Here is a 70,665-nt window from a genome sequence, read left to right on the forward strand (position 1 = left end):
AAAATACCGAAAAAAGAAAACAAAATTTTGCCATCTAGTGATAACCAACCAGCTTGATGTGTGTCTTTCTGAATATTTTTCTGTATTTACATGTGTGTAGATCTATTCTTTCCTCATATTCAAACCAAAATGGGCTCATACCACACACTGCTCTTTTCCTTATTTGCACACCTCCCTCTACATAGACTGGTTTCTTCCCAGTGACCTCACGGTGCTCCCCTATCCTCCATCCCTTCACCTGGCAGCTCTCTACAGTGCCTCTTGGTCAGGTCCCTGAGGCCTGATCAGGGCGCCCAGCCTCTACCAGGGTGCAGTGCTTTTGGCCTGATGGGTTCCTATGGACACTTGTCCCCCCTTCCTTGGGACAGAGCTGTGACTGGATCGTAATTGCTCTCAGGGCCTCCTCAAAGCAAAGCCGTTCCCCAGCACAGAAATACTCTTGAACCCTTAAATCAAGGGGTGTGAGGTGAATGGAGGCTGTCTGTCTCTGCTGGATTTGACTGTAGATCTTTCAAAACAGGCCGGATGTTCTCCTGGACCCAGATGCTGCCCTGGTGTTTCCCTAACCCCTGGGGACTCCAGATATCACAGTAAACAACAATGGACAGGTGCCTGGCATTTTATAGTTCATAAAGTGCTTCCATGCTTTCTATCCAATTTTAAGACTCACAACCGCTGCAAACATTAGGCAAAGCACGTATTTATTATCTCAATTTTATACGACTGAGGCTCAGAGAAGTGGGGCAATTTACCCAATGGCCTTTCTTGCTTTCTTCCCCTTCAGAGTCTGGCCAACTCCAAATCCCACTAACAACCTGGCCCAGCCATCATCTCCTCCAGGGAGCCTCCTTAACTCCCACCCCACGCCAGGCTGCATTAGGTGCCCCTCCTTGAGAGCCCACAGCTCCACGGCTTCCCTATCAGAACTGAGCCCCCGACCAGGCTGTGCGCCCTTGAAGGCAGCGATGAGTCTGGCTTATCTCCATCCTTACTCCCCAGGCATAGTAAAACCTCAATAGATGGCTGCTGAGTTGAAGATGGTTACGATTATTAAGGCAGGAAATGCTCTGCCCACTTTATGGAAGAGGACAGGGGGCATAAAGAAGGGACAGGACTTGCCTACAGAGCATGTCAATGGCCAGGTCAGGTCTCCCTCCTCAGAGGTGTGGGCTCTTTTGTTCCACTGTGTCCCTTGTTTGTAATCTTGGACTCCAAGCCACTGCCTGAGGATCATTTCCATCTCCTCTTGCACTGGCTGGGCCTCCCTGGTCGAGCCAGGTTATGAAGGGGAGCGTCGTGGAGAGGGCTCTGGCTGGGAAGGCTCAATCCCCCAGCCTGGGCCAACACCCTGGGGTGGCCCCAGGAGCAGCAACAGTAGTTGGCTCTCCACTACTGTGCCACGCCCTGTGCCAGAACTTTCCATCTACATCTCCCCTTCATCCTGAAGCTGGCACCATTATGATGCCACTTTGCAGGTGGGGAGGGAAAGACCCCGGCTGAGGCTCACCCAGTGGCTGTGCTGGGATCCAAAGCCAGGGCTGCATCCCTGGCAGCAGGCGGCCCCAGGGCTTTGCTGGCACCGGAGCCAGAAATAGTCAGAGTACAAGAGACAAGTCCCAGGGGGCCTGCAGGCTTGGCAAGGTCCCGAACTCTCCCTCCCCACCCCTGGCTGCCTCCCACCCAGGGCCTGCTGGAGGGCTGAGACTCTTGGACCCAGAGAACACAGGCCTGCCCTGGAAGTGCCCAGCACTCTGTATGGGCAGGGTCATGGCACTTGCCAGCCCCCTGCTAGCTCTGGGCTCAAGGCCAGGCTGGAAGCAGCTGTCACATCAACCCTACAAATTCTCAGCTCCCTGTTTCTTCTTAGAATAAGACCTCACATATCTGCTCCCAACTGGTTGAGAGATGCTGAGCAAGGTGCCACCTTTCACTGGGCCTTACTTTCCGTATCTGTGAAAGGATGCTGGGGGTGGGGTGAGTGCGGGGTGGGGGGGTGTCTCAATGGAACCCACCAACTGACATTCCAGGTTTGCCTACAGGCAACACAGCACGGTGATTAAGACCCTGAACACTGGAGCCAGATGACATGGGTCCAAATATATGACCCTGGGCGAGCTGCCCAACTTCTCTGGGCCACAGTGTCCTCATCTGAAAAATGGGGATAATAGTAGAAAAAGAAACCCAAGTAAATATAGTAAAATATTTATATTGATTATCTAAGATAAAAAGAGATGTGATTTATTTTCTGTTTTCCTCTCTTTTTTCTACATTCTCTATTATCATCAAGTACTTAGAAAAAAACAAATATACTTTCTTTGTAAATTAACTTCATTGAGATATAATTTACATACAATACACCCATTAAAAATAGTAAGTAATAGTATCTATTCTATAGATTCCTTTGAGGATTCGATGGGCCAGTGTATGTAAAATCTTAGATGGCGCCTGGAGCATAAGAAGTGCTATTAAGTATTTGTTAAATAAATAAGCCCAAGACCAGCCTGGCTTCCTCCTCTTCCTACTCACCTGGCCTGGACCCCTACCTCACCCCCAGCACCAAGCTTGACAGATCCTCTGCCCCCTCGTTCAATGGTTTACGTTGCCTGGGTCCAGCCTTATCATCCCAGGCCTGGACTATTTCCACAGCCCTCTCTCTGTACCCCAGAGGAATCGCACAAACACTCAAATGTGGGGACTTCCCTGGTGACACAGTGGTTAAGAATCCGCCTGCCAATGCAGGGGACACGGGTTCGAGTTCTGGTCCGGGAGGATCCCACATGCCGCAGAGCAACTAAGCCCGTGCGCCACAACTACCGAGCCTGCGCTCTAGAGTCCGCAAGCCACAACTACGAAGCCCGAGTGCCACAAGTACTGAAGTCCACGCGCCTAGAGCCCGTGCTCCGCAACAAAGAGAAGCCATCATAATGAGAAGCCCGCGCACCGCAACTAAGAGCAGCCCCCACTCACCACAACTAGAGAAAGCCCGCGTGCAGCAACAAAGACCAAATGCAGCCAAAAATAAAAATAAATTAAAAAAAAACAAAAAACACTCAAATGTGGCCATGCCCATAACTTGTTCAAAAGCCTTCCATGGCTCCCACTGCCCTTGACTAAAAGCCCTAGCTCCTCTATGAGACCCTGTTTCAGCAAGTTACTTAAACTCTCTGTACCTTTGTCACTTAAACTCTCTGTACCTTTGTCCCTTTAACTGAAGAAGAGATATACAAGTAGTACCTCCCTCAAACTTACAGGAGTCCATCATGTTGTATGAGACAGGGTACACAATCGGACCGGCGGCCTCTCTCACCTGTCTCCTCTTCCCTCGTGGCACTCTTCTCATCTGCTCTTCCTTCAACGTGTCAGGTATGGTCCTACCTCAGGGCTTTTTTCTTGGCACTGGCTGTTCCCTCTTCCTGGACGGCTCTTCCCCAGGAATCAGCCAGCTCACTCCCTCACCTCCTTCAAGCCTTTGCCCAGAAGTGATTCTCAGTGATTCCCCTCACATACACCCTGCTTGAAACCACAACCCCTCCTTCCATTCCCCCTCACACACTCAAAATATCCTCCTATGTTTTATTCGCTCCATCTCATTTATCACCACCTATTGTACTTAGTGTTTATTGTCTGTCTTTTTTTCTATTAGATTGTAAGCTCTTTTAAGACAGATTTTTTTTCTTTTTGGTCTATTTTGTTTACTGTCAAGAACCCCCTTCCCCCCAATACCTAGAAGATACCTAGCGCAATGCAGGTGTTTAATAAATGAAAGGCTGAATGATTACATGAATGGCTGTGAAGCACTTAGGACAATCAGGCAGGTGGTAAGTACTCAATAAATGTTAGCTCATTATTATCGTTGTTGTTGTTGTTATTGATTCTTCGAGGTGAGGCTCCCATGTCCTTCTTACTTGACTTCTCCAAGCTTATACAGTAATCACACTGCACTAGTCCCCACCGCACCCTGCCAATCTCTCAATTATGGTAAGGAGCACAGTGCTTTTTAATTATATCTTTTTCCATTTAGGCTGAACCAAATGGCCATTTCTTGTAAGTCAAAAACAGCCAGATATTGGCCATTTCACATATGACCTAATACGTTTCACATGGCAGCCTGCAGGCCCTTGGGAGGTACCTCAAGGCCTAATACACAGTCAGTACTCAGTAAATGTTTGTTCACCAACTCCTGGCCCTTCATAATAGGTGTGATTGCTAAACACCTCCAATCTGTTCTGAAGAAGGCAAGGCACACCCTATAGACGTAACATAATAAATGGAGGATCTTGCTGAATTATTTTCCAATCCTTCTGAAAAATCTCTGTCCCCTGATATTTGGTAAAGAGGATAAAAACAAAAATACAGTAGGATCTAAAATAATCCAGGTTCTGGAACTTCCCTGGCAGTCCAGTGGTTGAGACTCCATGCTTCCAGTACAGGGGACATGGGTTCGATCCTTGGTCCAGGAACTAAGATCCTCCATGCCAAGGGGCACGGCAAAAAAAAAAAAAAAAAAAAAAAACTCCAGGTTCTGGCCATTTGGAGATAACAAAGGTCTAAGGCTGAGGGAAGCCCCTTCCCCTAGCTAGCTGCTTGCCTCTAAGGGGATTCATTTAATGATGGGGGAGGGAGACTGCAACAATCTTTGGTTATCCCTGTGTTCACTGCTCCTTCTAATAAAGGCTTCCTCTACAGAGGTTTGCTAAGTCTAGAATGTGGGTTGTCAGAGTTCAAAGAAATTCAGCAATCACTGAATCTACCCCATTTCACATATAGGGTAAGTGAGGTACAGAAAGGGGCAGGGATTGACCTAAGATCACACGGTGGGGTAGAGGAAGAGCTCATCCTGGAATCTAGGCTGACAGGAGTCTCATGGCTTTTCCTCTGGACCACACTGCTCCTGCGCTGGCCAGACTCTGGACATGGAAGCTTTAGTATCACTATTATTAAAGGTGTACTTTTTAAATGAAATGTTTATTAAGCCTCAGATAAAACACCAAGAGCTTCTTCACCATAAGATAACTTCTTGTAAATAACAGCACTACACTCGTCTCTCTCTAAAATTACTTCCTTAGGGTAAAGTCCTCAAATTAGAATTCTAGGGTCAAAGGGAAGTTAGGATCATTTTCATGGACTTTTGTAACAAACTGCCAGGTTGCTCTGCAAAATTAAATGCTACCGGAGAATCCCTATAGCTTTGCCAGCATAGATGTTTATCCTTTTATATTTATTTCTGCTAATTTTATAGGAATAAATACAGATTGCTTTCATTTACTATGCGGTATGTGTTTCCAAACACACACACACACACACACACACACTTTGGTTCTGGAATCAAGATCGCTGGGCTTGGTTGGTCATCTGCTGTGTGACCTTTCACAAGTCACATCCCCTCCAGGGATAGGGGATACCTATCTGTCAAATGAGGGGGTTGAATGAGATGATTTCTTAAGATCCCTTGCAGTTTAGATATTCCATAATTCCATGGTGCATTTTAAAATTATTGGCATAGGATGACTTTTTAATAACCAGGGTTTGCTATACCTCTAAATCAAGGCCTAAATAGCTTGGACTAGTAGAGCAGGAAAACAGAGCCCAGATTATACGCAGGTAGAGATGACAGGAGACATAGGTAGCACTTAAGCCTGTGGGTCGGAGCTATGCTCAAGTGACAGCACATATACTTAGTCTGCTTTTACGACGGGATAATAACACTCGTTTGTGGTCTAGCTTCAAGTTCTGTGCAGCTCCACCATGGCCAGAAGGTAAGGTCATGCTCACTCTACTTCGGCCCTAGAGTCCCAGACTTGCAGTCAAAGGCAGCTCACCCTCAGCAAGTGCTCATCCAGCCTCTGCTCACAACCTCGGAGGACACAGTGCTCACTACCTGCCCTGGCAGTGCCTCCCTTCTTTTGGGTGTAAGAAAGCTCCCGGGTGAGGGGCAGGTCACGAGGGGGGACTAGAGAGACCAGAAGGCCCAGTCCTGATTCTCAGAAACTACTCCCTCAATCAGGGCAGGCAACAGAAGACAGGGAAGAACACACATGGGCTGGAAGGCCTGGAGAGGGGCTCCTCTGGCTCCTTCTCTCACTCCAGACCTCTAAGGTAGCTGCTAACCCAAGGGTACAGGGGACACATTCCAGTCCTGATGACAGTGGGTTCTGAATAATCCCCAGGCTGACTACTGCCTGCTCTGGGGCAGACACCTCAGCTCCCTCATCTTGCCTTTGCTCCCTAAGGCTCTGACAGGAGAAACAATGCTGGATCTGGGGCTGTTTAGCCCTGAGGTAAACTGATTTAAGGGACCAGATGATTGCCTCGGGGTGGGGGATGGAGGGGTCAGATGTTGTCTGTGTGCTCAGAGCAGGACTAGTAGATTCTAGCTCTGTTTACAGCTAGTAAGATTCCCATAACAAGGGGTGTGCAATGGGACAGCAGGACCTTCCAAAGGAGATCTGACCAAGGGGCTGGGCCAGATGCCAGAGGTCTTCTTCACCCAGAGAGCCTGGAGCCACAGTCCCTCAGATCCCTCAGACATCTGCTCTGTCCCAGACCGAACCCCACTCAGACATGGCTCTCTTGGCACTGTAGCTCCTCTGGGGTCCATGTGTGGACAAGCCATCCCTATCACACCAGGCTGGGACGTAGAGCTGGGCGTCAGCACTGGTGGGGAAGGGATGGGGAAGGGCATGTTCCACACCATTCCCTAAATACAGGCGCCTGCATGGGTCTGGTCTAGGCAAGTCTGTGGCCGAGGGCCCCACCACCTCCAACCCAGGGCTCCCCCAGCCCCAGACCGGGAGGCAGACTTGGCAGGCAGACTCTGACCGCCCCACCCTGCATGCCCAGACTGGCTCGATAGGGACTTGGGGGTGTTCCCCCCCTTCCTGTTTCCTGTACAGGGAAGCTGAGGCCCAGCAGGTTGCTCAACCAGGAGAGGGAAGAGGTCCAGACACAGGTCCCGCGAGGCACCCAGGCCACTAATGGGGGGACTGTCGGGACCGACTCGCCACAGCCAGCATAAGAGACCCTCACTGCGGGTGGGCTGTGCAGACAGTACCCATCCAGGCCCCTCGCCGTCGGGAGGCTGGAGCTTGAGGCGGCCCCTCCCAAGAGCCCAGCGAGGAAGGGGTCACCACTGGGCCCGCTGTCCCGAAGGGGAAACTGAGGCCTGGATAGGAGCAGTGCTTTGTGAAAGGTCACGCAGAGGGGCTGGAAGCCAGGTCCCCCGAGCCCCGCCGGGTCCCCTGCGGTGCGCCGAGCCCCAGCATCCCTCCCCGGGCGCTGCAGCCCGGAGGCGCAGCGCGCACACATCGCACAGACAGGGAAGGTATGGCCGGTGGCTCGGGGCCGCCCTACCTTGATGACTGCCGCGCAGGTGGCTGCGGCGGCGGCGTCCGGCTCCGGCTCCGCGTTCCTCGCCGCCCGCCGAGTCCCGGCTCCCAGCGCCGCCTCCTCCCTCCCTAAGCACGGCAGGCGGGGCCGGTGGGCGGGGCAATGGCCCGGCACAAGCCCCGCCCTCGCGCTCCGCGAGCCCGCGGGGCAACCACTGCTTCCTCACGCTCCTCGCCGCGCTCCGGGCCCCCCGGGGCTGGTCTCGGGGCGCGCACACGCGCACAGAACGGGCGCGCACACCGGCGCGCACTCGCCGCAGTGACTGGGGCGGGCTGACCCGCGCGACCAAACAGAAGCTGGGGGCAGTCACACTCTCCTGCCTTCACGTCCCGCCGCTCCCTCGCTGAGTGGCTTGGAACAAGGGACTCGACCTCCCGGAGCCTCAAGTTTCTCCCTTGGTGAAATGGAAACAGTAACCGTGTCTGCCTCAGAGAGCTGTTTGAAAGTTAGATGAGACGATCTAATTTACCCCGCACGGCAAAGTGCGCGCGCAGAGCCCGCCACGGGAGTAGCGCTCGGTGAACCTGGGCTGGTAGAGTAATTCCTGAGGCTTCCCAATCCGCCGGGAGGAAGAGGGCAAGGAGGGCCGCTGAGTATCGGGAGGAGGCCCTTCTTTCTCTCAGTAGCCAGGAGGGGGCGCTGCTGCCCAGTCTCGCCGGCTTTGGGGTCCAGTATGCTAGGCAATGGGGCGGAGATGGGGAGGTCCAGCCGTTCAGTAATACCACCACCTAACACTTAATGAACCCGGCAGAGTTCTAGGCACCTTAATTGAATCAGCGTACTTTACCGTCACACAAGCCTATGAGGTTATCTATTACCTATCTTACACATAAGGAAGCTGAGGCGCAGAGGGGTTATCTCACTTAAGATCACACAGGTAGTAATTCACCCCTAGGCAGCGTGGCTCCCAAACCCAAGCTTATAAACACTCTACCACACCACCTCTCTTGTGAAGAGCTCTTTGTTCAGTGGTGTATCTCTAGGGCCTAGAACAGTGCGTGGCTCAGTGTTAGTTCACCTGAATGTCTTAATTCACCTAGTGCTTGGACAAGTAACTGGTGCAGTCCCTACGCCCTTCCACTCTCACACATCTATGCCTTTGTTCACACCGTCCTTTCGGCCAGGAATTCTTTTACCTCCTCATTTCCTTTTTTTTTTTTTTTGATTTATTTATTATTTTTTTTTGGCTGCATCGGATATTAGTTGCGGTATGTGGGATCTTCGTTGAGGCATGATGGACTCTCATTGCGGGTGGGCTCTTCGTTGTGGTGCGCAGTCTCCAGGGCGCATGCGCTCTGGGGCTTTGTCGTTGTGGCGTGCGGGTTCCAGAGCACGTGGGCTCTGTAGTTTGCAGCACGAGGGCTCAAGTTAAGGCACGCGAGCTCAGTAGTTGTAGTGCGCGTGCTTAGTTGCCCCATGGCATGTGGGATCTTAGATCCCTGAGCAGGGATCGAACCCGCATCCCCTGCATTGTAAGGCAGGTCCTTTACCACTGGACCACCAGGGAAGTCCCTCCTACTCTCTTTTAAACAGACTCATCCTTCTTTCCAGGGTTGGTACCAATGTACCTCCCCAGCACGTCGTCCTAGATCCCTGTGGATGTGCCCTCCCAGGGTTGTATCTGCATCTTACCACTCTGTGCCATGACGGTAGGTGGCTGGGGCTGTGTTTGGGGAAAGGCTGGTTTGACAGGGACCTTTCTGGGGGCCATGGACATATGGACTAGTGGGCTACAGGGGAGGCCATTAGAGGCCTCTGCAATAGACACAACCTGGGACTCTTCCTAGAGATGCTGTGTGTATATGTGTGTTTATTCTCCTGTTCCTCCCATCCCCCTAACCCTGGTCCATTTGATGAAGGCTACCCACTGACCATCTGAATTGCACACATGGGGAAACTGAGGCCAGAGCGGGGATGACCTATCCAGGGGTCCCTAGCTAGGAAACACACATAGGTCTGGTTCCAAAGTTGGGCCCATCTGCTAGCACCATCTATTGGGCCTTATTGCTGATTGAGATGGGCCAGAAAACCAACACCTTCCTGTGTCAGCATGGCCTTTGTTTAATCTGCCGTGTGTGGGTAAATTTCTTGTGGGTGACCAGAACATGTGTGTGTGTCTGTGTGTGCGTGAGAGACAGGGTGGCAAGTTCTCATCTACCTGCCCAACGTGGAGCTTTCTGTACAATATGGTCCTGTGCCCATGGCAGATTGAGCTGAGAAATGAGGGGACAGCAGCACCTGGGAGGTGAGGTTCTGAACATGGGGGAGAGGACCCTGAACACAGGTATTCTGTAAAAGTGAATGTGCATCTCCCACTTTAGGGTGGGGGTCTTCCATAGTGCCCTCCCTCCTGTTTTGAGGAGCCCCTTTATTCTTGGGGATATTGCCCCAGGAAGTTTCCCTGGGAAATTCCTTTCCCCTAGAGAATGGAGCATGGGCCTGAGCTCGCTGGGGGCCTAGTTGGGAGAGGGATGCTTTGAGCTAGAGGGCCCACCACCTGGGGTAGGGAGGTGGAGCTGGGAGGGATCAGATCCTCCAGCCTGGGAAAGCAGCAGCCCCTGGGGATGGGGGCAACAGCTGTGGTGCAGGGCCAGGAACCTGACACCAGGGGTGGGCCCCAAACGCCTTTCAGGAAGAGCTGAGGGAGGGTGGGCAGGCTCCCTGGGAGCAGCTGCACCCCAGACATTCTTGGGGTTCGGCCACCCCCACCAGTTCCTGCTACAGCCTCCCTGTCAGGTAGATGTTTCTTCCTTTCATTTTCCTTTGCCTGGAGCTATCCCCATAGGACCTACACCACTCAGGAGGCCATAGGCTAGACTTGTCCTTTCCCCTGGGGGAGGTGTTCTAGGATCCAGAGAAGGCGCCATGAGCTTGGAGGGAGCCCTCCCTGGTTTTGCAGTTAGCAGCCTCTAAGGCTTGAACATGGCTTATCCACTCAGTGGCTGTGTGACTCTAGGCAAGTTAGTTAACCTCTCTGAGCCTTGTCTCCTCATCTGTAAACTGAGCTTGGCCTGGAGTGAGCAGGTGTTGTAAGACAGGCAGTTCACATTCTTGCTCTGGCTCCAGCTCCCGGCTACAGGGCTGGAGGCCCCCTAGTCAGTCCTGATTGCCTGTGGTCCCCAACCCTGTTGGTGTAGCACAGTACCCACGCCCTACAACAGGCTGAGTGTGGGACCCAGCGCTCAGGTGATTCTGTGGTGCAGCCAAGTAGGAACCAGAGGTGACCCAGTGCTGGTCAGCTGCAGAGTACCACCCCCTCAGTGAGGGAGGAGGAGGGGGGTAGATACCCAGCTTTGGGCAGAGCTTCTCCTCTGCCTGGGTGTGTGAGTGGGAAAGATGGAGGAGGGGGAAGACAAGTGGAGGAGGGGAGAGATGAGAGAAGGTGGAGAGGGGAGAGGTTGGGGGTGGGCAGAGGAAGGGGAGAGAAGGGGGGTGGCAGGCGGGAGGGGAGAGGAGGGTGCCCTCTATCCAGCAGCCCCGGTCTGAGCTGGGATTGCTTGCTGTATTTTTGCTGAGGAAGGAATTTGATTTTTAAGGCTAGAGTCAGAGGGACCAGCTGGACCTAGTCTCTCCTGGAGCCTTGGGCCTTTTCTAGACCTCAAGGCCCTCGTGGTGACATTTTCTTCATGGAAAGGGTACTCACTGCCCAAGGCTGTATTGACTCTGTGCCAGGCACCAGGCTCAGCACCAGCGTCATCTCCTTTCATCCTCCTGGAGCTCCAGGCCAGACCCCTTGTCTCTTTGGTGATGGCCCTGAGGGTTACAGCCTGTTGGGGTGTAGCCAGGACGCTCCCCAGGCTGCCCTCAGACCACCATCATGCTTCACAGTTACTGTTTGGTGGTGAAAGGACCTCAGCAGATGAAAAAAGTTTAGCAAAAATGAGAAAGGCCATCAAACCCTGGTGTAGGGTGTTCACAGGAAACTAGGCTGCCCAGCAGCCCTCGTAAATGTGGGAGGAAAGGAACCCTGAGGGTCCCCACCCCAGGGCTGGGGGGGAGTGGTGGGAGGAAACCAGGTGTCTGGTGTGCCAACCCCTCCCTCAAGTTCACACCAGTGGGCGACAGAAGGGCCTGTCACTGGTCCCCAGCAATGGGTGTGGCCGCCCAAGGCCTGACAAGAGCCTCAGATCAGAGCAGGAGGTCTCCCTGTGAGAATCCCCACCCCAGCCCTTCATATCACAGATTGCTGAGCTCAAGGCTATCCCGGCACAGGCACAGGCTTTGCTGAGAAATGAGCTGCCGAAGTCACTTGTGCAGCCTCAACCCCCTGCCTTGAGGGGAATGGGGGAAGCCTGTCTGCTGAGGAAGGGCCTGGAAGAGCCCAGAAGAACTGGAGCTGAGTTCTGCACAAGCCAGCCCTGACTTGGCAACGGGCTGCAGGCTCTGTCCGTCTCACCGCCTGTTCCTCTCCCTCCCAACCGCCCAGTTTTCAAAGAGGTGAGTTTTCTTGCCCCAGACTCTGAATTTGGTGGTGAGAGATCAGAAGTTGGGCACCTAACCCCGGGCTTCCAGCCCCTACACCAAGTTCCTCTTGGTAGTGGACAGGGGTTTCCCTGGGAACACCCTCCCCACCCGCTGTCCCCCTGATGGGCTGTGAGGAGAAAGGCGAGGGCAAGTGCAAGGCTCAGGATACAGGCCTTGGAAGGTGGGAGTTCAGAACTGGAACAAAGGCCCAACCAGGACTGGAGAGGCGCTGTTGCCCGGAAAGACGGAAGCCCTAACTGCACAGCTTCTCCAGGAACCAGGACCGGCCCTGCAGAGATGCCAAGAGAAACAGCAGCCAGGGACGTCCCGGGCTGGGAAGGCCCTAGTGGGACACTCTGGAGCCCTGGGCCCGCCCAGGAACGACTGGTTACTGAGAATCGTTTAGGTTCCAAAGCTTGTGAACTATTTCCAATATTTACACTGTCATACACAGATAAAACTTAGAGAATGTTCAAGGTTACCCTATAAAGACAGCACTCTTGCTTGTCTGGGTGCTAAAATGCTCTGCAGAGGAAGTGAGGAGGGGTGTATCCTGGGTGTGTGCTCATGAGGAGATAACCCAACCAATGGTTTCAGGAGCCAATGTTCCAATGGGGAGACTGAGTCCCAGAGAGGGGAAGGGACTCGCCCAGGGTCACATGGTGATGGGGCTCAGCGGGGCCTAGACCACTGTTCCATGGCTGTCCCCCTGTGGGTCTGCCAGCCAAGGGCGAGAAAGGGCTTTGGGGAGGGCAGGTAGCTAAGTCAGGGCTCTGCCTCTCCCTCATCCTCGCTGGTGCAACCCTCGGGCACTGCAGGGCCCTGGGCTGCCCGGGTCTCCAAGTACTCGGCCTTGAGCTGCTCCAGCTCGTGCAGCTCAGCCTCCAGCCGCTCCCGGTGGGCCATCCGCAGCTGGCGTAGCTGCTTCATAGGAAAGGGGTTCATGTCGTTGAAGGCGATGTTCATCAGCTTCCTGGGGGGAGAGCACAGTCACAGTCACCGGGGGTCCCAGGCACCCCTGCATTCATTCTGCTCATGCAGCTGAGGCCCCTGCCAGGGAGGAAACAGTAAATAGGAAGACAATTTCCACCCAAAGTGACAGGTACTGAGGCAAGAGGAAGCTTAGCACTGTGGGAGCTCTAACCCAGAAAGGAAAAGTTGGTCAGGGAAGGCTTCGTGGAGGAGGGGACAGTGAGCTGAGTTTTGAAGAATGAGTAGAGGTAGGCCAGGCAAAGATGGTGGTGGTGGAAGTGGCAAGGAGGCATTCTAAGTAGAAGAACCTGCAAGGCCAGAAGCCCAGAGATGGAGGTTGTCCTAGGAACTCAAATAACTCTGTTTGGCAGGATCATAGGGCATGGGTGTTGGGGGCAGGAGAAGGTGGGCAAGAAATGAAATAGCACGGAGGCCCTGCGTGCTGTGTTAAGGGGGCAGACAGACGCCAAGGCAGTGGAACGTCCCTGAAGATTTCTAAGCTGCAACAGAGGATCAGAATCGCTAATGAACCTACCTTTGGAAACACCAGCCCCCTCTCTGCTCTGTGTCCCGGAGGGATGCATGCGGGGTGGGTACGGTGGAGGGGCAGGGTGGCCCAGGAGTGTGTTCTCACCGACTGTTGCAAATGGTCTTGGTGAAGAAGCGCAGGTACTGGTAGATCTCCAGGCCATCCTGCAGCCTCAGGATCTCCTCCTCGTTGTACTTGAAGATGGCCAAGGCATAGCGGAACACCACCTGGGGGGTAAAGTGGGGGCTCGGTGGGGGCACAGGGAGCCAGGGTAGGGAGTCCCCAGCAGGAGCAGAACCCACACCCCCAGGCGCTGTGGAAGGCCCTGGACAGGCTGCAGAGGTTGAAGGCCTGGAGGAAACATGCGGGGCAACACCAAGCGGGGGGGTGGACTGGAAATCCCACAGGGGAGCACAGCTTGGAATCTGGGGATGGGGACTGTCCTGGGACCCTGGGCCAGGCATTGTCCCTGTTGGACCCAATGGCGGGTAACACTGTCTTTACATTGGGCTCCAGCAGGAATCAAATGGAGACACAGATCCGAGGGCACTTGGTGAACTGTGAGGTCAGCCACCATGGGGAAACTGGGGGGAGGTCAGGGGAGGGCCTGCCCAGGGTCTCCTTGCGAAGTAAGGGGCAGAGCTGGGACCAGATCCAAGTGCCAGCCTCCCAATCTGGGGCTCAGTCCAAACAGGAGGAAGAGACGGCAGGTGATTGAGGGGCAATGGACAGAATAGCGATGCGCCTCCTGGTCATGCTTGTGCCTCCTCTCCAGGGAAAGGGAATCCCCCCAACTTTGGGACGCATCTTCAGAGGCAGAAGCACCACTTCCCCTCAGGGGTGCAAAGTACTTGAGTTTACAAAGCCACGCTCCCAGGAGAGGTCCTCCTTGGCCCTGACAGGTGGGCTCTGTCCTCCCACTGTCCAGGGGCAGAATCGAGACCCAGAGGATGCAGGGACTTGCCCAGGACACTCCTGCTCACCCCCGCCCCCCCCGCAGTGCCCTACCTTGGTGCCCTCGTAGAGGAAGGCGTCCCAGACCTGGAGGAGGATGTTGCTGATGAGACTGTCTGCGAAGACTACGAGGAGCCAGTTGAAGGTGACGAAGGACAGGTCCACACGGTGCTGCCCCAGGTGGGCCATCAGTTTGGGCAGCTTCTCCGAGAGGAGGTCCTGCAGCACTCGCTGGTCCACCTGCAAGCGGAGAGAGGGCCTGTCAGCTGCTGCCCTGCGGAGGGGGCTGCCTCCACCCGGTCCACCCCTGCACACCCGGCTGGTCCACACACGGCCCCGGGCTGCTCCCAGTGGGTCCTGCCCCACCTGGGGGCACAGAGCGCCCGGAGGAGCTAGAGCCCAGCCTGGCCGGGAGACAGGTCGCTCCACTGGCGAGCAGCCTTCCAGGTTGGAGCTTTGATGCAGAGGTCTCTATGGACTGTAAGTTCTTGACCAGTGGAGTTTTGGCTCCTTTGTCCCCCAGGCTTGTATAGGCTGACACCATGGCCGCTTCCCTACACCTGTTTTGGGACTGACGCACAAGATGCTCAGGGCAAGGTCCTGGGGGCCGGTGTTGGGGGAGCCACACCTGACATCAGGGGGCGATGCTGCTGGGTGATAGCTGCTTATGACCTCTTAGTGTGGTCCCATCATACCTCTGTCCTTGTTTCACTGGACCCGGTTGATCACTGCCCGCACTGGCTCCTTCCCTGCCCCAGGACACGGTTGTTCTGTGGCTGCCCCCACTTCTGTGACAAGCCCGTTTTAGGCTCCTCTTGCTCTCTTTCTTGGAACTGTGGGTTTCTCAGCCCTCTCCCTCCATTTAAGTTTTTTTCCAGACTTAGCTCTTGCTGTGGCAAACACCCTCTCCCTTCCTTCCCTGCCCTGAACTCCAGGTCTGCTGTGCAGGCCAAGAGTCCAGCTCAAAACCTAGGGTAACTCACCGAATCTAAGATGCCACTGAACCTACTGAAGGATGTACAGATGAACTGATATGATGTCTGAGATTTACTTCAAGGTCATCAGAGTAGGAGGAGTGGGTGTGAGTATAGGTGAAAACAGTACTGGCCACCCTGTGTTGATAATTATTGAAACTAGGTAATGGATGCATGGAGGTTCATTACACTTTCTCTGTTTTTTTGTACATTTGAAATTTTCTGTACTCAAAACAAAAACACCATAGTATATTGGTTATACAACACACCTCAATTCCAGAGATGTTAAAAAGTGAAAATAAAATATTTGTAAAGTGAAATATTTGTGTGTTTCCCAGCCTGCCTTGCAACTAGAGGTGCCATGTGCCACAATTCTGGCCAGTAAGATGTAAGCAGAAGTTGCTGGGTCGGGAAAGCTGTCTGAAAGGGAGCCGGTGTCTGTCTTTCACCCTCTGCTTCTAGCCTAGACCATGGCCACAGTGCCAGAGAGGGTGCAGCCATCTCACGACCATGAGGTGACCAGCAGGAGGGTGAAAGTCACATGGCAGAGCACTTAGCTGGAAGGAGCCTTCAGCTTTCTCATTATCTGAGAAAAATAACCCCCCATTTAAGCCACTATTAGGTTGGGCCTCCCTGCCACACAGCAAAACACAATCCTTACCTGATTCACCACCTATTTCCTGATGACTCCTAAGTCTTGATCTTCATCTCTGATCTCTCTCCTTACCCCTCCACCCAGGTGGGCATCCCAGAAGGAGGAAACAGTGTTGGGTGTTCACAGTAGGAAAGGAGGACAGGATGGGTGGGCAGGTAATGGCTTGGTAGGTTTTGGGGGGGAGTGAGACAGTTCTCCCTGGGTAGCATCTCTCCATAAAGCAGACGCACTGATACAGCAAGAATGGGACAAGGGGTGAGGAGGGAGAGGCTGGAGGGTGGAGGTGGGAGGTCTGAAATGGTTTCGCATTTACACCTCTCAACAAGCCCAGGAAGTAGTGTTACTTCCATTCAAAAGCAGGCAAGCCTGAGGTTCAGAGAAGTGCTGCCACTTGCCAAGGCCAGACAGCTGGTTTCTGAAGGGCTGGCTCTGAACCCAGCTCCACCTGACTCCAGGGCTGGTCTGTGCTCAGAGGGCAGTGGAGGGGGTCATGAGATGATGGAGGTAGCTGTATTTCTCAGTAGGTGATGATGCGTGTGTGTGAAGCGTCACTGTCACCTCCCATCCTCCCAGTCCCAACTTCCACCCTACCTGACCTCTGTTTTGAAATTCTTGACTGGTAAACACCAGTCAAAATCTAGTGACACTAGATTTTCTCCTCCTCCCCTCCATAGGATATCCACTGTTTCTAGTGATGTAATGTCCCCACTGGAATAACAACAGTCTATCGTGTGGGCAGGGCCCCAGCAATTCTCAAGGCCCTCAGCTGACTGGAACATCGCAGCAGTCCCAGAGAAGGGCTATTGGCCCACTGTACAGAGGGAGAAATGGAGGCCTGAGAGATTCCTGACCTTTCCAAGATTCACTGACTTGTAGGAACAATTCAGGGGCAGCAACCTGCATGGCCCCCAAGTCCCCTCCCTGCCCTGCTCACCTGGGATGCCAAGAGCGTCTTGCTGTAGTAATCAGCTGGCATGATGGTCTCCACAATGGCCACCAGACACCAGAAGGCACTCTCCTCCTCATCCAGGACCAGCAGAGCGATGGCCGCCAGTCTGGAGTGGGAGGGAAGGAGGCCTGGAGTGACCCACAGAAGTCACAACCAGGCAGCCCACGGCAGGGGTGACTCCCTGGGGGATGTCCTGCCCAACCCCACTCTCTAACCAGGCTGGTGTTCCTGGAAACTGGGGCGAGATGAACATACTTTTGAAGAGGACTACCTAGGGGATTTCCAGAGCAACTGGGATCATCTTAGAGCAGGGCCTCTGGAGTCTTGTTGCTTCCTTGCTGGGTGACCGTGGGCAAGTTACTTAACTTCTCTGAGCTTCAGCCTCATAATAATCAAAGGACTGTTGTAAGGATGAGCAGAGTAAATACATGTTAACTGCCCAGCACAGTGCCTAACACGTAGCGAGAGTGCTTTATAAAGGTTAGGTATCCTCATCTTAATATTCATGGGCTTTGAGACCTTGGCAAATGTGCTAACCTCTCTGCGCCTCACTTTTATTACCTGTCAAGTGGGGTTAACAGTATCCACCTCCCAGGACTGTGAGGCATTGAGAAGACAGACATACAGCATCTTGCTCACTGTCTGGCATGTACCAGGTGCTCAATACTCGGAATTCTTTTTCTCCTTTGCTTCCCCTCTCCCCTAGAGTTATCATGAGGCTCTAATGAGATCATGGATAAGAAAGAAGACAACCCACAGTGCTGAGCAGGGATGTCTACCTGGAAGAAGCACTGTTTTCTCTCCTTCCCCCACCTTCCCTGGCAGGTGTCCAGGGTGAATCCAAGAATACATTTCCCAAAATGTACTGGTCTCTCAAGATGCTAGGTGAGCACATGGTCCCATATTCAAAGACGTTGGGGAACACTGCATACTCTAGCCCCCTTTTAGAGGCTTATGATATACATACCTTAACAAAGCCTCTTAGAAATCTCACGTTAACAAAGCCCCACATGACTAATACAGGGCTGCCTAGTGGGGCTGCGCACAGTGCACCCGCTGAACACCCTTAGGGAGCTGCCGCTTGCAGCACGGGGCAGCCTCACACTCTCAATGGACTTAAAGAGCACATTTCATTGTCAGATATTCATCCTTCTCTGGGCTCTTACTCGGCTGGATTCGTGACCTCCGACATCTTCTGAGGTTTACACTTTTTTTTAATAAACAGGGTTTCTGAAAAGAAAAAAAGAAATCCTTTTTCTCTCCCTAGTGGATTGGGAAGGTATTTCTCTCCACTCTGGCTAAAGTATTGTTACAGACCGTCCTGAGTTTAGCTGAGTGGATGGAGAGAACAGTTACGGGTCTCCTGGAAACAGTAGGCTTTGGCCTCTCAGAGATGGGAAAGTGGGAAGGCCTACAGAGATTATTTAGCTCAGAGAGAGCAAATGGGATACACCAGCCACCACTCTCTTTGTCTATGCCCAGGGCAGACATAACTAATTGATCATGGTACTCTTTCCCACTGAGTCTGGAGGCTGCCTCAGAAACTCACAAGATAAGGCTCCAGGCAGCTACTTTCTGCTGGTCATCCCTGGCCATTGCAGAGACAGGAAAATCGAGGCCCACAGAGCAACAGTGACTTGTTCAAGGTCACACAATCAGTTGGCGGCAGAGGACTGCCAAAGTCCAGCCTGTTCTCTCTATTTTACCTCATTCCACTGTTCTCAGTCCAGGAGTGGGTGTCAGAATTAGCTTCGATTTCTGCTCACATTAAAAGGTCAGTGATTTGATGTGTGAGCCCGTTGATAACGTTCAGTGATTTATACTAGTTTTAATTTTTGCACACAATCCTGAACCAGTAGGATAAAGTTTTTGCGTCAGAAAAGGAGGTTTAATCCTGCTAAGATTCCACCCATGGAAGGCCCTAAGCAAGGCCCAGGGCCTTTGGGAATGGATACCACTGTTTCTGAGAGTCCCAATAATGCCACTGGGGGCAAGGGTATGACACGAGCTCTGAATCCAGGAATGCTCTCAATATGCTTGGTGGGATACTCAGGACCCCTCTGGTGGAGGAGGCCAAAGGACCTTGTTTTTACTTCCATGAGCCTTGTTTCCAAATCATATTGCCCTTAACCTCTCAAAGACTGGTCTCCCTGAGGATGCCCAGGCCATAGGTTCTCATTTACAGTCACAAGGAGGTTCCTTGGCCTGTGCCTCAGTCTTTGGGCTTAACTCCTGAAGGACAGATCTGGGAAGCTGCCTCACCCTCAGCCAGCCTCTGCTTTCCGCCCTTGACATGTACCGGCCACCCCTTTCCTGACTCCTTCGCCTCTTAGAAACCCCTTCCTCTCTATGGGCCTTACCTGTTGGTGTTTGGAAATTTGTTAGGGCTACTGAAAATTTTAGATGTGTATTCCTCATGACTTTTTGGGTGTGTTTTAATGCTACAGAAATAATAGCACAAACACAAGAATATCTGTGGCAGCATTCTTATAACCAAAAAAAAAAAAAAAAAAAAAAACAGAAGAAGAAGATTTACATACTTTATGGTGCATATGGTGCATTTAGACAGTGGAAATTGAATCTCTGTTAAAAAGGATGCACCCGGGCTTCCCTGGTGGCGCAGTGATTGAGAGTCCGCCTGCCGATGCAGGGGACACGGGTTCGTGCCCTGGTCCGGGAAGATCTCACATGCCACGGAGTGGCTGGGCCCGTGAGCCATGGCCGCTGAGCCTGCACGTCCGGAGCCTGTGCTCAGCAACGGAAGAGGCCACAACAGTGAGAGGCCCGCGTACCACAAAAAAAAAAAAAAAAAAAAGGATGCACCCAAGAGAAAGGAAAATATACATCCACACAAAGACTTGCCCAGGAATGTTCATGGCATTATTCATAATAGCCAAAAGGTAGAAACAATCCAAATGTCCATCAACTGGTTAGTGGATAATCCAAGTATGGCACATCCATGCAATGGAATGCTGCTTGGTAAAAAAAGAACAAAACACATGCTACAACCTGTATGAACCTCAAGAACATGCTAAGTGAAAGAAACTTGATGCAAATGACCACATATTTTATGATTGGTATATGAAATGTCCACAACAAGCATGCTCATAGAGACAGAAAGCAGATATGTGGTTGTTCAGGGCTGGGGGTGGGAATTGAGAGTGACTGCAAATTGGCACAAAGTGTCTTTTAGGGGTGATGGAAATGTTCTAAAATTGGATTGTGGTGATGGCTGTGCAGCTCTGTGAATTTACTCCAGATCATTGAGTTGTACACTTAAAACCCGTGGGAAAAAAAAAGGTCAGTGATGAGAGGCTGCTGGCACTCACTAGGGTCCTAGCAACTGCTCAGGGCTACAGCCAGACTCCAGCTGAAGACATTCAGGCCCAAGTAGGTCTGCAAAGGAGGGTGATGTAGGAAAGGAAAAACTACTTTAAATCCACTTATATTTTAGAGAGAAATGGATTTTAAAATTTTGCTCTGAATTAGCATTAAATCATTATTATGATATCTGTCTCCCTCTAAACAGGCTGGGTTTTTTGCATAAAAGCAGGTTCTGTCCTCGAGAAACCACACATGCAGTTCTAATAGCCGCCACTAGATGGCAGCACCCAGACAGGTGAAAGGGGCTGCACAAGGGCCTTTGAAAGAATACAATGCACTCTCCACATTTAAACAGGCTCTATTACAAATAATCTTCTATTTAAAGCAATAGTATGAATACCTGCCTAAATGCCAATAACTATAGCATTCAAAGAAAGAAGTAAAGAAATACCTCTGGTTTTGGTCTCAGCTGTTCCTGTATACCCCTCAGCAACTTTTGGTGCTGCCTCTTTCCACATAGGGAGAGGCTTCTTTCCTTTCTACATGGCTTACCTTAAGATCCCCTCCTGCTTTGGGATCTTCCCCCTGCTCCTTCAGTATAGATTAGACTCCAAAGCCCATATGTGGCTAACTCCACTCCTGCTCTCAAAAAAGGTTATATTTGATCAGGAAAAAAGGTTTCTGAGTGCCCTCAGCACACTCTCTGCTACAGCTCCCATTCTGAGTGAGCGCAGGTTGTAGGAAGAACCAGGTCTGGGGTCCGGAGACCAGGGTTAGCAGCCCATGCATGGTGAGGCCCAGGCAGGTTCCTTAGCTTCTCAGACCCTCTCTTATCTCACCTGGCAATGGTGGGCACGAATGCTCACCTCGCAGGGTTTTCCTGAGGATTAGATGACATCAGGTATGTAAGTACCTGGCATGCAGGAGGCCCTCATTACGTCTTAGCTCCTACCTGACCTTTGCACAAAATGTACAAATTATTCATACAGTCTCAGAGCTTCTAGCTCCCTTCAAATCTAATCTTAAAAAGAGGATTCAAAAGTTTTGTGCCTTCTGGATTTTAACATGTTCAAACAGATGAGAAGCATGCAGGCTTCTGCTCAGCTGTTAAATGAATGAATTTCTATGGACATCTCCTGTAGCGGACGTTTAGAGCAGCATGAAATCTGAACATGTTTTCCAAGGAGGCTTAGACTTAGAGGCATTACTGTTCGGGCTTAACTCTGAATTCCCAGTAATGGTACATGTATATGCTCAATTTCACCCAACTTAAGCTGGAAAAAAAGTATCAAAAATATCTATCCTTGGGAACCATTCAAATTTGAGTAGGGACACTGAATATTTATTCTGTGTTAAGTAAATGTCACACACTGCCTGAAAAAAAGAGCAGAATGACTTATGTAAAATTTGCTTGAGTATATATGTGTTTAAATTAAGCTGAGGCGTGGGATAGGGAGCATGGGAGGGAGATGCAAGAGGGAGGGGATATGGGGATCTATGTATACGTATAGCTGATTCACTTTGTTGTACAGCAGAAACTAACACACCATTGTAAAGCAATTATACTCCAATAAAGATGTTAAAAAAATAAATAAAATAAAGTATTAAAAAATAAATAAAATAAAGTTGAACCGAAACTTGCTTTGGGAAATATTTGAGATTATGCCACCTCTATCGAGATAACTGGGGGCAGCCACGAGAGTTCTCCAAAGTACTGGCGGGGGCAGCCCTACCAAGTCACCCCACCCCACCCCCAGCTCCCATCCCTTGTCTCCTGCTGTTGAACCAGAAGTAGAAATTAATCCAGGCTGGGCCAGATTCCTTCCTTTGGGAATTTAGGCCTGAGACATGAGGGTATCAACAAGTGGATTGCTGAAAGGCTTGACTTAGGGGCTGAGGACGCTGTTCTGACAGCCCTGATGGGCCCTAAATGTCCAAGGAATGACAAACAGTGAGGCTGGTCTGCTGAGAGAGAAGGAAGCAGCCACGTATTATGAGAGAGGCCAGAGACCACGCAGCCCACAGAGGGCTGCACAATCTCAGGGGACAGAGTCCCCCTGGAATATGGCATGAATGGTGTCCCCTGGCGTTGTGCTGTGCTATGGCCCTGCTAGACAGAGCGGTTGCCTCGGCTTCTGAAGACCATCTATCTGGTCCCTAGCTCTATTTCCTTTTTCTGGCTTTTGGGAGCTTCCTCTGTAACATTTACAAATTCTCTTTTCCTTGGGCTCCTCTGAGTGGATTTTGTTTAAAGCAATGATCCCTGACCCAGGCAGTCATGCAGTACGTGAGCTGGCTGTGGGCTATACAACCCCAGCGGGCCTGCTCACGTGCTCTCTATGGAAGTGGCACCACCCTGAGGACAAATCACAGGAGAGGGCACGGGACGAGGAGCCTGGGGCTCTGGCCCAAATCTGTCTTGAACATGTCCTTTCACCTGCTTGTCCTCATCCATATGGTGCAGACCAAGCCCCCTGGGTTGACCTCTCTGGCTTCTTGGGAGGCTCCAGAGAGACAGAGAGGTGCCCTGGAAGGCAGAGGCTGTGCCCTCACGGGGGCTGTGTGGCTTACCTGTTTAGGCCCTGGCAGTAGCCGATGGCGGGGTTCTGCCAGGAGAAAGCCAACAGTACCCGGCGGAGCCTGTCAGGGAAGCTGGAGGCGGGACAGGTGAAATGCTTGTTGCTGGGGAAGGTCCGGTTCAGGTCCAGCTCGATCTGGCGTGCGGCGGGGTGCTTGCAGGCCTGGCTCCGGCTCAGTAGCTCCTGGTAGCGGCCGGGGCCCTGCAGGTGCTGGACACGGAGGCGGACCAGCCATTTCCAGACGCGCGGGCGGTGCTCGCGGGGCACGCCCGCCCGCAGCAGCTGCTTGATCTCCGCCGAGGGGGCCAGCTCACCCAGGGCAGCCCAGCGCTCCCGCAGTGGCTGCTCCACGGCCTCGTGGGCCAGCAGGTGGTGGGAGTGCACTTCCAGCACCTGGATCTTGGCCAGCAGCCTCAGATCTTCCACCTCATAGTTGGGTACTGTCAGGAAGCCGTACTCGTCATACTCGCTGCCAGCAAAAGCCTGTGTCAGCGACATCTTGCAAGGCCCTTCCCCAGATAAGGGGCAGCGGGGAGAGGGTGGACCCTGGGCAGGAAGCCTGCCTGCGCTTCACTGCAGGTTGGCCATGTAACTCTGGGCAGGTCACTTCAGTGCTCTGAACCTCAGTCTGCTCTGTACAATGGGTATAGGAACTCCTTGCTCTGCCTCATGAAGACCCAATGAGATCCTCTGATGTAAATTGCTAGGGGGCTGGACAGTGCCTGGTACACGGCAAGTGCTGAAAAGATATTTGCTCATTCATTCTGTGTAAATATAAAGGACCCTCTTATTACTCCATGAAGCCTTAGGCCCAAGAAGTCCTCTACTGCCATTACAGAACCCCACTTCCATAGCCAGTAAGCCCAAGGGCAGATGGGGAACAGGAAGCACCACCAACAAGCAGAAACAGGAGAGCTGGGGACCCATTCAGATGGCCTTTCATAGAGTCAGCATTTATTGGCCCCTATTATGTGCTCTGCCTGTGCTACCTCATTTAATCCTCATGATCCTGCAAAGCAGGGATCTTAGCCCGCATCTTATGGAGGCTGAATATGAGGCTCAGAAAGGTAAAGTGACTTGTCCAAGGTTACACAGTGAGAAAGCCAAGTCTGGCTCCAAAGCCTGGGCTCTGGCCACTAGACCGACCATCCAGCCTCTAGGGACCTTTGACCCCAGCCACAGCCCCTTCTGTATATTTATCTGCCCAGGTCCACTGTGCTCAGCAAAGGCTTGGCTCAAAGGAGGCAGCTGGCTTGTCTCCCCTCCTCCCATCTCTGACAAACACCCCTGGGAGGCAGCCTGGGGAAGTGGAAGAAACAGAACTCTGGAGGCAGGCCCACGTCAGATGCACTAATATGTTGTGTGGCCTTGGGCAAGGGGCCGCCTCCTCTGAGCATGCGGTGCGTCTCAGCTGTAAAATGGGGCTCATTTCAACCACATGATCACTAATCTGGAGGTACAAGGAGGTAAGCATGTGCAGGGCTCACACACGGTCAGCAGCAACTGGTAGCAGGGTGGCTGGCGGCCCCCAGGTCATGAAGACCCAGCCCTGCTCTGGGCTCACCTGATGGGGCTCAGCACAACGCTGTCAGCTGAGGCCTCGCTGGCTTCCCACTGCAGCGCCTCCTGGATGAGCTGCCTCAGTAGCTCCGAGCACTCGCCTGCCTTGACCCCCACGGCCTCCTGCAGCCTCCGCAGCCCCGCCAGGTACTTGCTTTCCACCTGGCAGTTCTTGGCTTGGAGGTAGGCACACTGTGGGAGGGAGGGGTGGGGCTGGTCAGGCCACCTGGTTGGGCCTGGGCCAGAGGCCTGAGGCCTGAACAGCTTTAGGCAGTCCAGCCCTTCTTCCAGTGCTCATCTCCCATCCCCCCACCCCAGCCATTCATAGAAAGGAAAGGAGAGGAGTCCTGAATCCAAGAGTTTACAGCAAGGCAGATAGGGCTCCAGGCAAGAGAACCAGGCCCAGGGCTGGGGCTGGACTCAGAAAAATGAGGGGAGAGGTGGGCATTGACTGCAGTCCTATCCTAGATCAGTTAATGCAGGCTGGGTGCTCTATGGCAAGTTACTTAACCCCTCTGTGCTTTAACTTCTTCATCCGAACAACGGGGATAATACAGAGTCTGCCTCAGAATTCTTATATGTGACTCTAGATGAGCCAATGTATACAAAGCCCTTCCAGGGCACTTGGCGCAGAGCAAGCTCTCTGTACGGGGTATACCTGAGCAGTGCCCAGGGGATGGATGGACATGGAACTCTGGACACTGCCCTTGTACCTTCTGCCACCACGTGGGCTTTTTCCATTTCTCCAACACACCACCTCTCTCCCACCTCGTGGAATACACACTGCACATTCCCTGCCTGCCTACCCCCGTATCTTCCTGTTTCTTTGTATGCTTTGTGATATTTTGTTGAAAACTGGACATCTGAACCTAATAAGGTGGGGTGGAATTAATTAAAGAAAGCTCAGCTAAAAAAGTCCGGCCAGGCCTGTATGGGGACCTCTCAGGCCCTGCCACAGGTACCATTAATTTCTCCAAACAGGAAGAGATGTTCACCTACATCTCTGACAAGAAGCTGCCTCTACTATCCAGCAGGAACAGGAAAACTTCTTTCCACGCCAAGACAGCTCAGCCAGTCAGGGACTGTAGCAATCCAGCCAATGAGAAGCCTCCAAACTTGGGACTCCTAGTTTCCTCCAATGGATTTTTTGGTTATCACAGCCCCTCCCAACCCCTTCCTTTTCCCTATAATAAGCAAGTTCCCCTTTCTTGTTCCCTGAATCTGCCTGTGGTTCACCATAGTTCAAGTATCCCAAATTGTAATTCCTCTGGTTAGTCCCGAATAAACCTGCTTTTGCTGGTAAAATAACTAGCTATTATACTATTAAAAATGCCAATGTTAACTCTGGAAATCAGATCCTCCTTCTTACCTAGGGTTTGCTGTTTTGGTTTTTGGTTTTGACTGTTGTAGGCTGTCTCTGTGCCCAGGATCAGCCTGAGGTATAAACTTAAGCTCCTCTTAGGTCTTTTCTGAGGCTTTCCTTGGGCATGCGTGGTCACTTTCTAATTTCCCCCATATTTGTGGCGGTTTTGGAATGTAGAGTTAATACCTGGCTTGCAAAAGGGGAAAAAGAGGGGGCTTCCGTGGTGGCGCAGTGGTTGAGAATCTGCCTGCCAATGCAGGGGACACGGGTTCGAGCCCTGGTCTGGGAAGATCCCACATGCCGCGGAGCAACTAGGCCCGTGAGCCACAATTACTGAGCCTGCGCGTCTGGAGCCTGTGCTCCGCAACAAGAGAGGCCACGATAGTGAGAGGCCCGCGCACCGCGATGAAGAGTGGCCCCCGCTTGCTGCAACTAGAGAAAGCCCTCGCACAGAAACGAAGACCCAACCCAGCCATAAATAAATAAATAAATAAAATTAAAAAAAAAAAAAAAAAAAAAGAGACAGAAAGGCTGGCTTTATTAAAAAAAAAAAAAAAAAAGACAAAAGGGGAAAAAGGGAAACACAAAAAGGGGGAAGGCCCTTTAAATCCCCTGGCAGTTACTTTAGGGGGTGGGGGCTTGCAGTGGCTGCCTGCCTCTTCCCCTCACCTCTGTGATCAGAAGCGGCAGTCAGCAGAGCACAGATCCCTGATATGTGGAAGACAGCTCATGAAGGGCACGGTCCAGAGGGAGAGCAGTCAGGTCATAAGGAGAGAGTTGAGCCAGTGGTGAGGTGGTGAGAGGACTGGAAGGGTGGCTGGGGACAGAGAAGGCCAGAACAGGGCTCCCGTGCCTCACCTTCATCAGAAGGGCCCTCTCCTTCTCAGCCACCTTTCTCCAGATCCTTGTGACCTGGTGGATCTCGGAGTTGAGAAAGCGGTTCTGGGTCTGGTATGCTTCCATGTCATCCTGGAGAAGAGAGCAAAACATTTAATGAGCTGCACCAGAAACATCTCCCTGGTCCTCACTCTCAGATGAGCTGCCAACACCTTCTTCCTTTAGAAATTTCCAATAATGGCAACAGAAAAGGAAGTCTGAAAGAAAAAAAGTAATAGTGATAGCCCCCTTCTCTAATCTTGATGCCAGCATGACATGGTGGAGAGAGCGTTAAGCCTGGACTTCAAGTCCTGGCTTTGACTTCCTGGCTGGGAGGCCTCACTGAATCAATCTGACCCTCTCCTTCCTCATCTATAAAAGGAGCAAATACCAACTACCCCACTTGGCAGCTGACTAAGTGAGGTAACGTGCACACTAAATACAAGGACCAAAACAGAGAAAACATTCAAGTAGTGTTTGTTTTTTAAATAAAAATATTTTGTCATATATTGGTGATCATACTGAACAAATTTGGGTGAAAATTTTTTACTTAGTGTCACTTTGTAAATACTTTTCTATGTTGCTACAGAAGCTTCCCAATGATAATTTTTAATGTCTGATGACTGTTCTATTAGGTGAGTTTACCATAACTTAGATATAATCCTTCTCCTGTTGCTTTTTTAGTTTGAGCCCTGAGTGTTTTTGTTTGGTTCTTTTTTGGGGGGCTGTGCCATGTGACATGCGGGCTCTTAGTTCCCTGATTGAACCCATGCTCCCTGCAGTGGAAGCGTGGAGTCTTAACCACTGGACCACCATGGAAGTCCCTGGTTTGTTTCTATTATGAATAAAGCTGTAATGTTTGTATCTGAGCCTAGAGTTTTCCTTTTGCAAGCTGTCCAGGGGAGGCAGTATGATCTTCCTGCTGGGGCATGCAAGGAGAAGCTGGCCAGGCACTGGGGAGGGTCAAGCAGGAGCCTGAAAGGAGTAGCCGCAGCTGCAGCTATGGCTCTCAATCTTTATTCTGATTGGATGGACACTGTGGGAACAATGGACAACACATGCTCACAGTGATACCTAGCAATTCCAGGGCGTTTACTAATGGAAACTCAATCCCTTTCTCTCTCACTCAAGAAAATGTACTGGCCTATAGATGAGCATGAGAGACTATTGCGGGTACGACTTCGGTTAGGCCCTGATTTATCAGGAAATTAAGAATAGCACACCTCACCCATGGCACTTCAATATCAGGGATGGGTCACTTGTGTACAGCTCATAGGCCGTGCTGACCCTCTTCATTCTGGCCAAGATCCCTCCCAGCTCAGAAGCTCCAATTCATGTCCAGGGGCTCTCCAAGGCTTTGGATGTGTCGCACAGGGCACCCTGCTTGCAGCCCAGACAAGGAGGGCAGGTACAAGTGCCCCTCAGAGCAGCCGTGGGCCTGGGTGGGGTGGCATCTGGGCAGTGCCTTCCCGTTCACTCATTGCCCTACCTTGAGTGTTCTTGGCTCAGAGCTGTAGGGAGGAAAAAGAGAGAGCTCCGAGATGAGAAAAGCCACGTGACTGTCACCAGTGAGGCAAAGGAGGAAAACATAACTGGAGAAAGTGGACAGGGAAGAAGAGAGTTTGCCCTCCTGCTTTCACAGGGACCAGGGACCCGGGAATCATCTTTGGGAAATGCCGTGTGGACGAGCCCTTGTGCTAGTGGGGAAGGCAGTGGATTGGACGTGGGGACACCTGGGGTCAGGCTGTAACCCTGCTGCTTGTACTGTGCGACCTTGGACCAGTCCTTTCCCCTCTCCAGGACTCGGCCGACCATGCCGGAAAATGAGGGGGCAGACTAGATCTCTGAGTCTTTCCGGCTCTGATATTCAAGAAGTCAGTGATTCTGTCCTCACACTGACAGTTTCAACAAGGGGGCATTTCCTTAAAGCTGAGTGTCCTTAACCACAAGGGCAAGCAGGAAATGTGAACATACTCTGTCCCAAAACTTAAAAACAGTGGAGTTTTGATGGGTCTTCTATTTTTTTCTAGATCAGAGACCTAAAGGCTAAAAAATAAGGGAGTCTAGTACATGCAACTCCTATTAGAAAACACCTCCAAGGTGTCAGCTGCAGGACTGATAGCTTTCTAACAACCTCTAAGGAGCAGCTGTAAACGTAAGCATGGTTGATGTGAATTGTACCCAGAATCTCTTCGTACCTGGGCTCACTGATAAATTAAATTCCTGAACATGCAAACTCAGGGGCACGCTCAGTCATTTAGGTGAGTCCATACTTCCGGGCAACTCTCTGAGACGGTCTGGAGGCACCCAGCGAGTCTATCTCTTTGACCCCCATGCTGCTCTACTGGGACTTCAACAGTGGATTCCAGCAGGATAAGCACAGAAAGAAGACACTTAGCAGGATAGAGCAGGGTAGGAAAGCAATCTCATGGAAGCAATTTTCACTGCTTTGTGAGGGACTCACAGCTTTCTGACAACCTAGCTTCATCTGCATTTGAAAGGTTTTGTTTTCATTTTGCACTCAAAAGAATCTCTGATTTTAGACGAAATAAGGGAAAAGGTTCAGAGACTGGTTATATGATTTTTCATGCTGAAAGAAAGGGAAGGGAATCTGGATTTCATGTCATCTTCCTTTCCCCTTCTAACAACTCTGTTTGTAGGACTGGTTAGGCCATGTTATATAAAGGTGAGATAACTTGCCCAAGTCATACAGCTAGCAAGAGGCAGTCTGCCTGACTTCAGAGCTTGCGGAGTGGCCACTATACCACACTGCCCACTGGTCTCTCAAAAGCTCCCGGATTTCTCTCTTTCTTCCTCGCCCCCTTACCCCGTCTGACAGCAGTCCTTTGATACAGCAGCACAGGATTTCCGTGGTAATCCGATGTATACTCTTGTGGCTGTGGGTGTGAGGGCTGGGGGAGGACTGACTGGGGCTATGTGGCTGCCTGTAGGGACGGTGGGTACTAGGCGCACCTATCCACAGCTCCTGTCACCACCCTCCAGAGAGGAGGCTGCAGCCCGCGGCAGGTATCACACTTAAAATAAAGCTCCTGCCCCCTGTGTTGCAACTGGTCCCTGCGGGATGGGGTGGCCTTTCCCGGGTGAAAGCCACACCCTGGGCAAGGGTGAGGCCGGGATGATGGTGGTGGCTGGAAGGGCCACAGAGGCTGGAAGGCAGCAGAGCAGACAAGACTAGTCAGAGAGGTGTGCTGCAACCCAGTTCCAGTCCCCCCACTTCCTCTGCACACGGTCCTGGGCAAGTTACTTCACCTTTCTCAGCCCTAGCATTCTCATCTGTAAAGTGGGGAGCACATAAGCAGCTACCTCACCAGGCTGGTGAGAGGACTAAGTGAAGTGATGAAAGTAAAGCACTTAGGACAGTGCCTACCACACGGTAAACAATGTGTAAGTAGGAGTAGCGATTACTGTCATTATCACGAGCAAGTTACAGCCAGCCACAGGTCACTACTCATGTGCAGGACCACTGGGGAGGGCTGCTGGGCACCTCGGGGGCTCCTGAGAGCATCAGCGTGGCGCTAAAGGAGGCTGAGCAGGCCAGGCTCCAGAGCGCTTAGGAGTTCTGACTCCATCTTGGGCTCTTTCATCTCTACTTTGATGATTTAGCGATACCTTCACTTTTCAGCCTAGGATGTCATGAAAAGGTCAAATTGCATTGGGCCTACTGGTTGAGAAAGTGAGGAAGCGTGTAGCAACATTTCTATCAATGTCTGTTTCAGATGTGAATACTCCACTATTAAGGGTCATCCCAGCTCTGTCCAGAAAACCCTTGGGGTCAAGAGCAGTGCCCTTAAAAAAAAAAAAAAAAAAAGAGCAGTGCCTTCCCCAAAGGCCCCAGGGCCTGGAGGGAGGGGTCCCTACCTTCAGGTGCTCCATCTTTTCCTGTTGGCTCAGGAGGTCCCTGTCAGCTGCATCTGGGGGTGCAGGGGGCTGGTTGGGGGGATGCATGAAGTCCTGGGTGACCTTCTCAGAGAGTTTCTGGATGACCTCCTGCTTAGCCTGGTTCTTGTCCAGGAGCAGCTGCACGTGCTGCCGCAGCTCCTGCACCTGCTGCTCCCGCAGGCTCGCTGTCTGCACCAGGCTCTCCCGCTCCTGTTCCAGGGCCTCCACCCGCCTGCCCAGCTCCGCGATCTGCCGCACTTTGTGCCGCACCAGCTCCAGCCGGTCCTTGTCCTCGGCTGCTGCCAGGTACGCACTGGACACCCTCTTCTCCTGCTGGGCAGCCTCCAGCGCCTTGTGCAGGATCTTCACCAGCTCCTGCACGGGGAAAGGGAAGAGCCCGGTGAGCTCGGGGAAGGCCTATTACATGCCAGAGGTGAGGCAGAGGCTGTCATCAGTTCGCCTAAGAGCCCTGAGAGGTGGCGGGCAACATCCCCTAGGGCATCACTGACCAGCACCCACATTCTCTTTTTCTACTCAGAAGAGTTTTAGTTGGACACATGGTTCCCCAGCAAAGGACTACATTTCCCAGCCAAGCTCATAGCTCGGTGTGGCCAAGTGACTACTGTGCCCAAATGGGATATGAGAAATGCTGTGGGCAGCTTCTGGGTCATGCCTTCCAAACCACTGCACACGTGCTCCCCTGGCCCAGTTCCCTTTCCTCCTGGCTGGGAAATGGCAGGAACCGGAGCAGCCAGGCTGGGCTCACAAGCAGAATTTGCATGTTGAGGATGGCACAGTCGCCCCACCAACTCGGAGCTGCACACTTCACTCTGGATTCTTCAATGTCAGAGAGAAATAAACTTCCAATTTGTTTTAGGCCACAGTACTTTGAGGCTTCTGCCCATTCCCCAACTAATATGTCTGTTTCACAAATGAACAAACTGAGGCCCAGCAGAGTGGAATTTAACTCCAAATCACCCAGACACTGAGCATCCTGTGCTCGGTCAGTAATGAAAGCAGGGGTGGCAGCGGCATGGCCCGTGGGCATGGCTCTTCCTTCTCACCCCTGAGGCAGACATCACTCATCAACCTCAGTACTCTTTCCCGCTAAAGCCTAGCTGAGGCCTCAGAATCCTTCTGAACGTGGCATTCAAGCAGTCACTACCAATCGAGCTGAGGTGGCATTAGAGAGAAAACAAACTGGCAATCCTCACGCCTCGCCACACACCCAGGGCTTCATTCAGTCCATCTGTGCCCACGCCTCAGCCCATCCAACAATGCCTGCAAGGCAGGTGCCAAGGAGCGCCTGGGAGTTCAGAAGCAACAGGCTTCGATTTATTCCTTGGCAGGGGCAGCCGATTCATGTGGAAATTCAAGGTGTGGCTCCCTGTGCCTTCAAGCTTCCAACCTCCCCAGCATTCAGGGACCTGTCCTGCTCCAAAGCAGGGATGTGAATTCATTCAGGACCAGGATCAGCATATCAGAAGCCAGACAGCCCAGCAGCCAGTCCCACGTGAACCGCAGACCCGGCAGTTAGGGCCTTTAGCTCACACTGCTGTGCTCCAGGCCAGTCTCATCTGGAAAAGCGTGGCTTCCTGGGGACACATTAACTGTATGCATGCCAACGTGTTTAAATAAATGATTGGCTGGATAGGCTGAGAACAATTCCATTTTGGAGAACTGCCCAAAATCATGACTTCATTTCGGAAGCTAACGATAAGACCAAATTAGCATACACCTTCCGAAACCTTGGTACTAGTGACTGTCCCTTCTCTGGTTCTCGCTCTTCTATCCATCCATCTAACCTTTATCAAGCACTCACTCAGTGCCAGCCCCTGGGACCCAGAGAGGCACCAGTCACAGTTCCCACACTCAAGGACCACGAAGGCTGGTGGGAGCAAAAGTCAACCACTGTCACGGAATGATTTACCGTGAGAGGGGGAAGCAAGGGTGTTTGTAGGGACTCAGGGCAGCAGGCAATGACTTCTGCCTGCGGCAGAGGCGGGGGAAGACCAGTACATTCCACAGAAAGGCGGAGCAGTTTAAACTGATCCTGAAGAATGAGGAGGGCCAGTGAGGTCAAGCAGTAGGTGGGAGACAAGGGCAGAAAGTGGGAGCTGAGGGTTGGGAGGGCTTTCCAGACGAGGCTGAGCCAACAGCTTGAGCAAAGCCTCAATGGAATGAAGGAACAGGTACAGAGCTGTGGGTCCTGGGTGTGGCAGGAAGGTGGGGAGGGGCGGGTGGCTGCAAACCGAACTGGCACATCAGGGATTTAGAAGTCAGCTTCCCAGGGCGGTACTGACCCAGATCAACATTCCTGTGGCTGCAGGATAACTGAGAAGCCTAGACCATTTTCTGAGTCAGCTGAGATTTGGAGATTACCTGGGGTAACTGCCTGGTGAAATAACCAGTACATGCCACTGCTCAGACTTGCCCTAGCCTCAGAATCAGGGGGGTATCTGTCTGCCAACTTTGGGAGAGTCAACTCTGAAGCCCATTTCACTACATCAGCTGTCTCTCCCTTCCCGCATCTGGCTCTTCAAATCCAAGACCAGCCTGGGAGGCTGTCCTCCCACCCCAGGACCCCTGCACCAGAATAAGACAGGAAGAAAGGAACCCGGGAGAGGGATGGAGCCAGAGCAGGAAGTGTAAAGTGAGGAGTGGGAATGGATCATGGATTCGGAAAACCTGGAGGCTGGATGGCCCTGGGAGACCACCTGGTTCAGTCACCCCGCTCTCACGCAGGGAGACTGAAGCTCAAGAAGGGAGAAGAGAGGACTAAAGGGACCTGGTGGATCCCCATGAGTGGGAAAACTGCAGCTAGAACAGAAGGCTCCCAACTCCAACCCTAAGACCCTTCACTTCTTCATGATGTGTAGTTAACGGATTCTGCATCGAAATGCTTCTTTCAATTTCTTTAAAAATGGGAATAACCCATGTTCATAGCAGCATTATTCACAAGACCCAAGAGGTGGAAACAACCCAAGTGTCTGTCGATGGTGAATGGATAAACAAAATGTGGCATACAATGGAATATTACTCAGTCTTAAAAAGGAAGGAAATCCCATCACACGTTAAAACATGGATGAACATTGAGGACCTGATGCTAGATGAATTAAGCCAGTCACAAAAATGCACATATACATCAAATAGAAATAATGAAAACAAAAAGGAAAACTTGAATATCCCATTTTGAAGCTGCTTTCATCCTTACAATGTGATGACGCCTCTCCACGTCAGTCACTATCAAGCAACACTACCATTTGCAACAGTTCAAGAGTATTCCTTGTATGGAGCACACAGTTCCCTTCATCCCACCTCCTAGGATGGACATCTGGGTTGTTTCCAATTCCCAGTCATAAGCAATGCCTTGGGACCAAGTCTTGAAGTAGAAGAGCTGATCAAGTGATACTTTTAATACTTCTTAATTGAATCATTGTTTGGTCGATCTTAGATTTTGACAACTGTTAATAAGTTGTCATTTTAGTAAACATTTTAAAAGCCAATAAATCATTTATCTTATTAAAGTGTGGATACCTTCATTGCTCACTAGAATCAAGGTGGGTGAGTCCAACAGTGCTTGTGGAAAGAGCACTGGACTGGGAGTGCCCTGGACATGACTGCCTCTGACCCCTAAGGGCCTCGGTGCCAGCTGGGAACAGGTGAAAGAGCACTGGCTTGGGAGTTACAGAGGCCTCGGTTCCCATTCCAGATCCACTAATGCGGTTGTTTCAGAAAACTGAACCTCAGCTTTCTCGTATGTAAAATGGAGATGATGGTCCTACTCCACCAAGAGTCACTGAAAGGGTGAGAGAGAAATTGTGACAAGTGTGCCTCCCCAAGCACAGGGGCCCTCTCACCCCCTCTCCCTCTAAGGCCCGTACCCCTCCCCAGGGCCTGTACCCTGAAGTGTCCGACTGGGGTTCTAGGGAAGGGAGAGGCGGCACCTTGCTCTGATCAAGTTTCCTCAGCGAATTATATACCTTCACCAAGTAATCCTGAGTGAGCTAAGCTGGCCCCTGGCAGGGCCCGGGGGAGGGGTTCACCATTCCTGGCAGCCAACATCCCCACAAACAACAGCCCTCCATCTGTCAGAGCAGACAGCCTTCAGGTTGGGTGCAACGCTGCCGACTCTGAAAGCCTGAGTCACCAGGCCAAGCTGCCATCTGGTGCCGTCTCCCAGAGTCCAAAGCTCTTGGGGGGCCAGCGCTGCAGGGGACTGGGATGGATAATGGCTTAATGGGTATTGGAATCACAGGGAGTGCATTCATTTTTTCTGAGGAGCAGTCACGGTGCTTGTGTCTGATACTGGGCTACACTGCGAGAGCATGGAGGAGACAGCTGGGCTGTGAGGGGTCCTGGACCTGGGGAAGGAGACCATTGCCTACGTCCTGGCTCTTCCAGCTGCGTGACCTTGGACTAGTCAGCCACCTTCTCTGAGCCCCTTGAACGTGGTGCAGTGAAGAGGGCAGAAGCTCTGGAGGCAGGCAGACCAGAGTCTGAACCCTGACTCAGCGCCCAGGAGGTCATGGGCACGCAGAACCTCTCAGAACTACAGTCTGTCAGGAAAAGGAGAGGATAACTGATGTCAAGAGGAGAGACAGTGTGTGGAAGGCACCAGCCAGCACAGTACTGGGGCCACACTTCATACCAGCAGTTACTTGTGCTCACATCTTCTCCTCACCCACTGGATGGTGAGGTCCCCAAGGGCAGGGATTTGGCCCAGTGTACCTCAGTGTCCTCCATAGCATCCAACAGAATTTGAGATACAAATTCTTAAAAATCACTAAAGCTATTGGCAGTGTCTGCCTGGCTGGCTGAGCCAGGATGAGACCCCCAGTTCCCATGTCCTCTTGCAGCCTGAGGCAAAAAGGTGGCACCTTCCCACTGAAGGGACATGTCTTGTAGACATGGGCCCAGGAATTCCAGGGGACTGTTTCCCCAGCTGAGGTATTACACTTAAAAGGTCTCAGATGGAGAGCTGCTCTCTGACCAGCATTTTTGAGTGCCTGGGGTACCAATGGGCACCCCAAGATTGTGCCAGACTCCTCTGTGTTACCTCTAGGTCAAGAGTCAGTCTCTTTCTGTCCTACTCACTGGTTTTGGTATTTGGGTTGAACATGAAACCCCACAGTTGGTCTGGCTGGGGTCCCCCTTCTAAATGTGGAATAAAGGTAAGGATGGCCTCCTCCCATCACTGCTATACCCCACAAGCACATCTCCCAGAGCCCCTCGGGGAGGGAGGGGGGTGCTTTTACTCCTCGTAAGGCGGGAAGGAATCAACAAGGAGAGCTGGGAATGCCACAGTCACAGCCAAAATAATCAAAGCCTGCATGTTTGGGGCAGCTGCTGGGTGCCAGGCACTCAGCTTTATGAATCTGGACACAGGCCTCTTCAGAAAACATGATTATAAGTCCATATAAAGAAGAGGAGGGAATTCCCTGGAGGTCCAGTGGTTAGAACGCTGTGCTTCTACTGCAGGGGACGTGGGTTGGATCCCTGGTCAGGGAACTAAGATCCTGTGTGCCGGGGCGGTGCGGCCATCTGGGAGATGGGTCCGAGCGCACACTACCCACTCATTTCGTGAGTCAAAAGCTAAACCCCAAGACTTGATCTCCTCCCCACTATCTGCCCCAGGACAGGGTTGAGGTCTGCTGGAAAGTGAGTTAGTAAAGAAGTCCAGATTCTTTAATGTTGGAACAACTTCCTCCCGACGTTTTCACTCTGACTGTAGGGGAGTTGTCAACATCCTGAGCAGCCCGTACTAATCTCCAAGAGCGGAATGAAATCTAGGTCTCCCGGGGCCTCTCCACTTCATTTGACAATTCCTAATGCCTTAGAAGGAAAGGCCGAGTCACGGGAGGCTGCCCACATTTCCTAGAAAGTAGGGGAAGAAGCACGGAAACGACAAGTGGTGTTTACATTCTACATCGCTCTTCCTTTCCAGGTTGGGTTTGGGACTGAAGCTGTACTGATACAGGGATCAGGAAGCTGCTACAGCTCAGCTTAATGCCCTCAGCTCTCAGGAGCGGCCAGCAGCCTCATGACAGGAACGCAAAGGTGACAGAGGAAAAGAGTGATGGCTGGGCTGCTAAGTGGCATCAGAGGAGACATCACATGCTGTAAGGATACATTTCGGTGCTATAAGCCTGCAAGGGCAGGGCTGTGTCTTTTCTCACTGTTTGTTCCCCAGCACCTAGAACACTGCATGCCTGTAACAGGCCCCCAATAAAAGCTTTGTGAATAAACAAATGAATTGAGAACACATGAATGACTGAGCTTCCTCCTTTGAGGACTCTCATCACCAGCTGCTTCATTAAATGTAACCCCTGAGCTGCCAGGAATGAAGCCTCTGCTGGTTCCTGTAATAACTGTTTAGGGGCAAGAAAGGCAGAGAAGGTGCAAAACTAGGTAGAGAGAGCATTTTTCTGGACTGTGTCCTCTAAAAACAGAGCAGAAAGGAAAAGAAATGTACAAAGGGGAGAATATTTAGAAGTATACCCCTTACCTCCCCAGGAGCAAGACCAGAAATAAAGCAGACAGAGATGTAGAGTAGCCAAAGCTCAAGCAAGAGAGCTGAGGCCTTCCTCTCAGAGGAAAAGGAGCCTGGGCCCTCAGTGGGTACCATCACTGGAGTACCACAGGCACCACGCTCAGGATTTTTGGTAGCAACTGTGCTGGCTTAGTCACTTTTATTGTGCTAAAGAGAGCCTACTGGGCTTCCCTGGTGGCACAGTGGTTGAGAGTCCGCCTGCTGATGCAGGGGACACGGGTTCGTGCCCCGGTCCGGGAAGATCCCACATGCTGCGGAGTGGCTGGGCCCGTGAGCCATGGCCGCTGAGCCTGAGCGTCCAGAGCCTGTGCTCCGCAACGGGAGAGGCCACAACAGTGAGAGGCCTGCGTACCGCAAAACAAACAAAAAAACAAACAAACAAAAAAAAGAGAGCCTACTGCCCATGCTGCATCCCCCATTGCCTCCCCGCCATGTGACCCTTACTACTTCATGAGGTCACCCCTGGATGTGAACTTGATTTACTCTCTGAGTTGTGGGATTTTTGAGTGATTTTAATGTCTGTGTATATATGTGATCTGTTACCTACAATGACCATTGTAGCTCTTTCTTTCTTAACTGCTATAATTAACTTCTCTCTGTATGAAGCCTAAATCTTCCTCCCTGTCACTGTCCTCTGTTGGGCCTGGCTCAGCCTGGTTTCTTTGTCCTGTACCCAGTTACCAGCTGCCAGGTCAAAGATCCCCCAGTTCCTTCGGTGGCCCCTCCCAGGACCCTGCATGCAGATTACCCTCCTCCAAACACTGTGTCTTCGGGTATGGGGTCAGATCATGCACAGTCTCCCAGGAGAGACCTGAGAGACCTGCCCTTGGTGGCCTTCTGTCACCTAGCTCAAGTGACAGTATGTCCCTGACTGATCAACAGCACAGCATTTCCAGCCACCTGCAGTTTGGCAGTTAAGGACCACAGGCTGGCTAACGCATCACATCTAGCTTGTCCAGGGGCTCCAGGCCCAGTGGGGTCCACTGGAGCCTGGGGCCTCTCTGGGGCCAGAGCTCACCTTCTGAGCCTTTAGCTCCTTGGTGAGCATCAGAACCTGCTGCTCCAAGGCCAGCACTTTCTCCTGGGCGGTTCGGTTCCGTGTGAGTCCTTCGGTGAAGAGCGGGAAGGTGTTGCTCTGGCACTTGGCTTTCTGAATGAGATTGGCGGTCAGAGAGGACTTGGGTGTAGGCTTTGGAGAATCCGCTGGATCTTTTCCTGCTCAAGAGGAGGAACACAGAGGTTGTGATCAGTGGCTTCAGCAGTTCTCAAACTTGGGCTTGCTGCAGAAGCACCTGGAAGGCTTGGTAAAATGCAGATTGGGGGGACTTCCCTGGTGGCGCAGTGGTTAAGAATCTGCCTGCTAATGCAGGGGACGCGGGTTCGAGCCCTGGTCCAGGAAGATCCCACATGCCACGGAGCAACTAAGCCCATGCGCCACAACTACTGAGCCTGCGTGCCACAACCACCAAAGCCCACACACCTAGAGCCCATGCTCCGCAACAAGAGAAGCCACTGCAATGAGAAGCCCTCACACCGCAATGAAGAGTAGCCCCTGTTCGCCGCAATTAGAGAAAGCCTGCGTGCAGCAATGAAGACCCAATGCAGCCAAAAATAAAATAAATATATAAATACATAAATTTATTTTAAAAAATATTTTTAAAAAGTGCAGTTTGGGGACCCTACTCCCAGAGCTTTCCATTCCATAGGCCTGGGGCGCAGCTTGAGAATTTGTATTTTTAAATGTTCCTAGGTGATGCTGATACAGCTTGTGCAGGGATCATACTCTGAGAACCACTGGACTATATAAACACTGTTTACACTGTGCCGGGTCATCCAGCCCATCCTCTACCCTCTGTTCCCTATTCTCTCTGTTCCCTACCCTCCAATCTCAACCTGCATGGGTTACCTCCTACTGCCCCGCTAGTGTTTGCCAGGTGGCCATCTCCTCAGGCACGGGCCCAGGCAGGATGTATTTTTTCTTATTTCAGGATCTCACCTCCAGGCTCTGGGCGATTTTCAAGGCACACAGATCTGTCCATTGATAGGAGCACAAAATATCTGTACTCTGTATACTTGCCCCAGTGAGTAATGTAAACTCTCATTTGATTCTAATTACAAGCTAAATTAGGAGACATATCTCCCACAGCTGAATGTCTCAAGGCTGTATCCTTTTATTTCCAGTAGAGCCTGGGTCAGCAACCAATGGCCCACAGACCAAATCGGGCGGCCTGCTTTTGTAAATAAAGTTTTATCGGAATACAGCCATGCCCATTTATTTGTGCATTGTCTGTACTGCTTTCACTCCACAAAGGCAGAGTTGAGTACTTGCAACAGAGACTGTATGGCCCACAATGCCTCAAATATTTACTATCTGGCCCTTTACAGAAAATGTTGACTGGTGCTAAATTTTCTTTCTTTCTTTTTTTTTTAAAAATAAATTTATTTATTTTTGGCTGCGTTGGGTCTTCGTTGCTGTGCACGGGCTTCCTCTAGTTGAGGCGAGTGGTGGCTACTCTTCGTTGTGGTGCACGGACTTCTCATTGCGGTGGCTTCTCTTGTTGCGGAGCACAGGCTCTAGGCGCGCAGGCTTCAGTAGTTGTGGCACGCGGGCTCAGCAGTTGTGGCTCACGGGCTCTAGAGCACAGGCTCAGTAGTTGTGGCGCATGGGCTTAGTTGCTCCATGGCATGTGGGATCTTCCCGGACCAGGGCTCGAACCCGTGTCCCCTGTATTGGTAGGTGGATTTTTAACCACTGCGCCACCAGGGAAGTCCCTAAATTTTATTCTTAAATCCAATGTTAGAGAATCACTCACCCAGACCGCCTTGTCCTGCCCTACCCTCAGCCTGTGCTTTAGGGCTCTGCCATCAGCCTGCATCAAGGGACATGTAATGGCCTGATTATATGGTCAAGAGACTCTGAGAATTTTGATCACAGGGCACATACACATTATGTCCGTTATGAGGCCCCAACATAAATTCTTCTCAGCTCTCAGGGCCAGCTTTGCTTCTTTCAAGAAAATATGTGTTTATAGTCTTATGGACACCGGAAGTAACCTAACCACTTGCATTTCCCTCTTTGCCTTGGCTGCTGAGAAGCTCAGAGCCACATTTGCTGCCCACCTTTGGTACACTGCAGGATTTTTTCTTGAGCCTATCTAAATTTCCTAACTCAAATTACTCATTTATCTTCCCCCTGATATACATTGCAGTAAGTCATACCCAGTTCTTTTGGGACTATGATATTAAAAATAAGGATGTGGTATGAGATCCCAGGGGAGGGGACAGGCAAGGCTTCCAGGACAAGCTGAATGACTTAGCAACTTTCTTCTGGGGACCAGGCCAAGAGCCAACCAAATAGTATTGAGCAGACAAAAAACTACTCTAGTAGGTGACAGGAACCAGAAACTCCTTGGCCTTGTTGAGTACAAGAACAGAACGGTCTTGTTCCAGGCTTAAAAGAAATCTGGTCGAGCCAGGTACAAAGCAGCCTGCAGAGCTCAGAGGAATGCAATGCTTCTTTTTCTTTCCTGCCACAGGATCTAAGAGAGCAGGGAGGCTCCCTGGAGCCCTGCAGGCTACTGTACACCAACCCTGAGGGCAGGCAGGGTAGGATCACTGTGCCCATCTTATAGTTGGGAAAAACGGAGGCCTAAAGACAGTGGTTTTCAATCAGCACCCTAGGATTTCATGGGATCGCCTCAAGGGCTGGCTGGGAAGGGAAGAGGGTGGGGTGGGAGGGGCTGAGGGGGAGCCTGGACTCCCAACCCTGCCTCAACTCTGCTTTTATTTGCTTTGTGTATCAGATTTTGTTTATGGGGACAAAGTTTCATGGCAATAAAGAGGCTGTTTGCAAAGTCACTGACTCAGAAAAGAGGCTTCAGGCAGGAATATGGGGCCAGACTGTTTGATCTGAATCCTATTCTGTTACTCACTGTGCAGCTGTGAGCGAGTCACTCCTCACATCCGTTCCCAGTTCCCTCAGTTATTAAATGAGAACAGTATTTACCGCTCAGGTTGTTGTAAAGACTAAACAGGTTAATGCACGTAAAGCGTTTCGTGCATGTGGATGAAACTTGAAAAGATTCTGCTGAGTAAAAGACACCAATCACAGAAGACTACATATTGTAGATTCCATTTATATGCAATGTCCAGAACAGGCAAATCTAAAGAGGCAGAAAGTAGATTAGTGGTTGCCTAGAGGTAGAGACTGGGACTGATGGCTGAGGGGTATGGGGTTTCTTCTGGGGGTAATACAAATGTTTTAAATTTGATTATGGTGATGGTTGCACAACTCTGTGAAGATACTGAAAGCCACTGAATTATATGTTTCAAAGGAGTGAACTGTATGCTATGTGAATTGTATCAGAATGAAACTGTTACCAAAAAAAAAAGGCTTAGAGTAGCCCTGGCACAAAGTACCTGCTACATGTAAGTGCTAGTTCTATTATTATTATTGATTAGATACAGTACTGATCTCTTGGGCTATTCATCGTGATCTGTGGGGCCTCATCAGGCACTGCTCCAAAGCGGTGCTTTTTCTAGAGTAATTTCTACACAGCCCAGGGGTCCTCTCTACCATAAGACCCCTCAGTGCTGCCTTAGCCAGTTTTCTCCCAACTGTTTCTACATAGTTAAAACATGTTTTAAGGGCATTTATGCTAATTTCAAAGATGTCAAACACCCCTGATGGTATGGGTCCTAATATTTTGTAAAAGAAATAAAGTGCCATGTCACAGAGGGGATGAATACCTTGAGGTCACTTGTTCTGCTTCTTCAGGTAGATCTGATTTTAATCATCCCAGAAAAGCATTTTTATATCCTTTCCTTACAAATTTTTTTAAAAAAAGGAAGAAAGAAAAAGCAACAGATATTTTCCCTTATTACTTCAAGAATCATTGCTTGGTGTTTCAGTTTGGGAAGATGAAAAGCGTTCTGGAAATGGATGGTAGTGATGGTTACACAAGAACGTGAATGTACCTAATGTCACTGAATTATATACTTAAAATTGGTTAAAGTGGTAAATTTTGTTATGTATTTTTACCACAAGTTAAAAAAAAAAAAGGAAAGAAAGAAAGAAAGGAGGGAGGGAGGGAGGGAGGAAGGAAAGAAAGAAAGAGAAAGAGAGAAAGAAAGAAAGAATGAATCATTACTACCAGACCCATGGAAGCCCAGGAGGAGTGACCTGGAGAGTTGAATCTTTGACACACAAAAGCACGGATGTTTGTTTACGGGGAGGAGAGAAGGCACCCACTTAGTCTCTGAAGGCAGCTCAGACCCAGGCAGAGGCTCACCTGGGGCGCTGAGGTCAGGAGGCGAGGGCTGCTCCTCCCTCTGAGGCTCCTCGCTCAGTGAAGAATCTTCTCCTGAGGGTCTGTGGCCTGTTCCTTGGGTCTGCTTGTTGCCCCGGATGTTGTACATTGTGTTTCTGAAAGGAAAATAGAGGATCATGGGGCTGACAGCCCTGCTATCTTGCCCACTACCCTTCCCGCTGCCACTGCTGGCGCTCAGGCTGCATCTCCACCCCAGTCATGACTTGCTCAGTCTGCCTGACTGCAGGCACCCTGCAGGAAGCAACCCATCTGAGCCTCTCCCATCACCCTTACCCTTCTCCTTTCCATTTTTCATCATGCGGATCACCTTTGATATGCATTCCTTGTAAACAATACAAGCTTGACTCCTCTGCCTCCAACCCCACTGCTAGAATATAAGCTCCATGAGGGCAGGGGCATTTGTCTTGCTTTATTCACTGAAATGGATTTGCCAAACTAACTTTCCCGAAACCTTCACCTGGTCTTATAACCACCTGGCTTAAAAATCACCAGTGGTTCCCTACTTCTGCTGAGAAAAGTTCCAAACACCTCCTGGCCTCTTGCTCCCCTTGCTTTCTTACCCTGCTCAGACCTGTTCTCTCTGTAGCCTTCACTGATCACCTCACAGCCTCCAAGGAGCTTATTGCACTTCATGCATGGGTCACTCTTTGACCAAGTACTTGTCTAGACTGAGTAGTGGTGTCTTTTCTTCAAGAACTGGGCACTAACCTACCTGCATGCCTACTGGCACCTGGCACTGGGTCACATGTGCCCAGCGTACAGACTCAATAGATGTTTGTTTTGCAGGAAGGAACTAGGTAGCGCCAAAGGCTGGCCTGGCACCACAGGCCACAGAGAAGTTCATGAGTTGGATGAAAAGGCAGTTCAACTGAGTTTGTTTTCCCTTTGCAAAGGTATAAAAGTCGACATACTCCAAAACTAATAACAAGGAAGAAAAAATGACCAAAGAGTTCACTAGGTCAGTGTTTTTCAAACTGCAGGATGTGAGCCATTGGTAGACTGTAAAATCAGTTTAGTATCACGACCAGCATTTTAAAAAAATGGAATAGAAAATATCAGAATGCGCCCCACTTAGAAAGGATTAAAATTTTGTGAATTACATATATGTGTATTGAGCCATATAATAAGATGTATTTCTTACTGGTCAACAGTTTGAAAAACACTGCAGGAGGAGGTCAATTATCTAAAGGGCAGCAATAGCGTGGCCAGAAAACAAAAGGCTGAAAAAGTCTGTAGACTTGTGATGGAGTCCTGGCTTTGCGCTATCATCCCTCCATACGATGTATACGTCTAGCAATATGGTGGACAAAATATCTGAAAAACCCTTGTTCCACAAACATCTACCTAGATGTTAGATAAATGCAAAACATATTTCAAAAGTATTTAGCTGAATTCTCAGAAAAGGAAGGGAAAATCCCTAGGGACTAAACACAAAAAAGGAGTTGAAACTCAAGTGGGAAGTAAAGAGGAAGATGCATATATAGATTAAATTACTTTTCAACAAATATTTACCCCTTCCCTTCCACCTCCGCAGGAGCAGAGTACATCCCCCTTCTCCTTTTGATTTTGGGCACAGCCATGTGATTTGCTTTCGCCAAAGGGATGTTGGCAGATATAATGTAAATATAGGCTTAAAATGTGCTTGCATGTAGGGCTTGCCCTCTTGAGGAACATGCCTCATAGCTGCTGGTCCATGGAACGTGAGAAATATGTGGAGGAAACCTAGATCTTCCCAACGGCTTGGAGCCAAGACCAGGTGAACCTAGCCTGTATCACGTGAACCCAGATGTGCAGGAAATGAATGTTCATTATTATATGACACTGAATTTTGAAGTGTTTGTTTGCAGCATTATTATTGTGAAAGTTGGCGAGGACACGAGTTTGTCCAGGGATCAACTGCTTTTTTTAAATTGAGATATAATTGACATGTAATATTATATTAGTTTCAAGTGTACAACATCTTGATTTAATACATATACTTATTGCAAAAGGATCACCACAGTAAGTCTAGCTAACACCTATCACCACCCATAGTTACATTTATTTTTTCTTGTGATCAGAAATAAACTGTTGATACCAGAAACCTAGAACCTTGGTTGCAAAGGAGGAAAGAAAACAAGGTTTTGGACCCATGCAAAGTATGAAGTTAAAACTGAAATTCTTACATAAAGCTGAGATTCATGAAGGTCCATGCCCTCTGTGAAGTTAGAAAAAGAAGCCTGCTGGCAAAATTAATATAAGGAGAGTCTAGGTGAAGGCTCTGGGTGTTCAAAACATTACCTTTGTGTGGTTTTGGTTATCAGGGTAATATTGGCCTTATAGAATGAATTGGGAAATGCTCTTTCCTCTTTTTTTGTGGGGGGTGGTAGTACAGTTTGTGAAGAATTGGTATTTATTCTTTAATGTTTGGTAGACTTCACCAGTGAAGTTATCTGGTCCTAGGTTTTTGTGTGTGTGCATGTGTGTGTGTTGGTGGGGTGGGGTGTAATTTTTTGATAACTAATTCAATCTCTTTACTTGCTACAGGTCTATTTAGATTTTCTATTTCTTCTTGAGTCAGTTTCAGTAATTTGTCTTTCTAGGAATTTGTCCATTTCATCTAAGTTATCTAATTTATTAGCGTAGAATTGTTCATGGTATTCCCTTATAAACCTTTTTATTTCTGTAAGGTTGGTAGTAACGTCCCCTCTCTTGTTCCTGATTTTAGTCACTTGAGTCTGCTTTCTTTTCCTGGTCTTTCTAGATAAATGTTTGTCAACTTTGCTAATCTTTTCAAAGAACTATCATTTGATCTTAAGCTTGTTTTTAAAACAAAATGCAGTTTTTTGGTATAGTTGGGTCTCGAATAGGAAAAGAGTGAGATTGTACTTCAATGGAGAGTACAGATGACTGATGGAAGGTAAAATTAATCAATTAAATTTAGAACAGAGAAGAAATTAGAACTCAGCACTCCTGACACCTGACCTTAAATAAGGAGCCCTGGCTCCTTGGGCTAGTCATTTCCTCTTCTTAGTTCTTACTTTACCCATCTAAAGATAAAAGGGTGGTGGTCATATTAGTATGAATGATGACCATGAGAGGCACTATTTACTGAGTACCACTCTGTGCTGCGTCTTTCTGAGCCCCATTACATGGATCTCACACACCACAGGCCACATGATTTGGCAAGGACCCTGGGGCACATCCCTACGGCCAGGGGCACTGGCTGGGTGGGGTGACCATCACTGTTGCCCATACTTCCCCTTGTCCAGGGGCTGCAGCCTCCCCAATATGTCTAGGGCCTCACAAGCAGTCACCCCTGGGGTGTGGGAAGGCATAGAAACCCCAACTTCAGGGCAACAAAGATCATTCTAAGCCCTAGCACACGTCTCCTCTGAGGATGGGCAGCTCACTAACTACCGTCACAGCCCAGGTGGCCATTACCCAGCCAAACTACTGTGCTTGGAAGAGGCATCTCCGTTTCATAAATGTATTGACTTTGCTTGGAGCAGTTCATGGATCATCTTCTGTGTAGGTTTAGCTCTAGGTCTGAAAGGCCTGGTCAGCGTGGGAGTAGTGGTCACAAGGACTTGTTCTGGAAGGATAGATAACCTTGGGCAGGACATTTATCCTCTCTGAGCCTGGATTTTCCCAGCTGCAATGGGATGAGGAACATATCCACAACAAACAATGACTGGGCCCTTGCATGGGCCAGGTCTAAGATAAACCCTAGGAATTCAACTCATCTAATCTTCACCCACATGCATTTAACTCTTTTACTCCTCACAACAGTCCAATGAAGTAAGCACTATTATAACCTCCACTGCACAGTGAGAACTTTGATTTGGAAAGGATAGGTAACCAAAGCCAAAGAACGAGTAAATGGTGGGGCTGAGCAATAGACTTGGATGTCTAATCCATGGTCTGAGAACTTAACCATTAGATACCACTTCACAGGTTTGTCCAGACATCTTGTTGAGAGTGTAAAGCACCTAGCACAGTGTCCTTCCTCGAGTATGACCTGGGCTCATGGCAGACCCAAGAGCAAGCACCAAGACCCACCAGGGAAAGGGGGTGCAGGAGACAAGGGCAACCCTGGTCTTTCCGGGGCTGTCAGCAGCCAGGGCACTTGGAAAACCGTCTCACATTTTCTGTGGTTTATGACACATAACTGACTGATCCTCGGAAACTTCCTTTCTTGGTCTCTGCAGGTTCTCGGTTCTGCTTCTGTTGTTGGGTGGCCATCATTAGGCACGAACCTGGCTTAATCTTGGTGAGACCGCCCTGGACACACACTGGCTGGGTGGCTGGCCTTCTCAGGTCCCCTGTCCCCACAGCAGGCTCCCCATGTACCCAGTGCCCTCCAGCTCCTCCCAAGGGAAGATCCCCTGCAGGGCGCCAACCTTGTCCTCTCACCCTGGGGGGCTCAACCAGGTCCCATACCCCCGAAGTCTCTCTCTCTGGCTCAGATCTCTCTCCTGAGTTCTAGGCCTTTCCATCCAAATGCCTGTGGGGTAGTTCCATCTCTAGCCAGCAGACCCTAAAGGACACTCATCATATTTTCCCTAAAACCTGCTTCTCTCCTGAGAACGGCATCACTCCCCTGTTAGTTACCCAAGCAAATTCAAACACTGAGGCCGACAGAGAGAAATGCTTCGCTTGAGTCACACGAGGCGGGGGCTCTAATCTAAGTTCAGGGAGCAATCTATTCTGCTTTCTAAGAGGTCCCAGTTTGTCTGAAGTCCACACAGAAAATAACCACCCAAACAGGATCAGCGTTAGGTACAGTCTGAATTCCCAAAAGCTTCCATCCCTTCAATTAGAGCAACAATAGTAGCAGCAGAATAATATTTAAGTGCTTACTGATCCCCAAGCACAGTTCTAAAGCAGTTTACATGTATTAACCCATTTATAACCCCCCTGCCCCACCCCAAACACACACACACTAATCTTGTAAGGCAAATACTGTTGTATTTATATGTACGAATAATTTAAGTGAAGCACAGAGAAATCAAACAACTTGCCAAGGGCAGAACAGCCCATGACTGGTGGAGCCAGGATACAAATGCAAGCAGTTTGGCCCCAAAGCTCAGGCCATAGTGCTATCTTCTTATGAACTATTTAAAACAAAGCCTGCCGGTGGGAAATATAAATTGTATATAACACACATTATTAGATGAAAAAGAAGCTGATGTAATCGACATACAGTAAATTACACATGTGAAAAGTGAATAATTTGATGCATTTGACATATGTAGACATTTGTGAAGCCACCACTCCATTACATTGAATATGATCTCAATTATGCATATATGTATATAGAAAATATGAGGAAAGTGATGCTAAGAACGCTTGTCTGGGTGAAAGGACTATAGGTAATTTTAAATTTATACCTTTCTAGATGTTTCTAACTTCCTACAAAGAATGTGTACTACTTTAAAAATCAGAACAAATGTAGTATTTTAAAGTAATGATGTAATGAATTGAAAATAAAGCCCCTAACCCCCAACCCAAGTCCACCTCCCTGCAGGGGAGTCACACCAGATCACTGTAAGCTCCAAAGAAGGTGCTGCCTGCAGCCTGGCAGGCCCCTCAGCTCCACCGCACTTACTGTATTTCAGTTCCCAGGTGCTTGAGGGAGATATTCTGAAGGGCCAAGGGCATAGCAGGGACCGGCTGCAAGGCAGCTGCCATGCCCACAAGGCCAGTGGGCGTTTTCACGGGACACAGGAACTCCTCTAGCTCCGCCTCCTCTTGCTCTGGGGAACAAAGAAAAGGAAAATCATTCACGCTGGGGCTGGGGTCCGGTCACTGCACTTAGAAAGACTAGACAGGGTGGAGACTGGAGAGGTGGGGCAGCCGTCTCCAGACAGCTAATCCAGGGCCTGCCAGCTTGCTCAGGGCTCCAGGAATGTCTTTCTGGGGAAGGTTTCACAGGGGCCCTGGGTCCAGGAGGGTGAAGGCTTGCTGCGGGACGAGAAGGGCTTCAGAGGAGAAGCCTACACCACAGCTTCCTGTGTCTCCCTGCAGCGTCCTCAGGAGACAGGCGCCTGGTCATTGTGGGGCAACCATGCCCACAGCAGGGGCTGGCCCAGAAGAGGCCCGCTGAGTGTGCTGAACCAAAGCCATTCTTCTGATAACCTGGTTCTTCTGATTTCCGGACACTCAGGAATTCTGTCTTTGGGGGCGTTTCTTGTTGCTTCTAGACTGAGGCGGATCCGGCAACCGTGTCAGCTCAGGCTGCAGTCTCCCGCACAGCCAGGGCTGTTGGCTCTCCCGCAGATGGGAGGGGAGGGTGAGTAGAAGTGCAGAAGCAAAAGCAAACAAACCCTTCCCCAAAGAAAGTCCTTACAAGCATAAAACACCCAGAAGGTTCTCTGGGAAAATTACAGATGAGTATCATAAACCATAAAAAGGAGCATTTACTATGACAGTAACAGTGTGCAGGTACACATATAATAATCATTATTAGGACAGTTCTCACACACTGAACACTCACTATGTACCCGGCATTTTGCTCAGGGCTTTACATTCCTTTCCTCATTAATGATAAAATTCAATGTATTCGCTCACACATTCACTCAACAAATATCCAATGTGCATGGCAGGGTACCAGATACTTGGGACACAGGTGACAAAGGCATGGCCCCCACCCTTGAGGGCTAGGGGGCAGAGGCTGACAAGGACGCTGTGACTAGAACACAATGTAACCATCTGCAAAAAGTGTTGAGGGCTCACAGAGTCTAGCAGGCAAAGTCCCGGAAGGCTTCCAAGAGGAGACTGGCAAAAGGAGGAGGTGGCAGTGGAGCTTGGCCATAGAGAGTAAGCAGGAATTCACCAGGCAAAGAGGGGGCAGGGATGCCTCTGGTACTGCTGAAGTGCACAGCAAGAGGCGGGCACTGGGGGAGCAGGCAGAGGTGAGATGAGGAAGGATGAGGCCTGAGTCTGGTGCTAAAAAGCTGGGACTGGGCCTGGGACATGGAGGGTGGCCACGGAAGCAGGGTGGGGCTCAGGCGCTCATTTGAGAAAGCTGGCTCGGGTTACAGTGAAGAGGTTGGGTCTGAGGTGGCAGGCTGGGACATGGGGACACTGGAGAGGAGACTGCTGTGGTTTTCTAGCTAAGAGTTGAGGCCTGACCCAAGGCAATAGCAGCGAGGGCCTAGATCTGACATGTAGGCCAGAGGGTAGACATGGCCAGCCCAGGTGGCTGGACTGGCTATCTGAGATCCAGGAAGGGGCAACTAGGTAAATGAAGCCCATTTACTCAGGGAAGGAAAAGTGGGGAGAAGGGTAAGGGCAGATGAGCTCAGTCTGTAAAGCATCCGGGTACCAGGGTCTAGGAGGTGTCCGGTCACAGGTCCTGCCCTCGCCCATTGGGCTTCCCTGTCAACTGAGGGTGAGGCATGTTAGACACACTGCAGCTCGGTGGGTGGTCTGTCTCAACTGTGAAACCTGCTGGTCACAGTGCTGGCTGCAGCATGGGGGTAGGGGGGTATGAGCTCCCGGACTCCTCCATGCTGGGATGTTTTAGGATTTGGGATCACGTGGGCCACCTGGCGGGGGTGAAGCTTCTGCCCACGGCAACACTGGGGATAAGATCACGGATCTACTCAACTCACAGCACAAAAGCATTTATTTAAGAAGCAACAACAACAACTGCATGTTCTCATTAACCTTCCTCACAGCAACTCTGTGAAAGTTTCATTTCTTGAGATCTTTCCGTAATTGTCATCATCATAATAGTAACTGACATCTACTGAGCTCTGACAATGTGCAGGCATTGTTCCAACCCTTTAAGGTGTAAGGACTCATTTAATCCTCATAATAACCCTAAGGAGTAGGTATTCTTTATTAACCTCATTTTACAGGGAAGGAAACTGAAGCTCAGAAAGGTTAAGCAACTTGCCTAAGACTGCACAGGATTAGGATCTGAGCCCAGCCAGCCTGGCCTCAGAGCCCGTATTCTTGCCCTTGATGCTATACTGTTGCCCTAGCTCATCCTGAGTCACATCCCTGGCTCTCCACTTCTTTAGCAGAGGGGTCCTCCCACTCACTCCCAAAAGGAGGGTAAAGGCTTGGTCACCAAGAGCCCCGGGTGTGTGGGCAGGAGGCAAGCCCATTGGGTACCTAGCTCGAGGCGCAGGGCGGGCCCATTCCCAGCCAGGGCAGCGTCAGGGACGGCGGGAGGTGCAGGCGGGCTGTTGTGGAACTCCCAGCGCTTCATCTGCAGCTGCTGAAGCCAGTATAGCATCGCTTGCTTGGTGGCGGCCTGAGAAGCACAAGCATTAGTTGGCAAGGCCCTGTGCCCGCATGGTGGCACTGGGTGTGGGATGCAGGAAGGTCATGGGAGGCTTGGCAACTCTCTCCTTCCCAGAAAAAAAAAAATTGTCACTGTAGGTGACACCTCTGAAACACCACATGCTTTTTGGCAACAGAAGATAATTGGGCTCTGATCTCCCACTCAGAGGTTCCTTAACCTTTCTGGGACTCAGTTTTCTCATCTGTCCTATGGTGATGATAACACTCATTTCATAGGGTGGTTATGAGGGTGAAATGAAGTAAGGAAAGTAAAGTATCCAGCATAGTTCCTGACATGCAGTAGGTGCTCAAAATGTGCTCACTGGATAAAATATTTTGGAGGTGTTAAGAGAGAGGGAGAGAGCTTTGAAATTCTGACCTGGCTGGGGCCCTAGTAGCATCATTACCTCCCTGTGTGACATCTCAGTGTCCTAGCTGACTTTGTGGAATAGGGATAATCTCTCCTGTTTTGGGGATGATGTTATTGGGGACTGGAAAGCCATATGCATACAACATTGTGGCACCCTCCAGGCAGCCCACATGAGGTATGGTTGGTGCTGGTCGTTAGTCTCCCAGCACTGGATGGTCCACATACCTACTCTTCATATCCATGATGTTGCCGGATCCTCCACTGGGGAGGCAGGGCGGGAGTGATCGGCCCCCTCCATAGATGGAGAAACTAAGGCTTTGAGGTCGTCCAGGCAGGTGGTGGCAGAGCTGGTCCCAGAACCCGGGTCTCCCACTTCTAGACCAGAGATTTGTTGCAATTTACGGCCGGGAGATTGTGACTTACATAGAGAAAGCCTAGGATCGGTTGGGCTGCAGAAGCTGGGTAGGTGCTGGGAGTGGATGGTGAGCCTCACAGAGCTGCCCACAATCAAGGCCATGCGAGAACGTCAGCAGGCAACCAGGGCAAGCCCCCTTCTCAAGAGGACCACGGTGAGGTGTGCACAAGGCTGGGGACTCCCTGAAAGAGGCCCTCGGCCTGTCATGGAGATATCATATCAGATAAAATGATGCCCACCATTCTTCTCTTTCTATATACTTTCCCCGAGAGACCTCAGCCCCTCTCAGGGCTTCACCATGACCTTGTGCTGACAAGCTCCAGCCCATACCCGAACAACCCATTTTATTAATTCATTGGACAGGTGTATATTGAGCATCTACTATACGTGTCAGGGACTGTGGAAGGCACTGGTGAGCCCACACACACAGCCCTATCCTCTTGGAACTTAAGAGTCTACTGAGGGGGACATATAACTGTATATCCTGCGGTTTCCTCATCCTGGGTTCCCTGCTGTCAGTGACTGCCCCAACCAGGCAGTCAGCCAGTTACACAAGCCACCCCTGACCCCTCCCTCACATCCTTAGCCGCCCCCATTTGTCTCCCTCCCCACTGCTACAGCTCTAGCTCGGCCGTCATTCTCTCCTGACCACTTCCTGACGGACTCCCGAACCACAGCCTTGCCTTTTCCTAACTTGTTCTCTACCCAAAAGCCAGATTGACCTTTCTCAACTTTTTCATCTCACAGTGCTTCCTTGCTTAAGGCTCTGACAATTTCCCCACAGGCCATAAGACAAAGTCCAAGCTCCCTGGCCTGCCAAATGCCCTGCCCTCGGGCCTCTGCTCTTCCACTCCATCTTGTGGGCCCCTGTATACCCCAGGCTCCTGGGATTTGCCTGGACATTCCAGGCTGTACCATGTTTTCCTATGTTTACTCATGGGGCTCTCTTGGCCTGGAATATCCTTCTCCCTCTTGTCTGCTTGTAGAAAACCGATTTTCTCTTTCAAGCGTCAAGGTGTGGTTGCCCCCTTCCCACCCCACCCCCACTCTGGCCCATGAGGCCCTCTCTGGATAGCCCCACCTACTCAGTGGAACAGACGCTTCCTGTCACGGCACCTTTCTGGTATAGACTTATCATACTGTCCCTACAGAACATTTTACTGCGCATGCCAGTCTCCCTGTCCGTCTCTCACAAGACCTTAAGTGGTTTGAGCCCCAGGGGGCAGGTCTGATTTTGTGCCACACCCCAGCGCCTAGCACAGTGCCAGGCACACACACGGGTCAATGGAATAGTAAAAGGCACGTGTTAGCGACCCTGTAGACAGCATTCAATGTGTGGGAGCAGACACATGACCCATAAGCCAAGTAACCCTAAAATGCCTGCCCTCCTGGCCTGGAATTCCTAATTTGCATTATTTTTGCTGATCCCCCCCCACCCCCCAGCCTGGTCACTAGCCTGGCCCAGACAGTAAAGTGGAACTAAAGCTGTGGGCTATATCCAGGGGGCTCAAGAGATGCCCAGTGGGCTGCAAGTAGGGGTGGAGGTGTGGGAAGACAGGGTGGGGGTCAGGGAGGTGGCAGTCTTCTGGCACACTCTCCTCTGCTGAGTGTGAATTCCAGAACTCTTAGCCCACATCTGTCTTTCCAGTTAAGTTCTAGGGCACTTCCTCTTGACATGACATGAACATTCTGACCTTGGTTCTATTACTATGTGTGTTCATTCAACAAATAATTATTGAGGACCCACTAGATGCCAGGCTGTATTCTAGGCACTGAGATTAATTCAGCAACTTGTAGGTGCTTGTGATGTGCCAGGTGCTTACACAACCTGTTATAAATCTCACAAACTATCTAGGTACTAAGAGGTTAACTTGCCCAGAGTCACACAGCTAGTAAGTAGCTGATGTAGAATTTGAATCCAAGCCTGTCTGATTTCAAAGCACATGGCCTTTGCACTGCTTCAGGCTTTCTCAGTTAAATATGATAATAAAACAAAACCTACTGATGAGAAAACAGGTTTAGACGTGCATCAATGAACAATCTAGGTTGATAAGTGAAACCTAAGTATTTATCTCCCAATCTCTGCCAACGTTTTCTCAGCATTCATTCCCCTTGGCCACAACATCAAGAAAAGTAATTCAGGATCCGGGCCTTCGAGAGGATGGCAAAGCTCATCTTGACTATACTTCAGCCCCAAGTAAGAAAGTTAAGGGAACAGCATTGTTAGCCACACCTAAAAGTAAAAGTTTTGACACAGTACTGAGAGGTAGAAAAGCTATGGGATTCCAAGTGTGGGCTACACCACTTTTTAGTTGTGTGACCTCGGACCAGTCACTTCATCTCTTTGTGACTCAGTTTCTTGATCCGTAATATGGGTCCATCATCCCGGCTTTTGTTGTGGGAACCCAGTGAGGAAGTGGGTGTGAATGTGCTTTGGAAAGTACAAAACCCTGGGCACCCAGGGTTCACTGGGCTGATCAGGGTCGGTGATTATCGTAAGTTTACTGTGACCACCCACCTGCGCCCTGCTGTGCCCTGGGATCTCATCCCGGCTGAAAAGGAAAAAAACTGCTCCATTTACCTTCAAGGTAATAATCCGGCTGGGAGTCTTGATTTCGAAAGTCCCCTCCTCGGCGTCGGCCTTGCAGTCAAAGACTGCACTGGAGAGGTCGATACCGTCCAAGGGATTTGCATCCTGCGCGGTCCGCGAATAATACAGGTGGCACTTCCTCTCGTCGTAGAAGAACCAGCGGGATTTCCAGCCCCGGATGGGCCCTTTGCCGCCAAACTTACTTAAATATCCACAGATTTTCTTGGGGGCCGTCTCCAGGGGCCGGGCGCAGCCTTCCGACTCCTTGGGAGGCAACACTTCGGGGTCCCTGGCTAAGCCGGCAGGCTCTTCGGACCCGGGGACGGGGGAACTAGACTCCGCGGGTTTCTCCTGGGTGCTCTCCATCGTCGAGGGACTGGAGGTCTGCGGCCCAACGCCGGTCAAATCTCGGAAACTCAGGTGATACCTTCCAAGAGGGAGCTTTCCGGACAGGGGCAGGGCCAGTGGTGACCCACCCCCAGGAGGCGACGAAGGGACGCGGCTGGCTGCGGTGTGTGCATCTCCTTGATGGAAAGCCCAGTAGCGGCTGCTGGCCACGCCCATCCGAACCTCTCTGCAGCCAGGACACGCCCCCTGCCGGCTCCTCCCACCCCGCCTTCTTCCGGCTTTTCCTCCGTGCCTATCCGCCATCTTTACGGGGGGCGGCTTCGGGCGTGAGGCCGTCCTCGGGTTGAAGGCGTGGTGATCCTGAGCTAGGTTAACCGGCGAAAGGGAAGCTGGAAGAGACGCCGGTCCCCGACTACGCTGCTCTGGTAACTCGCGAAATGACGTGGATGGGTGGTCTCTTCTCGCGCGTTATGGGCCTCCCGCCTTTTTTCCCCAGATGCCGCTCGGGTTACCGTCGGACGGCAGACCGCGCGGCCATTAGTTGAAAGGGACGCCCGGCTCGGTGACGCCACTTCCGGCGCCGCTCAAAGCGCGCGTGGATTGTGGGCGCTGCTAGGGGCTTCTTATCCGCGGGGCTAATTTAGCACCCCCGTGACTCAGCTCTGACCGCGGCGGCTTCACTTCCCTCGGTCCCAGCTCCCACTCGCCTCCTTCCCTGACTGCTCGCGTTACATGGGGTGCCCGGGCCCGGCTGCTGCCCTTCTGGAATCCAGTACCTGGACGGAGTTGGGCTCGGTAAATTGGGTAAATAAACAAATATGTATCTAGGCCCTGACAAGCTCGGTCAACTTCATGTCTCATTCTACCTCTTGTCCTTAAGTTTCTCCCCTTCCCTCTTGGCTTAGGCGCATCCCTCCACTTGGGCTGTGGAGCCCATTTCCTTCCACCTCTTTAGGGGCATCACGGTCCTCCTCTAGCCCTTTCTTATCTCCTCTCCTTTTAGCTTCTCCCCCTCTGTAGTCCTTAAAATTCTCATTGTTGGGGGCAAATTATGCTCAGAGACTGAGATTGTCTTTGCCAGTAATTTATTTAACACCGGTTAACTGCAGGAATTATCATTTATAATAGTATTTCACAAGTCAGTAGCATACAGGGTAATAATGTCTTTTAATAAGCTAATAAATAACATCAAACTGTAACAGGGCCACAAGGCTAAAACTTATGGTTGATTTCTAAGCGAAATGTTTCCTGTCTTCTCCCTCTGTTCCTGGAAACTAAAACTTACATTCTTGTTACTGTGCATTCGTTGTTCCTGATTAACGTGGGCGGGCCTTCTTGCTGTTTTTGCTTGCTCCTCTTAACCCTAGCCCCAAGACTTTCCTTTAAATACACCTGCTTTCTCCCCAGAAGGCAGGATGGTAGTTTTCAGGACATTAGTCTGCTACCCTTCTTATCTGCTGGCAATCAATAAATTTGTCTTTCCTTTATCCTCAAAACCTTGTCCTTGTTATTCTCATTTGGCATCAGGACTAGGACCAAATTTTTGGTAACAAAATTGGCTGAGCCAGCCAGGAGGCACGTCGGCGCCCCTGTGGTGTGCATCCCGCTCTCGACCTCCCACCTAACGCTGTCGGAGCAGGGAGGAGTGCCCTGGGTTGGGCTTGGAGCCCTTGCCTGTGGGAGTGCTGCCTCCTGGGGAGAGAGTGAGGGGCTGTCCCAGCGGCTGGAGCCCCATCTTACTCCCGTCTCTCTCCTTGAAAAGGACGTGGTCTCCTGTAGCTTGAACCTTCTTTGAGGAAGAGTTGCCACACCTTGTCCACTTGGGGAAGTGCCCCCCCCCCCGCTCGCCCCTTGATTCCACACTTTTGGGGAAGGTTGTGAACCTTCCAGCCTGTTAGGAGGCATTTGTGGCGCCGTTGGTGTGGAAGTCATGGTTGAGTGGGACCAGGGAACCCAGCGAAATCGTTCTCTTTTGTTCTCATTTGAGTTTTGAAAGGTTCCTGTTTGTTTAGTTGGCCTTCGTTTTGATACATTTTGGGTTGGTTCCTTTGTTGTTCTTTAGTCATTTGTCTGCTTTTAAACATGGGAGGTGCCTTTAATGCCATCTGGAAGTCCCTTGGGAAGAAGTCTGGCGGAATGGCCAACTTATAGCTATAAGCCTTTGTCTAAAAGGAAAATGGGAAATGAGAGCTCTATTCCATCTTGTAGTTGTTCCCTAGGGTGTATTTTACACAACCGGGGGATTTTTAGTATGCTCCTAGAAAGAGAAAGTTAAATGATGAGAATTGATTGAAGGTCTAGATCATTTTTTAATAAGATAAAACACTGGACACAGACTGCTAGACAAGTCTGAGTTTGCCTACTTTTGTCTTCTTATGAGAGAAAAACTAAAGATGTTTGGGTTTATTGGATACACATCTTTTACCACATCGAAGAAAAATTATGCTGTGAAAAAAATGTATATTTTTAGAGGTTATGGAATATGTTCTTAAGTTTGCCAGTCAGGAAATACTGGTATGACAAACAGTTCATAATTGCTTGCTTCTTGGTTTTCATTTTAAGGGTTACAAATAGTAATATATGTGCAATTAAAAACTACTAGAAATAATAAGGGAAACGTTTCAGTATGTAAATAAAGTAGGCTACATGTTGTCGGTAAGAGAAGGTGAGAAGAATGGAGATATTTTTGTTAAGGGAAAAGAGTAATTTTGTCCTGAAACTAGTTATTTCTAAATGAGGGGGAAAGAGAGGAGGACAAACATACGGATATAGGAAGTGACAGAACGGTTGTGGGAAAGGAACCTTGAGAAGAGAGTTTTATGCATGTTTAAAACTGGCTAAGATTAGATTGCATTTAATTAAGTAGATGAATTTGTTATTAAAAGTGAGCTGGTACAAGGCTGGATTTTGGTTTACTCTCTCTCTGTCAAGAGAACAGTTTTTCCTGGAATATTGAGCTGCTTTTGATAACAAACTAAGTTTCTTCACTTTTTTTTTTTTTTTTTTTTTGTGGCATGCGGGCCTCTCACTGTTGTGGCTTCTCCCGTTGCGGAGCACAGGCTCCGGACGCGCAGGCTCAGCGGCCATGGCTCACGGGCCCAGCCGCTCTGCGGCATGTGGGATCTTCCCGGACCGGGGCACAAACCCGTGTCCCCTGCATCGGCAGGCGGACTCTCAACCACTGCGCCACCAGGGAAGCCCAGTTTCTTCACTTTTTAAGTGATCTTTAGTGATCTATTGTAACGTTCTGTATTTGACTCAAATCTTTTATTGTTACTTTTGTTAAAATAATAAGTATTGTTTCATAGTGACTTATGATCCTATTTGACCAGGTGTTTTAAAACTTTTTGGTATTTTTGACAAACTTCCCAAGGATCAAATTCTAAATGAAGTTCTTTTAGCCTCTAACTAACTTTGGGATGTTTCAGTGGACCCCTGAGGTATCTCAGAGAGAAATTTTAAATTAATTTGAATTATTTCGTATGTTAAATTACATTGGAAACATTGTCAGGTGAGTGGTAATAAACCTTTTTACGTTATATTGTATGGATAAATCTTATTAAAATAAATGTTCTAGAAATTAGGTGAAGTTCCTAAAATTTGGATGTGTCCTGGTATTGTTGTCATAGTTCTAGTTATTATCTTAAAATGTCTTACGTCATAGCACTCAGTTAAGCTTCTTTGTCAACTGCATTGTAATCAGATCTTTAACTGTCACCTTTATGTCTTTTGTCATTCATAGACAGTTATTATTTCACTGTGATGCTTTGCAAAACTGACTCATCTTTTTTTTTTTTTTTTCTTTTTTGCGGTACGCGGGCCTCTCACTGTTGCAGCCTCTCCCGTTGCGGAGCGCAGGCTCAGTGGCCATGGCTCACGGGCCCAGCCACTCCGCGGCATGTGGGATCTTCCCAGACCGGGGCACGAACCCGTGTTCCTTGCATCGGCAGGTGGACTCTCAACCACTGCGCCACTAGGGAAGCCCTGCTTCATCTTTAAGACGAATCATAGAAAGGACTTTTTGACAAGTACAGCTTTCTGATAACTTTCAGATCATACTGCTGAATTGGGTAGAAATTAAACAATTCTAATGGAAACCCTGATGGTTTCATAAAGTGTTAGCAAAAGGATTAGTTACATAGGCTGAGTGAACTGATGAATATGGTTGTAATTTTTTGGTTTTTATCTGAAATATTACTGGCTTTTAATCTGTGTTTTTCAGATGTAAAGAAACCTTTCCCCTTAAGTTAATTATGATATATAACAACTTGGTAAATTATATCCTTGTAAGTAGAATTGAAGCATTTATCTTTTCTTTCTGTCTGATCCCTCCAGAGCTTGGAAACTCTTGGGTTCCCAGGAGTCTTGTCAGATGAATGAGGAAGGTCACCTCCTGTCAGGTGCAGGAATCTCAAGATATTCTGGAGACCTGGAGAAGAGAGGAATTTACCCAAATCTATAGATATCACAGGCAGAATCTGAAGGCAAGCGATTAGCATGGCATTGCTAGCCTTGAGGGGCCTTTTAAAAGTTCGATCTGGGATTCCCAATGAAAAGTTCCAGTGCAGCCAGTTTAAGAGAGCCTATATGAGCAACTACATTTATGCAAATAATCAGGCCAAGTTTATGGAAACCAGACTTACTTGGAACAAATTAGTCTTAACACATTATTATTATTTTTTTATAAGATACTTTAAAAAATATATATTTATTTATTTATTTGGCTCTGTGCTGGGTCTTAGTTGCGGCACACAAGATCTTCATTGCTGCATGCATGTGCGATCTTTAGTTGAGGCACGTGGGATCTTTTAGTTCCAGCATGCGAGATCTTATTAGTTGCAGCATGTGGACTCTTAGTTGCAGCATGCGGGATCTAGTTCCCTGACCAGGGATTGAACCTGGGCCCCCTGCATTGGGAGCGTGGAGTCTTAACCACTGGATCACCAGGGAATTCCCTTTAACACATTATTGACTGGAGATGTATTAATACATCTTTTTTTTTTTTTTTTTTCTTTTGTGGTACGTGGGCCTCTCACTGTTGTGGTCTCTCCCGTTGCGGAGCACAGGCTCTGGACGCGCAGGCTCAGCGGCCATGGCTTACGGGCCCAGCTGCTCCGCGGCATGTGGGACCTTCCTGGACCAGGGCATGAACCCGTGTCCCCTGCATCGGCAGGCGGACTCTCAACCACTGCGCCAACAGGGAAGCCCAATACATCTTTTGTTACCCGAACGTTATTGACCGGAGACTTACCAATATGTTTTTAGGGAGTGATACAGTTAACATCACTGTGTGAAGTTGTTAAAGCTTAAAATTGATCAAGGGTTGGGACTTCCTTGGTTGCGCAGTGGCTAAGAATCTGCCAGCCAATGCAGGGGACACAGGTTTGAGCCGTGGTCCAGGAAGATCCCACATGCTGCGGAACAACTAAGCCTGTGCGCCACAACTACTGAGCCTGCGCTCTAGAGCCTGTGAGCCACGATTACTGAGCCCACCGTGCCACAGCTCCTGAGCCTGCGCGCCACAAATACTGAAGCCAGTGCGCCTAGAGCCTGTGCTCCACAACAAGAGAAGCTACCGCAGTGAGAAGCCTGTGTACTGCAACAAAGAGTAGCTCCCACTTGCTGCAACTAGAGAAAGCCTGTGCGCAGCAACGAAGACCCAACACAGCCAAATAAATAAATTAATTAATTAATTTAAAAAAATTGATCAAGGGTTTATTATACAACTTATGATTGTTGTTATCGTTCACATTTTGCTCCATTAGTTTTTTGTTCCAACCTGTGTATATTATAAACGCAAGCTTATTACTGTAAAATTTTCAAAAATGATGCATCACGAGATTTTGGGTGAAGAAGAATTTTTTGATGAATTTTATGCAGATATTTTCTCTGATTGTCTGAGCGACATATATACTAGTGTCCCGGAAAGTGATAGTTCTTCAGAATATAGTTCTGATTCAGCCGATGTGAATGTTAGACCAACAAAAAGACAAAAAAACCTTACTGATTGATTCTGGTACAGAAAGTGAAAATGAAACAGTGGTGGAGAATGCTCCTTTGCTTCTACAGAAGAGTGGATTGAAGACAGCATTTGGCAGAAATTAGAAGACTTTACAGGTGTGTCACGTGTAAATATTGAATGTAATAACCCGCAAAGTATTAGTGAAATAACAGCATTAATTTTTGGTAACGACTTTTGTGAGTTGATCACTTCTCAAACAAACTTGTATCATCAGCAGAACGAAAAATCATATAAAAATTATGATAACGCTTTAAAATGGAGTGATGTAATCAGTAGTAACGTGAAGTTTCTTGGATTAATAATTTTGATGGCACAAATAAGAAAGTCACACTGGGTGCCCCTGTGGGCGGGCTGGACTTGGTGCTCGCACCCCCTTGGCTGCAGCCCGGCACCCGCTCCGCCTTCCACTTCTGATGCGCGGTCAGTCGAGCTGGTGTATGTGCCACAATAACATGTCGGCCCCGCTGCCCGCCATTGTGCCCGCCGTCCGGAAGGCCACTGCTGCGGTGATTTTCCTTCATGGATTGGGAGACACAGGGCATGGGTGGGCAGAAGACTTGGCAGGTATCAGAAGCGCCCACATCAAATACATCTGCCCGCACGCGCTGGTTATGCCTGTGACATTAAATATGGACGTGGCCATGCCTTCTTGGTTTGACATTATTGGTCTTTCACCAGATTCACACGAAGATGAAACTGGAATTAAACAGGCAGCAGAAAGTGTAAAAGCTTTGATAGGGCAAGAGGTGAAGAATGGCATTCCTTCTAACAGAATTATTTTGGGAGGATTTTCTCAGGGAGGAGCTTTATCTCCGTACACGTCACTGACCACACAGCAGAAGCTGGCCGGCGTCACCGCCCTCAGCTGCTGGCTGCCCCTGTGGGCTTCCTTTCCACGGGGTCCTATCAGTGGCGTGAATAGAGACATTTCTATTCTTCAGTGCCATGGAGATTTGGATCCTTTAGTTCCCCTAATGTTTGGTTCTCTTACTGCTGAAAGGCTAAAAACATTGGTAAATCCAGCCAATGTAACCCTCAAAACCTATGGAGGCATGATACACAGTTCATGTCAACAGGAAATGATAGATATCAAGCAGTTCATTGATGAACTCCTAACTCCTATTGATTGATGTCACTAAGAGGCTTTGTGGAGAAGTACACACCAGCATCATCATTGTAGATAAACTTTTTCCTTTGTCCGGTCTTGAAACCTCTAATATTTGCAGTGTTAAAATGTTTTGCAAATACACACCAATGACACAGACTAAAATCTCCTCATGGAAAATTTATGATCTTTTAAGTTTCTATGTATGTATTTGTGTAACATGATCCAGAATATATTAGTATTAAAATAGGTGAAGCAGCTAGCTTCTGTCTCCCAAATGTAATTCAGCAAAGTAATAAAATACTGCAACCAGATTTTTTATTATGTCCCTTGAAAATTATTAGTATGCTTAATGAAAACTTGTTCAGGTATAAATGAGCAGTTAAGACATAAACAGTTTATGCATGCTGTGACTTAGACTCTGGACTTATTCCCAGATTACTTAGTCACCATGCAGTATCTGTATATATATTTTTTAAATTAATTTATTTAATTTTGGCTGTATTGGGTCTTCGTTGCTGCATGCGGGCTTTCTCTAGTTGCGGTGAGCGAGGGCTACTCTTCGTTGTGGTGTGTGGGCTTCTCATTGAGGTGGCTTCTCTTGTTGTGGAGCTTGGGCTCTAGGCGTGTGAATTTCAGTAGCTGTGATGTGAGGGCTCAGTAGTTGTGACTCGCGGGCTCTAGAATGCAGGCTTAGTAGTTGTGGTGCATGGGCTTAGTTGCTCCATGGCATGTGGGATCTTCCCAGACCAGGGCTTGAACCCGTGTCCCCTGCATTGGCAGGCAGATTCTTAACCACTGCGCCACCAGGGAAGTCTGTATATTTTTATATATGTGTTCATACGTACTTAATGATTATAATACATAATAAGAATAAGGTGTTATTACATTATTCCTAATAATAGGGATAATGCTTCTAAGTGTCAATAAAGAGTAATATTGCTGTCTTCAATTAATGGCCCTTTTATTTTGGGGACCAGGTTTTTCTTTCCTGAATATAATTTCTATTTAATATTCTTTTTTCCTCTCTAGAAAAGAAATGTGTTCTTTCTTCTTTTTTATCCTTCATAACGGACCAAATATTGCCTACTTGCCATAGACATCTGCTGTCAATACGTGCTGTAATTTGACATTCTGAATCACAGACATGACGGCATTGAAAACGTACTTATACTTGTAAAAAGAAACCAGACATCCCTTCAAAGTTTCTACACTACTTCTTAAACTGGACCTTTGTCTGCCGTTTAGGCTGGCAGAGTTACTTGAATCTTCAGTCCAGGTAACAAGAATAATTCTGTGGTTGTATTTTTCTGTAATTAACTGAAAGAATAATTAAGTCATATTCTAGTATGTGCTGAAATATTTACTGATCTTACAAATTGTAATTTCTAAGATGATTTGCTCTAAGATGATTCTCCTCGTAGCATAGTTTTAGTTTACTTATTTTGCACATATGTTTGAAACCGACTGCTGTAGGAAATGAACAGTCCATTCAAAAAATTTGCTTTACTTTTTTCTGCCAATGGACTTATTTGAAATTTTCACTGTAGTCAGAGTTTCTGTGCAAACATAAAAGTAGCAATTATTTGATTTTAAATAGATTTTTCAGATTATTGGTTAACATTATTTGAAAGCAAGTTTATGGGTAATAAAAGTTAGTCAGAACTCAATACATATGGTGTAGTTACCACCCAGTTTAATATGTAGCAAAAATGTACACTTGCTATTTCTGAACTGTTAATTTTTCTGCCGTATTCCAACTGACTAGAACACCGTTAGGAATGCATCTTTATAAATGGGTGCTACTTGATGATGGAAATGATTTCGTATGGATGGTATAGGATGTTAATAATGAAGCCATATGTTTATGTCTGAATTTACAGTGTTTTTTTTTGTTTGTTTGTTTTTTTGTTTTTGCGGTCCGCGGGCCTCTCACTGTTGTGGCCTCTCCCGTCGCGGAGCACAGGCTCTGGACGCGCAAGCTCAGCGGCCAAGGCTCATGGGCCCAGCCGCTCTGCGGCATGTGGGATCCTCCTGGACCGGGGCAAGAACCCGTGTCCCCTGCATCAGCAGGTGGACTCTCAACCACTGTGCCACCAGGGAAGCCCTGGATTTACAGTTTTAAACAGTCATTTACTAAGTCATTTTGCTTTTATTTTGAAGAATATAAACTGTTGTTTCACTTACACAAACCAGCAAGATCTAATTTATGGCAAGAAATATTCCATTGACATTGTTGTGCTGTAACGTGGGAAAATGTAAATCTTTTTCACGGTTTCTATCAAAGTGAAATAAAATTTAATTCTGAAAAAAAAAAAAGAAAGAAAGTCAGTCACACTGGGAAGAACATTGGTCGAGTGATCTCTTACTTGAACATTGGTCGACTGATCTCTTACTTGAAACACCTATCTTTCTAAAGATTATGACGAGAAGAAGGTTTGAACAAATAATGACATTTCTTCACTTTAACGATAACTCAGAAACTCCACTTCCTGCAGACAGAATTTCAAAGTTAAACCTCTTTTGGATTATTTTCTGCCAAAATTTCAATTCTATGTACCCAAACAAGAGCTATCACTTGATGAGGCAATGATAAGGTGGAGAGGACAACTCAGATTCAAAACCTGTAATCCTGGAAAACTTACAAAATATAGAATTTTGGTCAGGATGTTTAGCGAAAGTGAAATTGGATGTATATGCAGCCTTGAGATTTACATGGGTGAAGGAAAGAAACTGCAAGAAACAATATTGTTGGTCCTACAACCTTATCTTGGTTCATGGCACCATATTTACCAAGACAGTTATTACAACAGTGTGCTCACATCTGAAATAAGAGAGAATCGTGGTCTACTAAACCAATTAAAGGAGAAATCTAAAAATCTACAGAGGGGAGAAATGACATTTTTACGGAAGGGAAAGTGATTCTTCTTATATGGAAAGACAAGAGGCTAGTCCTCGTGGTGACAACTATTCAAGACACCTCCATAGCATCTACAGGAAAGGAATGCAGGAGGACTGGCCATCAGATAACTAAGCCCACTTGTATATAAGAGTATAATAAATATATGAAAGGAGTTGATCAATCCAATCACTATCTGGCAAACTTCAGTATCCTCTGGAAAACTCGCAAATGGTTTAAGAAAGTGGGTTTCTATTTGAGTAATTGCGGTTTATTCAATGCGTTTAAAATTTATTGTAGCTTTATTGCACAGAGTAAAATGACTTACAAGCAGTTTTTGTTAGCAGTAGTTAGAGAATGGGTAACTGACCATTCTGGTGAATGTAGTGGTAGTCCTGCACCTGGTCCTTCAAGCCCCCCCACACAGATCCACCTTGTCGACTATCAGGTGAAATAAAAGAACATATTCTAGAGGAAATAACACCCACAGGACTAAAAAAAATGCTGCCGGGAATTGTAGAGTCTGCTCTTCCAGGGGAAAGCGCAATGAAAAACGGTATATTTGTAATAGATGTTCTGTTCCCTTGCAGAGAGGTGCCTGCTATACTGCCTATCACACTAATGAAATATTAGAATGCTTTAGTAAGACGTATACAAAGTTTCAAATAAATACATTAAGTGCAAAAAAAGTTGCTGATATTTACTCAGACGCGGTGTTTCAATAATCACTTATATAACAAATTGCCAGGCATGGGCGTTAGTTTCGGCAAAAATCCCCTGGTCAGTAATGTGTTAATTTGGCTAGATTTAGTAGAAATGAGGATAAGTTAGAGAGAAAAATTATGTTTCAATAATATACCTTTGGATATTGAAGTTTTGTATTTACTGAGGTTTTGTATTTATTCTCTACGTCCAAGATGGCTCCTTGTTACTATGTTACATTATTGTAAAGTTTAATTGAATTATTAAAATAATATTCTAAGCTTGTTTCTAAAGCCAGTCACAGTAATCTGTCTTTGGATGAAGATCAGATGCCCTGTGACTTGCAACTAGGAGATTATGCACCCTGGAAAAGACATCATTTAAAGGACTGTCTCCAAATTAGACAAAAGGACCCTTATCAGGTACTCTTGAACTAGCGTATGTGCAGCAAAATTGAAAGAAATTGACTCTTTTATTTATTTATTTATTTGGCTGCACTGGGTCTTGGTTGTGGCATGTGGGATCTTTGTTGTAGCATGCAGGATCTTTAGTTGTGGCATTCGGGATCTTTAGTGGCGGCATGCGGGATCTTTTAGTTGCGGCACGTGGGATCTTTTAGTTGCGGCATGCAGGATCTTTAGTTGCGGCATGTGAACTCTTAGTTGCAGCATGTGGAACCTAATTCCCTGACCAGGGATCAAACCCGGGCCCCCTGCATTGGTAGCATGGAGTCTTAGCCACTGGACCACCAGGGAAGTCCCTGAAGGAAATTGACTCTTCATGTTTTCCGCTTAAGAAGGGCCTCTGCATTGGACTGTCTGTAGAAAAGACTGCTGACCACAAATGACACCCATACCAGGATGAGAAGAAGATAACAGTAGTGGTAGGCAGCTGACCCAAAAATCTGGACCAGGCCTGTAAGAACCATCCAACTAATTTATTTATTATTATTTTTAAAATATTTATTTATTTATTTATTTATTTATTTTTGGCTGTGTTGGGTCTTAGTGTGGCATGCAGGATCTTTTTGTTGTGGTGCGTGGGCTCTTCGTTGCGGCACGCGGGCTTCTCTCGGGTTGTGGCGTGCAGGTTTCTCTCTAGTGGCGTGCGCGTTCAGTAGTTGCAGCGCGTGGGCTTAGTTGCCCCACAGCAGGTGGGATATTAGTTCCCCAACCAGGGATCGAACCCTCATCCCCTGCATTGGAAGGCGGATTCTTAACCACTGGACCACCATGGAAGTCCCCATCCAACTAATTTAATTGAACTGTTTACCAAATGTTTGTCTTCCTATCAAAATGCAAAGTTATTGTTTTACTTCTAACCATACTTTTAACTCCAATGTTCAGGATGGAAAGAAAATTCTTTAGTGAAGTTATCGTCAAGAGTATAACTATTCATGACCTGTGTCACTGCTTGCTTTGAGTATACTGCTAAAAGCACATATACAATGTTCAAATGACAATTTGGTATAACTGATAAAGTGTAGAGCCTATAAAATGTTTCTTCATTAGCATACATCTGAGCTTGTTCACTGTGTTTGATTAGTTTCCTCCAATGTGGATAATTAGGCGCACACACACACACACACACACACAAAGAGTACACCTAGCACTGAGGGGCATGGTGGACCTAGGGCTGGCAGCAACCACCCTGGCATCAAGTGACAAATATTTTGATCATCAGTGCTTTCTATCGAAAGATTTGCAAACAAAAAGGGGAAATTATAGAATAAATGTTCACATATTGAGGTATGGCGAAGTTATTCTGGCTTTTACATGATTTAACTTAGACTAGAACAGGCTGTTTCTGACCTGTCAGAGATATGCATTGTACATCTGCTTTAACCAGTAAGAAAAAGAATACATTTAAAAATCAGAGTAGAGTAACTGGTTCAGGCATCCAAAATAGAGCTGGATGGCCATTCTGAACGTGGTTTCAGACACATTTCTGTACTACTGAGAACCTGATTGCCAACTGCAACCTTATGGCCTCAAGGTGCTATTACAAGAAGAGGTGATGTCAAGCCAGAAAGAAAAAAGAAAAAGCCTCTCTGCATATCTTGCAGGATTCTAGAGCATCTTTGGGGACAAGAGAATTCTTTAAAGTCAAAGTCCAGAACTTTCTCTCCTCTAATCCTCCTCAATTTTAACATTGCCCCTGTTCAGCAGGAAGTAGCCAGATGACTTTGTTGCCCTCACTCCCGTAGATATGGAAGGTTATAACTGACAGGGCCACAAGGCTAAAACTGTTTGATGCATGATTTCATTTTTTTAAAAATTTATTTTTATTTTATTTTTGGTTGCATTGGGTCTTTGTTGCTGCACGCGGGCTTTCTCTAGTTGCGACAAGCAGGGCGTGTCTAGGCGTGCGGGCTTCAGTAGTTGTGGCACACGGGCTCAATAGTTGTGGCTCATAGGCTCTAGAGCACAGGCTTAGTAGTTGTGGCGCATGGGCCTAGTTGCTCTGTGGCATGTGGGATCCTCCCGGACCCGGGCTCGAGCCTGTGTCCCCTGCATTGGCAGGCAGATTCCCAGGCACTGCACCACCAGAGAAGTCCCTGATGCATGATTTCTAAGTGAAACTGTTTTTCCTGTCTTCTCCCTCCGTTGCTGGGAACTAAAACTTACATTCTTTGTTACTGATTAATGTGGGCAGGCATTCTTGTTGTTTTTGTTTGTTCCTCTTAACCCCAGCCCCAAGATTTTCCTTTAAATATGCCTGCTTTCTCCCCAGAAGGCAGGACAGCAGTTTTCAAGATGTTAGTCTGCTACCCTCCTCATTTGCTGGTATATCAATAAATTTCTCTTTTCTTTATCCTCAAAACCTTGCCCTTGTTATTTTTATTCAACACTGGGGACAAGGACTGAATTTTCGATAACAAAATCAATGATATATTAATTTATACTGTTGTTCCAGGCAAAGGGGGCAATGAAGGCAATAAAGTCCAAATTTAGTTCATGTATACCCTTCTATGAGTTGGTTCCTGGTAGATTCATTCCTTCCAACTAAAAGTCGGGTATCAGCTGCTGGCTTAGGTCCCAGTACCAGTGTTGGCAAAGGTTGCTCCAGAGGTTATTACTCCAGGGACCCTCACATGGCTTGCGCCACTGCCTGTGAGGACTAGTATTGCCAGGGCAGGAACGGATATCTCTTCTCTTCCTGAGACTGCAGCACAGTTTAGCACCACTGCTGACCAAGAGTTAGCCTGGCTAGGGTTAGGAGCAAGTGTCTCAAGAGCTTCGCGGGACTATTTGGATCAGCAAAGAGTAGCCTTGCCCAGATGGAACACCCTAGACTTGCTGATCAAACCTCTTGGTTTTTATCATTTAAAAGTCCATCATGTGATGGATACCACTGCCATTACCTTGGTATCAATGATGTAATGCTCCTGTCCACTCCAGGTGCAAAAGCTCTGTCAGAAAGTCCTAATATCCAACTTCGAAACAATTTCATCAAAAAGAGGTTATTCACAGCAAGTTCAAACCACAGCCAACTTGTTTAAAACAAGCTTTCCAAACATGGATTTGAAATCATAACAAGTTGATACATGACACTGGTCCACTCTCAGTGATAGCAATGAGAGGCAGTGGATAAAGGCGAGGGCTGTGCAGTCCATTTCCAGCACTGCAGTCTTGAGTGATTTACACAACCAAGGTCTCAGTCTTCTCATCTATAAGCATGGAACTAAGGAGAACATCTGTCTCTGGAGGCAGATTTAGGTGAAGTTAATGAAGCTTAAGCTCACCTGCAGGGGCTGCTCAATTTGTTATATTTATTTTCTTATTCTGAATAAGCATCCATCTTCATGTCTAACTTTGTGTTCATAATTGTGTTTTTTTCTAAGGAAGCCTTCAATACTATATAAATTCCAATCTCCATAGAACCTGAATACACTTCTATCAATATCCCCAGAGTTATTTTGGTAATTAAATAAAGTAATTTGTGTGAAGCTGTAAGCACAGAGTGTGGGGCACAGTAAATGCTCAGTAAACATTAACTATAATTAAAACAATAAAGTAGATCTCGAGGCAAAAGGCAGTAAACCACAAAGAGGATGGAAGATTATATAGTAGAATTCACACCATTGAAAACTTGGAAATACTGTAATTGCAATTGGAGATTTTAACACACCACTTTTAGCCTTTGTGAGATTTGCTAGAAAACAGCCACAGAAAACAAAGATACAGAGATCAGAATGCTATGATATGGTAGGGTCAATTAAATAGGGATTACTTAGTCTTTTTATATTATGTTCCATGTCAAAAAGACATTTTTGGTTTCCAAAAAGATTTTGTGCCAGGAGGTACCGTGTCATTAATATTTGAAAATAATAAAAAAGTTAACAACCAATCTAACCCTTAGAAATAAAAACAATAAATTTTCTAAATAACTATTGGGTAAAAGGGGAAATAAAAGCTGCCATTATAAACTATTTGGTGCAGGAGGCTGGAAGACAATAAAAGCTGTACATATCTCAAAATTCAGCCTGAGTGCTTAGTCACTGGTGTCATATGGACTCCAGTATTAGAATTCTAGCACCAGTGATTAACTGTGTGACCTTGGGACACAGACTAGAACACAGTCATTCTTGTGGGTAAAGAGTTGGAAGGGGTATTGCAGGTTTTTCAACATTTTCACCCTGTTACAGGTTGAATTGTATCTCCCCTAAATTCATATGTTGAAGTCCCAACCCCCAGTATCTCAGAACGTGACTGTATTTGGAGATAGGGCCTTTAAAGAGGTAATTAAGGTGAAATGAGTGCTCGCTTCAGCAGCACATATACTAAAATTGGAATGATACAGAGAAGATTAGCACGGCCCCTGCGCGAGGATGACATGCAAATTCGTGAAGCGTTCCATATTTTTTTATAATCCAATAAAGATGTTAAAAGAAAAAGGTGAAATGAGGTCATAAGGTGGGCCCTACTCCAATTTGACTTGTGTCTTTATAAGAAGAGGAGATTAGGGGACACACACACACACACAGGGAAGACCATCTGAAGACACAGGGAAGACAGCCATCTACAAACCAAGGAGAGTGGCCTCAAAAGAAACCAGCCCTGTTGACACCTTGATCTTGGATTTCTAACCTCCAGAATTGTGAGAAAATTGATTTCTGTTGTTAAGGCGCTGTGTTTTGTTAGGGCAACCCTAGCAAACTAATACACTCCCCTAACAGAGTGAGCTTCCTTGGAAACCCATCCCAGGCACAGCCCATAATGGCTTAGAGCACCCATGAAAACTCTCTGAAGCTTTATTTTATAAACATAAATAGCTACAAATTCATATCAGTTTAATACAAAATATTTAATGTTAATTTCCAAAAAGCAAAATAGTCAAACCCTACTTCCAGCCACCTCCAGGCTGAGGGATGGGGGAGAGGCAGGGTGTACAGGCCCCAGCTGGGCTGGTGGGTATCAGGAAACCTGGCCAATGGAATTTTCATTGGCCCATTACAAGCTTTCTGGGCTTTGGTTTTCTCATCTGTAAAATAGGGACCATGATTCCTCCCCAGGGCATCCCACTGAATGTTTGTGAAGACTAAAATGTAATGATGAAAAATTTGGGG

The 70,665-nt window shown here is 48.6% G+C and overlaps 1 protein-coding gene, 1 long non-coding RNA gene, 1 other non-coding gene and 1 pseudogene across 6 annotated transcripts; 3 read left to right on the forward strand and 1 right to left on the reverse strand.

Moving 5' to 3' along the window:
- Positions 1-12,251: 12,251 nt before the first annotated feature.
- On the reverse strand, positions 12,252-54,671 carry TBC1D2 (TBC1 domain family member 2). Of its 3 annotated transcripts, none has more exons than XM_029201544.1 (13): positions 54,012-54,671; positions 50,475-50,616; positions 47,959-48,106; positions 42,330-42,463; positions 38,057-38,253; positions 30,465-30,860; positions 26,568-26,678; positions 24,351-24,538; positions 22,779-23,255; positions 16,869-16,989; positions 14,360-14,545; positions 13,457-13,578; positions 12,252-12,823 (listed from the first exon to the last, which is right to left on the reverse strand). In XM_029201544.1, exons 1-13 carry the CDS (start codon positions 54,669-54,671, stop codon positions 12,616-12,618), a joined length of 3,090 nt encoding a protein of 1,029 aa, XP_029057377.1. In that variant the 3' UTR covers positions 12,252-12,615. The 3 variants fall into 3 exon arrangements, 2 of the variants coding, with proteins under 2 accessions (XP_029057377.1, XP_029057379.1); XR_003790646.1 differs by having other exon boundaries at positions 12,688-12,823; positions 13,358-13,578; positions 54,012-54,464; XM_029201546.1 differs by lacking the exon at positions 50,475-50,616 and having other exon boundaries at positions 12,277-12,823; positions 54,012-54,152.
- Positions 54,672-60,346: 5,675 nt separating this feature from the next.
- Positions 60,347-65,083, forward strand: LOC114883670. Of its 2 annotated transcripts, XR_003790648.1 has the most exons (3): positions 60,347-60,485; positions 62,528-62,774; positions 63,462-65,083. It is a non-coding gene; the product is annotated as an uncharacterized LOC114883670 (long non-coding RNA). The 2 variants fall into 2 exon arrangements; XR_003790647.1 differs by having other exon boundaries at positions 62,528-65,083.
- LOC114883669 lies at positions 60,484-62,103 on the forward strand (annotated as a pseudogene).
- A 4,772-nt stretch (positions 65,084-69,855) lies between the features above and the next one.
- Positions 69,856-69,962, forward strand: LOC114884887. The gene has a single exon (XR_003790948.1). It is a non-coding gene; the product is annotated as a U6 spliceosomal RNA (small nuclear RNA).
- Positions 69,963-70,665: the final 703 nt, after the last annotated feature.

Source organism: Monodon monoceros, unplaced genomic scaffold, assembly GCF_005190385.1.
Source record: "Monodon monoceros isolate NGI ecotype Baffin Bay Population unplaced genomic scaffold, NGI_Narwhal_1 Super_Scaffold_5, whole genome shotgun sequence".
In the NCBI taxonomy this organism is placed as follows: domain Eukaryota; kingdom Metazoa; phylum Chordata; class Mammalia; order Artiodactyla; family Monodontidae; genus Monodon; species Monodon monoceros.

Coding starts and splice junctions, on each gene's coding strand:
- TBC1D2 (XM_029201544.1), bottom strand. CDS start 54,671: ATGGCGGATAGGCACGGAGGAAAAGCCGGAAGAAGGCGGGGTGGGAGG. Junction 30,861..38,056: donor AGGAGCTAAAGGCTCAGAAG/GTGAGCTCTGGC, acceptor TTCCCCGTGCAG/GAGCTGGTGAAGATCCTGCA. Junction 12,824..13,456: donor AAGACCATTTGCAACAGTCG/GTGAGAACACAC, acceptor CTCTCCCCCCAG/GAAGCTGATGAACATCGCCT.